The sequence below is a fragment of the Juglans microcarpa x Juglans regia genome, chromosome 4D, assembly GCF_004785595.1.
Source record: "Juglans microcarpa x Juglans regia isolate MS1-56 chromosome 4D, Jm3101_v1.0, whole genome shotgun sequence".
NCBI lineage: Eukaryota > Viridiplantae > Streptophyta > Magnoliopsida > Fagales > Juglandaceae > Juglans > Juglans microcarpa x Juglans regia.
In genome coordinates, this window is record NC_054600.1 from 33,969,314 (window position 1) to 34,039,661 (window position 70,348).

At 35.1% G+C, this 70,348-nt stretch overlaps 8 protein-coding genes and 2 pseudogenes across 11 annotated transcripts in view; 4 read left to right on the forward strand and 6 right to left on the reverse strand.

The window, feature by feature from the left end:
* Positions 1–1,293: 1,293 nt before the first annotated feature.
* On the reverse strand, positions 1,294–4,697 carry LOC121261298 (probable indole-3-pyruvate monooxygenase YUCCA4). The gene is made up of 4 exons (XM_041163603.1): positions 3,516–4,697; positions 3,050–3,298; positions 2,837–2,959; positions 1,294–1,755 (listed from the first exon to the last, which is right to left on the reverse strand). The coding sequence occupies exons 1-4, from the start codon at positions 4,146–4,148 to the stop codon at positions 1,525–1,527; spliced, it is 1,236 nt and encodes a 411-aa protein (XP_041019537.1). The 5' UTR covers positions 4,149–4,697; the 3' UTR covers positions 1,294–1,524.
* Positions 4,698–13,258: 8,561 nt separating this feature from the next.
* LOC121261299 lies at positions 13,259–14,039 on the reverse strand. Its single transcript, XM_041163605.1, has 2 exons — positions 13,868–14,039; positions 13,259–13,749 (listed from the first exon to the last, which is right to left on the reverse strand). The coding sequence occupies exons 1-2, from the start codon at positions 13,930–13,932 to the stop codon at positions 13,353–13,355; spliced, it is 462 nt and encodes a 153-aa protein (XP_041019539.1). The 5' UTR covers positions 13,933–14,039; the 3' UTR covers positions 13,259–13,352.
* A 4,790-nt stretch (positions 14,040–18,829) lies between these two features.
* LOC121260314 lies at positions 18,830–20,446 on the forward strand (annotated as a pseudogene).
* A 220-nt stretch (positions 20,447–20,666) lies between these two features.
* LOC121261300 (pleiotropic drug resistance protein 1-like) lies at positions 20,667–28,054 on the reverse strand. Its single transcript, XM_041163606.1, is given in 26 exon segments — positions 20,667–20,952; positions 21,040–21,294; positions 21,407–21,578; positions 21,673–21,900; positions 22,093–22,226; positions 22,314–22,397; positions 22,497–22,787; positions 22,990–23,322; positions 23,656–23,702; positions 23,705–23,818; positions 23,904–24,011; positions 24,088–24,244; positions 24,388–24,464; positions 24,467–24,490; positions 24,595–24,755; positions 24,838–25,154; positions 25,330–25,611; positions 25,746–26,047; positions 26,141–26,231; positions 26,308–26,361; positions 26,457–26,533; positions 26,634–26,793; positions 26,872–26,956; positions 27,043–27,131; positions 27,230–27,350; positions 27,546–28,054. Coding segments are annotated over 26 exon segments (4,347 nt in total). The 5' UTR covers positions 27,872–28,054; the 3' UTR covers positions 20,667–20,694.
* Positions 28,055–31,108: 3,054 nt separating this feature from the next.
* LOC121261301 (pleiotropic drug resistance protein 1-like) lies at positions 31,109–38,440 on the reverse strand. The gene is given in 28 exon segments (XM_041163607.1): positions 31,109–31,560; positions 31,662–31,916; positions 32,033–32,204; positions 32,292–32,519; positions 32,712–32,814; positions 32,817–32,844; positions 32,919–33,002; positions 33,087–33,151; positions 33,154–33,376; positions 33,539–33,871; positions 33,944–34,107; positions 34,194–34,301; positions 34,386–34,542; positions 34,659–34,735; positions 34,738–34,761; positions 34,873–35,033; positions 35,115–35,431; positions 35,542–35,823; positions 35,928–36,229; positions 36,345–36,435; positions 36,547–36,600; positions 36,747–36,823; positions 36,927–36,941; positions 36,944–37,085; positions 37,181–37,265; positions 37,365–37,453; positions 37,569–37,689; positions 37,888–38,440. Coding segments are annotated over 28 exon segments (4,338 nt in total). The 5' UTR covers positions 38,211–38,440; the 3' UTR covers positions 31,109–31,302.
* Positions 38,441–46,671: 8,231 nt separating this feature from the next.
* On the reverse strand, positions 46,672–48,798 carry LOC121261303 (V-type proton ATPase subunit c''2-like). Its single transcript, XM_041163609.1, has 5 exons — positions 48,496–48,798; positions 48,324–48,401; positions 47,190–47,360; positions 46,885–47,084; positions 46,672–46,778 (listed from the first exon to the last, which is right to left on the reverse strand). The coding sequence occupies exons 1-4, from the start codon at positions 48,624–48,626 to the stop codon at positions 46,913–46,915; spliced, it is 552 nt and encodes a 183-aa protein (XP_041019543.1). The 5' UTR covers positions 48,627–48,798; the 3' UTR covers positions 46,672–46,778; positions 46,885–46,912.
* A 1,450-nt stretch (positions 48,799–50,248) lies between these two features.
* On the reverse strand, positions 50,249–52,467 carry LOC121261302 (6-hydroxynicotinate 3-monooxygenase). Of its 2 annotated transcripts, XR_005939869.1 has the most exons (5): positions 52,119–52,467; positions 51,699–52,003; positions 51,380–51,590; positions 50,336–50,956; positions 50,249–50,305 (listed from the first exon to the last, which is right to left on the reverse strand). XR_005939869.1 is itself a non-coding variant. In XM_041163608.1 (4 exons), exons 1-4 carry the CDS (start codon positions 52,365–52,367, stop codon positions 50,456–50,458), a joined length of 1,266 nt encoding a protein of 421 aa, XP_041019542.1. In that variant the 5' UTR covers positions 52,368–52,467; the 3' UTR covers positions 50,249–50,455. The 2 variants fall into 2 exon arrangements, 1 of the variants encoding a protein (XP_041019542.1); XM_041163608.1 differs by having other exon boundaries at positions 50,249–50,956.
* A 5,865-nt stretch (positions 52,468–58,332) lies between these two features.
* LOC121261304 (probable N-acetyltransferase san) lies at positions 58,333–62,024 on the forward strand. The gene is made up of 3 exons (XM_041163610.1): positions 58,333–58,686; positions 60,667–60,789; positions 61,692–62,024. Exons 1-3 carry the CDS (start codon positions 58,533–58,535, stop codon positions 61,901–61,903), a joined length of 489 nt encoding a protein of 162 aa, XP_041019544.1. The 5' UTR covers positions 58,333–58,532; the 3' UTR covers positions 61,904–62,024.
* On the forward strand, positions 61,248–61,466 carry LOC121261746 (annotated as a pseudogene).
* A 1,748-nt stretch (positions 62,025–63,772) lies between the features above and the next one.
* The window catches only part of LOC121261305 (carbon catabolite repressor protein 4 homolog 6), an 8,586-nt gene continuing 2,010 nt past the window's right edge, over positions 63,773–70,348 (forward strand). For 2 of the 3 annotated variants that reach the window (XM_041163611.1, XM_041163613.1), the window contains exons 1-12: positions 63,773–63,945; positions 64,026–64,446; positions 64,602–64,768; positions 65,412–65,477; positions 66,444–66,496; positions 67,415–67,496; positions 67,627–67,673; positions 68,535–68,616; positions 69,504–69,596; positions 69,711–69,743; positions 69,842–69,930; positions 70,021–70,348. The exon at positions 70,021–70,348 is cut by the window's right edge and continues 708 nt beyond it. In XM_041163611.1, coding sequence (XP_041019545.1) covers positions 63,880–63,945; positions 64,026–64,446; positions 64,602–64,768; positions 65,412–65,477; positions 66,444–66,496; positions 67,415–67,496; positions 67,627–67,673; positions 68,535–68,616; positions 69,504–69,596; positions 69,711–69,743; positions 69,842–69,930; positions 70,021–70,348 — 1,527 coding nt within the window. In that variant the 5' untranslated portion in view covers positions 63,773–63,879. The remainder of the gene's footprint in view (positions 63,946–64,025; positions 64,447–64,601; positions 64,769–65,411; positions 65,478–66,443; positions 66,497–67,414; positions 67,497–67,626; positions 67,674–68,534; positions 68,617–69,503; positions 69,597–69,710; positions 69,744–69,841; positions 69,931–70,020) is intronic. The other variant, XM_041163612.1, reaches the window with a different exon arrangement.

The following is a 70,348-nucleotide window of genomic DNA, read 5'->3' on the forward strand; positions in this document are numbered from 1 at the left end:
CGAATAAACGATCAAATGATGGAAGGTAAAATTACCTACCTGCGCGTCGCCATTAAATACAGAAAAATAAGAACTTCCAAGACGTGAGCATAGTATACTATTTTCGCATCTTTTTCCTTGTTTTCCCCGTGTACTTGAGTACGTAGTCGTAGTTTTTTAAAGTTAGCTCGCACGTAGTATTAGAAGACGGATAATAATACGCTTATTATTTTCCTACCAATTTTTTATTATTTTATAGTATATTTGAAATTTTTATTTTATTATTATTTTATTTTAAGTATTTTTTTAATATTTTTAATTATTAAAAAAATAAAAAAATTATGCAAATTTACTAATAGTCACTTTCTTAACTATCAAGTAAAATAGATTAATAAAAAAATAAAAAGAGTAATAAATAGATGGTAAGAAGTAGTAAGTCTATCATTATTTTCCGGAGACAACCATACAATTGGAAAAGCTACACGAGGTCAGGTATTTCATTTTATTTATTTATTTATTACCTATAGGGTTGGAGTGCTACCCGCATGATGCGAGAAAGGGAGATCCTTCCCCCCACCCCACCCCTCACCATGCAGGAGAGGGATTTTCAACCCCACCCTCGGGAGGCGGAGGTGGGGGCGAGGTAAAAAATGTCATCCACCCTGCACTTGCCTAGGCCAACCCATTGAGTCTAAAAAATTATTTTTGGATTTAAAAGTATTTTTTGAACCTAAATTATAATATAATTAAAATTATAAATTAAAATTTATAAATACAAAAAGAACTTAAACTCATTAGAGTTATATTTTAGATTGTCTTGATCTCCTAAACCAACTATTATATAGGAGATCAGTGTAATATAATAGTTATATTTAAGCAATACGAGACTTCCTAAAAACTAAATTCCTTAACAAGTATCCCAATTATGAGAATTATGAAGTGATTTATTATCCCATCAATTCTGCTCAGCTAATTTTTTTCCTTAAAAATTCATATAATTATCAGCATCATCTTGTGACATTAAATGATAGACTTACAAATAAAACATAATAAGTCATATATAATTATTTAATAACACATAATAGGATGGTGAGTAGATAATAGTAAAAGAAATTATGAGTATCATTATGAGTAATACTAAATACAGTCATGTGTTGTGCAAGCGCCGCACACTTATTTTGAAAAAAAATAAAGTCTATATAAAAAATTAATTTTTTCATATAAATATCATATTTATTAATTTTTTTCAAAATAAATATGCGGTGCTTACACACTCTATAACTGAAAATATCATTTTTTATTTACTATTCCCTATGCAACGAAAATGCATTAACTATTGATTTGATTCCATTTATACAAACAAACAAAACCTCGTGACAATTAGACGAGGGGATTTACAGTTTAACAACCCCCTAGCAAAATTGACAAATTTACAAGTCCTAAAAACGTGAAGAAAATTTATCCCATTTTAAAACCCTACCCCCCGAAAATAACCCAATTTATGTTTCTCTAATCTAGGTCATCTACTTCTTCTACAACTACAAGTTAATTTTTGTTACGATTTTTCAGTAGGATAATATGGGAATTACAATAAGTTCTACAGTCCTTGATTGTCCTCCACTGATCAGCAACGTCATTTGCAATTCTCACCGCGTCCGAGGCCGTCCCAAGAAGACCTCTTCTCGTGAAGCCAACCGTATACAATCCGTTCTCTCCCTTCCAACCGTTGGGAAACGGCGTTTTGGGCATGCCGTCTTTTGTGAAGAAGTCACAGCCCTGAGTTCCAAAACAGAAATCGGCAAAACATTAATTATTTAAAGAAATTAAGGTGCGTTTTGGATGGTAAGTTGAGATAAGATTAGTTGAGATAAAAATTAAATAAAATATTATTTTTAATATTATTATAATTTTATGATTTGAAAAAGTTAAATTGTCTACTATATTTTATGTATAATTTTAAAAAAGTTATAGTAATTAGTTGAGATGAAACATTTTTACTATCCAAACGAGACCTAATGGAGATCAGAATCCATGTGTATATAAGACTAGGACTCTAATAAATACTATTGCTTTTTATGTAATACTAGGGAACGGTTTCGAGTGCGTTAACCTCAAGATGTACTTGACATGATGATTTAAATAAAAATAAAATAAAAAAGTCAATAGCTTATTTGTCTGAGAAAAGAAAATACAAGATTAAAAAAAGACAAAAAATAAGATTAAAAAAAATCTAAATTTTAACAAAGTATCTAATTGCGGGGCTATAAAGAGCCTTTTGGTAAACTATAATTCTTTATTAAATTCTACAAGAAATCTACACGTTAAATAATCAAGAGTTTAAAAAACCTTTTGGTAAAATAAAATTTAACAAAAAAATAAGAAAAATTAATAGAAAAATAAAAAAAATTATTATTTACAATTAGGTAGACACTTATTATAATAGATTAGATATGCTAATGTCACTAAGGCATGCACAAATATTTTATGAAAAATTTAAAAACAGAATAAAGAATCTTTGTTCTCCAAATTACTAGAAGTAAAGAGTTAAAAAGGGACACTTTCTACGGCTATCTTTGTTGTAAATTGCAACTTTGCAGAGCTCAACATCTCACGATGGTAGTCACACATCACAAAATCCCACAAAGCAATACTTTAATTTTTTTTTCTAGAAAAATGGAATAAAAAGAAGGGTATATAGGATGACCCAGGCAAACCAAAATGATTTTATTCCTTTTTGCATGGAGAAAAGAAGAGGTTTGGAGGTTTTTGCCCTCTGTGCATGAGCCCAACGAAAGGGATAGGTGATTCATAATACGATAGAAGTAAAACTAAAAAGAGTGCAACAGGCCATGCTTACCTTGAGCCAAGTAGGCACATTGCTCTTGTACCCAGTTGCTAAGATTATAGAATCGAACTCCTTTTCTTGTCCATCCATAAACTTGGCTCCATTTCTTGTTATCTCCCTCACACCTTCCATCACCTGATGCCCCAAGAGAATCAGCTGATCAAGGTATAGAGAAATAACATGCACAGAGAGAAGCAAAGAAACCGTGTTTGTGGGTATTTTTACCTTTATTTTGCCGGATTTAATTTGAGATAATGCTCCCACGTCGAGGACTGGGGTCTTCCCGGTAACGTTTTTTAGCTCAATTGGACCGGTTTTCGGCCGGTGGAGGCCTAACTGGTCTGTGTTTCCGATGGTTAAATTCGCTGCTAGTAGGAGGAGTCTGTCTACTATCTTTAGAGGAAAGCATCTGAGAAGTGCCATTATTATTCCAAATGTTGAGAAGCCAAACATTTCTCGCGGTAAAACATGCACCTGTATCATCGAGATTACAGACGAAAGTAAGCAAAAATCGAATGCTTTTCCTCATTTTCCATTTATTTTATATGGTAAGTAGGAAGCATACTCACCCAGATGGAATGAATAGCTCTTAAAACAACGAAAAAAAAAATGAACCTATGTTTTGATGTAAGTGCAAAAAATTGCAGAACAAGATCAAAGAAGAGATTTGGAGAGGAATAAACCAACTTACAGTATTTCTCACAACCATATGAGGTACAGCGCTGTGTCTGCAGAGGTCCAAGCTAACTTCCATGCCAGAATTGCCACAGCCAACAACCAAAACCCTCTGGTTTGCGAAATCAGAGCCAGACTTGTACGCTTTCGTATGAACAATAGGACCACGAAACCGCTCCATACCAACAATTTCGGGTATCACCGGTTCGGCATTCTCGCCAGTAGCGACAATAAGCCACCGGGAAATGTACTCCAAGTCATGAGTCCGAACCCTCCAAAACCCGCAGCTGGAATCGAACTCAGCGCTCTGGACGGACTGGTTGAACCTTGGCTGGATTGAGAAGTTTGCAGCATAAGACTCCATGTATGAGATGAACTGATCCCTTGTTGGATACATGGGGAAATGTTCAGGGAAACCTAGTAATGGGAGGGCGCAAAACTGCTTGGGAAGGTGCAGTTTGAGACGGTCATAGGTCTTGTGCTGCCAAAGAGAAGCTATGCAGTTGCTTCGCTCAAGAATCACAGAAGGAACTCCATGTTCAGAGAGACAAGCAGAGGCTGCTAGACCAGATGGTCCAGCCCCTACGATGATGGGCCCATGAACCCACACACACTTTTCTGGTTCTTCTTTTTCTGTGCAAGAACCCATGTAGGAGAACCGCAAGAAAAGTGAGAGAGAGAGAGAGAGAGAGAGAGAGAGAAGAACGGGAAAGAAAATAAAAGAACCCTCTGTTTTTTTTGTTCTTTTTACTTGCCCTGTTTTTTTTTCCCACTCCCTAAAGCCTGAGGATAAACTGCGGGATGAAGTGGTTAAAGAGAGGAGGAGAGCGGTGAAGTAAACAAATTGCGAACGATTCTGGGGGAAGGGTCAATGAGATGAGAATCAGGGGGTGTGGACTGAGGCTTTTAAATGCGCGCGCACACATATATATATATATATATATATATATATAACAAAGAGATAAGCAGAGTTTTTATGAGAAGTGAGAGGTGGAGAGAGAGAAATCTGAGGGAGATTTAAATTTTACAACAGAGAGAGAGAGAGAGAGATGTGTGTTTTAATGGAGGCGTGTAGGGTAAGGAAAGGATTTGGTTCTCTTTCAATGCCCTTCACGGCGAGTCTGCACAGGTGTGGTTGTAGGAGAGAGGCCATGGGCAAAGAGAAGATACAATAAATACATCGATCGGTATGAATATTTATAAAAAAAAATATGCTGTAATTTTAGTTGATTAAAGTTAGGAGCTGGCATTTCTATCCCACTCGCATTTCTCAAACTGATATTTTTACGCTCTAGACAGACACTCGTACGCCCATCTGTTTGGATTGGTCAATCTCTCTCTCTCTCTCTCTCTCTCTCTCTCTCTCTCTCTTATATATATATATATATATTGGTTAAAAATAAATGATAACTATGGCAAATGACTCTTGCTATCCAACGTTTGCCTCATAATCTAACAGAGATCATACCAAACTGATAAAATACTTTTGACACATTATCTAACATAGTTCATACCATCTTTCAAAAAAACATAGTTCATACCAAGATTATATAATACTTATATGATATATTTATCACATTATCTATGTGCCTTCTTATATCTCATCACCAACTTATATAATTACATGGATGGTAAATCCAAGATGTTATCCCTGGAATTTTAATACTAAAAGTCTGAAATATAGTGATAATAAGATCCTTTTCTCACACTTCAGGAGGTTCAATCATAGTGATCGAAGTGTGTATATATATGTGTGTGCGTGTGTGATGATCACCCAAAGATTTTATACTAACAAGTAATCTCTATCCCTAAAAATGTGGATTAAGTCATATATATGATATGAGATAAGATCTAAAAATAATTTTTTAAAAGTTTATTACTGTACAGAAGCATCTCGTATATATATCTTTTGTATACTATTACTTGTATCAAGAAATTATCATATAATCCAAAGCATATGTAAAAATGATTACCTATTATATGTTAAAAAAATCATTATACTTCAAGTATATAGAAGAAATATTCATTTTTTTTATATGAAAAAATATAATATAGATCGAATAGGCCCCTTGACATGCCCTCGTGGATTCGTCACTGCCTAATCAATCTAGAAAAAAAAAAAAGCATTATTTCTCTAAAATATTTAAATATATATATGGTAATACTGCATAGAGTCATAAAGTATAAACACTGCGTAATCTTTTTAAAAAATAGTAGAATCTACTATTAAAAAATTAATTATTTTTCATGTAGATTTCGTATTTACTCAATTTTTTCAAAACGATCGTATGACGCTTGCATAGTACTACGTATACTGTAAATGTTATTTCTTATTTATATATACATGTTTATTAAAACTCAAATTTCAAAATCATGTCAAACGATTTAATTATTCTTTTAAATTAGCAAAGATCGACGGATTACATTTCTCCATTCTAGCTACCTTGGCCAGTTAGCCTTCAGCTCTCAACGTACGTAGGTATAAGATTCATATATAGCAGTACTGTACACGTAGTTATGGAGAGAGTGACACGATCGAAGACATGTATGAAAACGGAAATTAGAAGCGAATTCAGTGTACGTACGCACCACCACATGCATCGTTCCGATATGATGCGGTTTTAAGAAATAATTAAGTCGATGTTGATTTGTTAGGGCCCTTGGCCAAGGTGATCTATCTAAAAAAGCACACATGCACAGGCCAGCCGCGACCTTTGATCGATGTTGGTAGCAAGACATGTACACGAAAATATATTAATGTTTACGTACGGTTCTGAAGCCCTACCCGTCTTTGGAAAATATATAGACCAGGGAAGTGCTTAATGTCCCGTCCAAAGCTCACGCGCAGGGACATCAAAATTCAGACAAGCAGAACAAAGTTACGGGTCAAACTTAAATATAAGATCCATGCATGCATGCATGCATACAACGACTTCAATAAGTTAAAGTGATAATCTTAATTTGGATATGCGCACAGGGGGATCCATCTAGGGTTCTTACCTAGCTAGGCCTAACATAAGCTGGGATAGGTAGAAAGAAAAATGTGCCGATGGGAAACAAGATGATGATCTTGATCTTAATGGATTATATATATTCGAAATTGGAGCTAGCTAATTCCGGCCGTGGTAATACGTAATCATTTTTTTTTTTTTGGTCGTTTCCTTTTATATGTTTCGATTTAATTACTTTATTCTACTTTTTTTTTCGGTTTATTATTTTTTTGGACTGTCCAGATGAACTCTGGGTTTTGTGTAGTTGGCAGTTCAGCTATTTATATATATATACATTCTGATCAAGTAATTAACCGCAGTTTTTATGAAAGACGACATGAGATGCACATCATGTCGATCTTCTGGAATATGTCGTGATCTGATCATGATCTGCACATCCCACGCACCAACTCTGCGATATACACTAACCAGGATCACTCTGCGCGATCGTTATTGGTATCCAAATTCCCGTACAGAACATGGATGTGGATAGCCACAAAATATTGTATAAAAAAGTAAATTTATAAATTAATATTTCTTAATGTGGTACATTAGATTGTAAAATTATTTTTATGAAAAACTCTATTTGCAATCTCTATTTGGGGATTGTATGTGTAGACCTTTTATTAAATGAGAAAAAATATCATTTTAGGAGGAATATTTTTGTAATTTTAAAAAAATTTAAAAATAAAATTACTTAGGCTTGCATTACAGTCTCCAAATAGAGACTGTATATAGCATTGCTCTATTTTTATTATAAAATAGATTTAATGAATCACATAAAATCACGTCAATTTATATATTTATTTTTGTGTCCTCCATTAAAAAAATACTTCAACCAACAAGGGTACGTTACAAATGTTTTTGTGCAATTGAATGTCAAACTTTTGGAACCTAATAATTTTGCCAATAAAACAGCCACCTAGCTACTAGCTATACATGCATATACACACAATATTAGTACTCATCATCATTTATTCACAAGTCTTGAAGGCTTTGATGACTCAAGCTGGTTTATATTAGGGAAAAGAGAGTGAGGGGAAGAGGGGGGGCAGCCCTTTGCGCCCCCTGCCATCCAATTCACTCAATCTTCGTCACTTTTGTATACCCATTACTGGACAACAGCTCTTTTTGGAGTTCCTTATTTAGCACCACATAATGGAGGTTGAATGAATGATTTTCATCTGTCAGCTTTCTCTAATTAAAGCCTGGATGCTTGCACGTTGCATATTCATCCACCGTATCTTGGTGTGTTTTGCATGCAATATATAATGTTATCTTCTTTTATAACTACATAATATATTATATATGTTCTTATGATCCTACTTAATTTCATTCTTTTATGAGTTATAGATGATGCAACATCAATATGAGAAGGATAAAAATGTTGTACGTACGTACGTTAGTGAAGTACTAAAGGATATTTAACATAATATACTCACTTACTCACTCCTCTCATAATTCAGTTTATAAAAAGGAAAATCCTGCCAATTCACACATCACATTTTATTTTTATATATTTTTTTATTGAATGAGTGGTTTATGGATGATTAAAAACTAAAAAAAAATTATTATTTATTGTGTATGTAGATAATTAATAACAAAGTTATTGACTTCGTTTAGATTCAAAAAACGTTTAATTTCATATCATTTAATTATTATAACTTTCTCAAAGTCATACATAAAATATAATAAATAATTTAATTTTTTTAAATATCAATTCAAATTTTTAAAATCTTAAAATAATAATAAAATTTTAAAAATAATATATTAATAATATTTTTTTGAACTCTCACCTAATATTTCATTTTTAAATCCAGGCCTAATTTATTTGCGTGTACAAAACTATTTTCTATTAATTTTTCGTCCTTGAATCGATCGATAATCGATACTGGACAGATTACGTGAGATAGATCACTTGGGCCTTGGGAGAATTTAGACCACAGTCACTGGGCGTCAACGTGTCGTCTGCACCCAGGCCCGAAGGGCGAGGCTGATGTCACGCGATCTTTCTCCACTGTCACTCCTGCCTGTCACGTGGTACTTCACTCTTTTATTTTTTTATTATTTGCACACGTGGCGTGATATATTCCTCTCAACCAAGAGAATCTTTATGTGTATTGTATCACCATTGGCCCCACCTCTTGAATGACCGAAACAACCCTGACACCTCCACACGGTCACATTGATAGCAATACTGCAAACAGAACACGTTTTAGACTGAGAAGACCCGAAAATATCCGTAAAAGGATTAGAGCATATTGATTTGACGGTGAGGGCATTTTCGTCACATTGACAACACGACACGTGGCACGACACTCTAATCGATTGTTCGGTGATATAAATCGAATTATTACAATTTTTTTAAAATTTTTATATAAAATATAATAAATAATTTAATTTTTTTAAATTTCAATTCAAGTTTTTTTAAATCTTAAAAAAATAATAATATTTAAAAATAATATTTTAAATTTTTATTTAAAATAAAAAATTATCATTTCACTCTCCAGACCATCATTCCAGTTGATAAAAAAAGAAAAAGAATCGCAGAGGCGTGCCAAACTTGACTCTGGGCCGTCCGATTTTCCTAAAAAGGAGTATACACGGAACCCAAGGCCAATCTCCCGGCTGGGGTTGCATCAGGGCTTTTCCATGAGGCTTTTTTCTTCTATCCTGATTCCTGACATACTTTTTGATTGGCTTTGTTAATTAAATGGGATGCTGTACTTAGGATGTTCATCATGCACACAAGGTGATGACATCACACCAATTTTGACTTTGCTGACATCTTGCTGTTCGGGACAAAAACAATATTTATTCAGAATTTGATCCGTATGTATCTATTTATTAAAAATAATAGTTACATTCGTAAATATATAAATATTATATAAATATTTTAAAATAAATAAATAAATATAAAATTTATATTAAAAAAATTTAATTTTTTAATAATAAATTTTATTATTTTTTAAAATAACTGTATGATATTTATATACGATTATATATATTTCTATAAATATTAATTTTTTTTCTTGAATATATCAAAGCTCGTAGAAATTACAAAAAACCAGTAAATAACAAAAAAACCCTTAAAAAGGCCTATTATGTTCACGGCCCAATATGAGTTGTATTTACAATACTTGATAGTTTATCGTGAGTTCCTCAAACCCGCAAAGACATAGCCGACAAGTATCTTTTAAATGTTAACTTTTGAATCCTTGGATTTTTCATTTAATTTTATCATTATAATTTTTTAAAATTTTTATATAAAATATAATAAATAATTTAATTATTTTAAATCTTAATTTAATTTTTTTAAATCTCAAAATAATAATAATATAAAAAAATAATATTTTAATAATAATTTTTTTAATTTTAATTTTTTATTTAAAATCGTCGTATCTCATCTCTAAATCCAAACTCGTCACCTCAAAAAAAAAAAGCCAACCGACAATGAGCATCAAGAAAATCTGCTATAATTCTATAACATATTATTTATATATATACAGGTTTATAATGTACAGAAGTCGTATTAATTTTGCAAGTGAGCAATATGGTGAGGTCGTTATCGGGCAAGAAGCGTGACACGTGATCTCAGACGTTATTCTATGATCTTAGAACATTCATGACAAAAATCATACTGAGAAGAGAGAGAGAAGAAGGTTGGCCAGCAGCATCGATAAAAGTAGTATTTCTTCGTGGTGATCATGGCCGCGTGATTCATGTCTATTGCGACTGTCGAACAGTTAGACCCCACCGTTGGATACACAAGAATATTATTTTTTGGACGTAATGGGTTATATAATTATTGTCGGATTAGCATATTGGGAAGGAATATACTCTCTAGCCTAATGCATGGATATTGATCACTGAAAGTTTCTGTAATTTTTTTTTTTTTTATTTAAGTAAAAAATGCCTCACTATAACAGAAAAATACCGTAAACATAACAAATGACAAAAAAAAAAAAAAAAAAAAAAAATCAAAATAAACAAGTCAAGATATTCACAACTTAAAAATCTTATAAAAAGAAGACCAATCTTATCCGGTCAAATCATGCCCCTCACACCGCGAGATAATAACTCAGAACCTCCATACGTCCTCGTGATCCCAGATTCTGCAAACCTAGCTCTGAGTATTTTATTAGGCCATATCTTAGCCAACCTGCAACCCTTCCAAGCTAGTGGGATACGTGCCTACATCGATCTGCCAATATTTCACAAAAAAACTGTGGGCAAATGACTCCATGCATGTTCACAATATATATATAATTATCTAATTTCCACAACTTGCGTAAATGTCAATGGCTTTTTCAGTTTTTGTGGGGCCACAGACCGCGGAAAGAGAAATCTAGAGGATCTATAATTAATATTATTTTTCATCATCCTGTTCATCCTCAATTTATTATTGTTTCGGTGATCATCATTAGCACGGAATCCATCGATTTGAAAGAAAACGTACGTGAACGGAATGAAGACTGAAGAAGAGAAAACTTGATGACGTGATTGCATGGCATGCTTATCGATCGATCAATATTATTACCTAATTAATTACAAATTCTTCTGAATGAACAAGGGAAGCTGGTTTTGTCGGAAAAGTTGGTCGACGTTAATGGAGGATTAATAATATATTGCCAGAGTACTTAATACCCGGCCAGAAAGAAATCATTAACGGCGTGCATGCATGCAGCATGCTTTCAAAGATGAATGCAGTACTTGATCTCACGCACGCATGCCTATATGGTTTCAAAGAAAAAGCTAGCCTTGACGCACATGCAGCTAGTCTGGGAGTTAAGACTTTAGATACCTATTTAAAACGAGGGTAAGAGATCATGTACGTATAAATGTATCAGCTTTTTTTTTTTTTCTCAAGGAAAATCTGAAATCCCATGCAAGTCGAGCTAGCAATTGTCAAAGAACCACACTACTAGCTGTAAAGCTGGTAGAAGAAGGAAGGATCGAACAGCTAGCATTATACAAACTTCGACATATATAGGGTTTTAAGTTTGGCACATGATAAGGAAAAGTCATTACAGGCAAATTAATTAAAGGACAATCACATGGTATCTAGCTTATAGCTAGCTAGCTAGATATAGAAACAGCTTAGACGACGGGGTTCGTCCAAAGTGGCTGGTGATTCAACTCTTCTACACCGAATTGGGCAGACAGATTCAAAGAAAAAGGTTAAGTACTAGTGGGGAACAGAAGACCTAAAAATTCATAGTTTGGGTGATGATCTATGGTAGAATATTAGCTTCCATCGTGCTTGATCTTTCAAAGAAACAATCACCGCGAGCGAGTTGTTCCAATTGCAAATTAAAGTGCTTGCTTGCTGTAGACAAATAATGCGTGCTTTCTCTCTTTTTTTGCTTTTGCAATGAAAATATCCTACTTTCAGATTCCTCCCATCATTCCCTACCTAAGCTACCTACAAGAATCTCAAAGTCTCGCATGCAGGAAAAGTAGTACTCTCGATCGCATATATAAATTAAAATAAAATAGAATCAAAAATTAATGTTTAACGTGACAGATTAATCGATTAGCTGTACGTAATACTGCCGATTGATTATAAATAGTATATATAGTGGCGTTGTCTAGAAAAGGAAAGTTGTCACGATTTATATAATTATTTCCAAGAACTCCAATTATAATGTTGTGGAACTCATTTCATATGTCTGATCTCTTCCATTTAATGCTCTTAAGATTTAGTAAAAGCTTGAAAATGATTAATGTTAATTCGCTAGTGTTATTATGTTAAATTATCAAACAAGTCTCATGAGCCAATAGTGTTTAATTAATTTATGATGTGCCGTCCATAAGTTGAAATGCATATTAATTTTTCTACGTACAAACCAAACAAATAACTTCAATTACATTCGGTACTAAAGGCGATCACCTGATCAAGTTGACAAATTCAAGGCCGCAAAACCCAATGAATAGGAAGGAACATGATCTTAGTATAATCTCTATATATGCAGGAGAAGTACCTTTTGCAAAACAGGAGTTACTATTTGGTCATCTGGTTAAATATTGCAATATTAAGTAAAAAACTATTTATTTGTGGTTCGTTATCCTGCTAAAGTAACTATTTCTTGTTAAAATGAGTCTGTTTTTCTCGAAAATAATCATTTTTGTCTCTAATAATCGGTCACAAATGTTCGTTTTTCTTGTACTGTATAGTTGTGGTACAGTTTATGAATACGAATATATATATATTTGAGAAAATAATTCAAATGATAAATCATGCGTTGATTAAAAAATAATAAAAACGAATTACTAATCCGTACAGTTTGATTAATTTGAGAATGGGCTGGGCTGTCGATTCGTGAACTAGCTAGCTTCGTTTTGGGCAAAGCCCAACATTTCGACACATATAAGAAACGTTAATGTTTCGGCTGACTAGTCTGGTATTATCTGTCGGCCACGGGATGAATCGCGGGCCAGACTGCTGAAATTCAATGTTTTTGCTATCGTTATGCCCAATTTGACAAAATAAGTGTGGCTAGGAATTAAGCCCATCCCATTTAGAAGCCCTCTTGCATCATCAATTGTTATGGCAGGCCGATTCATGTGCATGTCCAATTTCAATAGCAATCGCCTATTAATTTTGTACTGCACGTACTTGTTGAGTACTGCTTTGTGCCACCTTCTGTACTACATCTAGCTACTTTCAAATTATGTCTATTGCAACAAAAATAAAAAGCAAAAAAAAAAAAAAAAAAAATCTAAAGATCCTTACAAACGAGAATTAATTAATAATGTAATTAGAATCTTAGAAAATTAATATAGTTTCCATTATATATATACAATATTATTACATTTATAATGTGGTGTGACACATTAATTCACATTGTAAATTTAATTGGTTACAGAGAAAAGCAGTTGGGGCTGCTGCTAGTTTTGCCGACAGCCACTTTAACTGGAGGGGCAGTCTTCGAATCAAACCCAATTGCCTCCCATCTCCGGCGAGCTGACGGGCGGGGGAGGTTCTCTGGCACAATGGTCTCCAGCGAATTCACTCGCCAAGCTGGGCAACTTCGTTTATCGCTCCATTTCGTGGCGGCCTTCCCGCGGCCGTTCGATTCTGCTACGACCAACGTCGACGACGACGAAGACGTGTATTCATTGGCGGCAATATGGGTTTGGTCGAAGATCACTGACACGTTGCTAATTTCTAATCCGATTATCATGGAAGCTGAAGCCATGCCTATTAGAACACACGGGCCGTTCGATGATCTCCATGATTCTAATTCATTCTTCTTCCTGCACCGTAAATGCACACATGATGCACACAGATCATTTGGTTATTAAAGTTGTTGGTTAAAGAGGGTGCGTACTTATAATAATTAATGACCAAAGTTTTCAAAGCGGTCTCACTTACCATGCAACTTGAGGCGCTTTTGAAGTAGGTGAGACATTTAGGCAGCAACTGGTTGTAAACACCATCTCTCTCTCTCTCTCTCTCTCTCTCTCTCTCTCTGCGAGTTAAAATTATAATAATAATTATTATAGAGGAGAACGAGGGAATTATTATGAGATGCGTGGTTTGCGTATGTTGAGAGAGAGAGAGAGAGAGAGAGAGAGGAGGAGGGTTTCGTGGTTGGTCAGATTAGGGTAGATTAAAAGAACGGCGACGGTGGCCCTTTGCTTTAGGACACGTGGGTTTGGACCCTGTGGCTGTGGCCTCAGTCAGTCAAAGACGCTACCTTGCTTGCCGTCGGTCTCGGTACACCACCTTTTTCCTTTGGGAAGGTTCTCTTCTCTTGTCGCAAATCTTGGGTAAATTGGGTCGGTCCACCAAAGCCCAGTTTCAACTCATTTTGAAGATCTTATTGGATCGGGGAACCAACAGATCACACGCGACCACAGGGTTCTCTCCGATTTTTTTTTTTTTTTTTTTCTTTCTAAAATGTTATTATATGTAATACCAGATGGAATAAAAGATAATGTCGGATATGAATGATGGGCACTGTCGTTGATTTATTACATAACAACTTAATCTTACAAATATTTATCGCCAAAGAAATATTGTATTCATCTTAATGTTATTATATTTTTTTTTTATTTTTTTCTTATATGATATTAAATGATTAAAAATATTACTTTTATTAATCATTTGATATCATCTGCTGGTATAATATTAAATATCCAAAAAATTATTTATTAATTATTTCATAAAAGGATAAAAGTATAAATTATAAGATAAAATTAATAAATGATAAATAATGTTTTCTTTTATAAATATTTTTTATAAATCAACCACCGGATTACTTTAGAGGAAGTCAAAAAACTCACCAGAAACCAATCCCCTTGTGCGAATAGCCTCATATCTGTCCCTCGCAAACTGATGGAGATTTCGTTCTCTTCGATGACCCCTTAAACCCTATTTTCTATGTGTTCTCCTCTTCCCATTTTTCTGTACGTATTGTTTGATCAAGGTCTTTTGAATCCTCATGAAAACCCTTGGTACATTTTTTTTCTTTTATATCAGTGAAAATTTGAGTAATTTCCTTCAAATCCCACTAAGTCGTCTCTTTTTTTTGTTTTGTTTTGTTTTGTTAGTAAGTCGTCTCATTGATGACTCGCTCAGTGGATTTCAAATCCCCAAGAGTTCTTCTTCTTCTGCTTCTTTTTTTGTTGGGATTGGAGCTTTCTCAACAGTCTCTTAATTCTGAAACTCTCCAAAAACCGCATTGCCCGTCGTGCTAACTAATTAAGCCGCATTGCCCGCTTGGGTCTTGACTTGGAGGATGTGATGGTTGAAAAAAATGGAAGGGGAAAGTAAAGGGCATTTCAGCATAGAGAATGGGAGTTCGAGTGAGGGTCAGGGTCGACCTATGTAATGAACCCAATAAATCTATACTGTGTTGTAATAAGGAATGGTAGAGTAATGAATTAATGGCTGTTGTTTGATAAAATGAATAAGATAATCACAAAGAAGATGAAGGTGGAAATGGTTACGCCTTGGGGTACTCGAAGTCCCCAATTCCTCCCGAATGAAAATACAAACTGTTTCAACAATAATCTTCCAGAATGCCTCTCCCACCACTCAGGCGTGGGTTATATAATAGATGCCTAGGAAATTACTGCAGTATCCTTAAATTATAACAGACTGAATATAAGTAAACTACATCGTTTTACTGCTTTTAAAACACTATACTACATTTATTAAAACTGTGCCGTATAATAGATATCAGCCCAAGTTGTAACTCTGCCTTTAAGCTTGCGACGTCGTTTCTCCAAGTAGCAACTTCAGACAGCAAGTTCCACTTCAGGTTCAGGTTCATAACAACCTCCGAACCCTCCAGCCACAAGGTATCGGCCCTGTTTTAGCATCGATCATGTTGCGGTACCGTGTAACAAGTCACTCGTTTGCCACCATTCTCTAGTGAGTTTCCTTCGAAACTACCCTCCTTTAATTTTCAAAAATTGCTTTATTCTTAATTTTCGTAAATTTTCAATTATTTTTTTTTCTCACTCAGTGTGCAATCTTGTGTGAGTTTTTATTGTTTATGTGTGGCCAATTCAATGCTACTAGTAAAATCATATTATTATCGCGGTATTATGTTAGTATTCACAACTTGTCCAAGCCAAGGACTAGTTTTGTAGAGTAGTATCTGCTTAAAAGGGTTGTGTACTAATCTTAGGTAATTTTGACTTATATTATTCCTATGAGATAACCAGTTCCATATAGAACTACTAGATTTCCTATATCTATTTTACTCGTAAGATTCCATAATTACTTTTTGTTGTTGTTCAAGTCTAGCACTATTACCTCTTGTATATGTCTGGTGTTGTAACCTCTCAATGGAACGCCTAAATCACATGACCTATATTTCAAAATGACTTGTCAATGATATAATTGTATTGGAACCTTATAAAGAGCAAAAACTTCTCATTTTCAAGTAATATGGCATCACACACAGCACCTACCATTATCCTTATCGTATGAGGATCACAATCTTCCCCTCTTAAATTCTCGACGTCTTCCTCAGGCCCGTCTGTTATAGGTGGCACGGTTCAAGTCTTGTATTTTTTGTTAGGATAGGTTTTGGTACCATTTGTAACGTCCCAATGGAAGACCTAAATCACATAACCTATACTCCAAAAAGACTAGTCAATGATACAATTGGAGCCCCATTGGAACCTTATTAAGAGCAAGAAATTCTCATTCTCAAGTAATGTGAGATCTCACACACCACCTACCATTATCCTTATCGTATGGGTATCACAGGTATACTCGGACCTTTGTATATTTTATGATCAATAAAATTTTGTTTACCGATAAAAAGAAAAAGAGTCTAGCACTATTATCCTTGCACATTCGTGGTTAGTTATGATACACATAACAATATTATGCAGAAGACAAGTCTCCTGCGGATAACCTAAAAGCCTTGTAATGAATTTTCTCCTGTTATTATAAACCGTATAAACAAAGACATGCGTTTTGATTTGTAACACCCCGTTCTCATAGGATAGAGATGTTACTAACATTCATAACATAATGTCCGGTAAATAGATTCATATCCTGAAATACCTCATTTATTGAAAAACGATAAAATGTTAAAACTGATTTGGACATAATCGTCTCGAAAACTGAATGTAAAGTAAAAGAACATAAACTAGTCCTATGAATGACGTAAAAGAGATCCATTTTTTGTGTGAATATAACTTATTCCTTCTTAATTCTTTGTACTAAATCTACTCCTGGCCATCCAGCTCTCCATCGTCATAAACATCATCTGTAAAAATTAGACATGGAAGAAAACAGGAAGACAAACAAAAAAAATGAGTCGAATACTCAGTAAATAGTACATCATACTGTAAAACATAATCTGGCCTAGCATGGATTTAGTTTATGAAGACTCTTAACAAAATACATATAGCATCACAAATTCCTCAATCATACACATGATATAACTTTCTGAAAAACTTCACATATATACATATATCATCATATATCCACATAGCACATATATATTCATCATCATGAGCGAAAGCATACATAATCAGGGTAAATATGTAACGTGAATGCTTAATAACTTGTTTATCTTGTCTTAACATGTAGTTAACCACGCTTGAGTTCGTGGCACCATAACATTTCTTATATTTCTTAATGCATGAGAATTTATTAGGCTTCATGAACATTTCTAACATGACATATTCTTATACATGGCATAGCATAACATGACATATTCTTGTACATGGCATAGCATAACATGGCATATTCTTGTACATGACATAGCATAGTATGGCATATTCTTGTACATGGTGTTGCGTAACACGACATGACATAACATGCTCTGAACGTTTTATGGCATTGCATGGCATACATGATCTAAGTACTACATGAACATGGCATACATGATCTATGTATTATATGGACATGGCTTGTATAATCTGACTATTCCATTACATGGCATACTTGACTTGAATTACTACATGAACATCTCATGGCTTTCATATGATTTTAGTAACATTCAATCCATTGAACAACAAATTCATTCATTCAAGCATAATCTCATATTTCATCAAAGATCGTAAGAGGAATCTAGCCTAGACTTGCCTTTTAGCGCAGCGTAGGTAACTATCATAAGCACATCATATTTTCATACATAATAATAATATTCACAATATGCATGCAATTATATGATTTCTAACCTGTAGTGCGTTACTTATACAAGGTACTCGATGTTACTAATTTTCTAGATGGACGTGTCGCGTTTCTTTACATGATTAGATACAAAATTGGAATTTAACATATTAGTTATCTTGTTTCCATGCAAAATTAATGAATACTTGTAATATATAATTAATCAGGAATAGATAGCTTAGAAGTATACTCGAGTTTAATATAAAGCTGCTAGATAATTAGCGTAAAACTAAATCTGAAATTTAGGGTTTTATCATCTAAAAATATATAACTTAAAATAATAATCTAATTAACTCCTAAATATTGTCTACGTAATATAAAGAATTTGACCTACTAACACAAGGTGCTGAGAGGAATAAGGATCGGGCCTAGTACAGAACAAAGCCCATCTGATAGTTCAGCCCTTACAAGAATAAAATCACCAGGCCGAATGGACCTCAGAGCCCAAGGCCCATTTTGATATCAGCGACAGGAAACATAAGTCTGAGAGGGGTTGTGAGAAAGAAGCTGTCGTGCGATAACATGGAACTCACCGAGGGAAGAAGGCTGAGGCGACGGCGGCTCTCGGGTGGCTGGAATCGACCGGCGACGCGACTGGGCCCTCTGGGCAGTTGTGCGACGCGAGAGAGAGAGTGAGCTGAGAGAGTTTAGAGAGAGAACTATTAAACCGAAAAACACTAGGGAGAGAAAATGGTGGCTGACGGCGATGGGCTTACCGGAAGGGAGTGGTTGCGACGGAACTAGGTTGGCCGGCGTTTTCTGTGGTGGTGTGGGAGGTGGTCCGTCGAGGTGACTGTTGGTTGCCGAGAGGGGCTACGGTGGTGCTTGCGTGAACGAGTTTTCTTTCTCTGCCTTCTACGGGGTAATTATCTTCTCTTATTACTCACAATGACTTTGCATTTGCCGTATGCTGTAGCTTATGCATTTTTAGTTTAATGATCCTTGTGGAGATGCTTGTCTATTTTCTTATTTACTGGCTAGGTTCTGTGGCTTACTTCTTTTGCTTATTTCACAAGTTATTTCAAGACTGGAACATTCATCAATTTGTCTTGATTATTGTTGCTAAATAGTAATGATATTCAAAAGTAGTATATTATTGGCTGTCTAGGTGTTTGATGAACATGGGGGAAAACATGCTGCTGATTTTGCTTGCTATCATTTTCCAAAGTTCATTGTTGAGGATGAAGACTTTCCAAGAGATATTGAGAAGGTTGTTGCTTCAACATTTTTGCAAACTGACACTGCCTTTGCAGATGCTTGCTCTTTGGATGCGGCCCTTGCATCTGGCACTACTGCTTTAGCAGCTCTTGTCGTTGGAAGGTTAGGGGTGTTGTACCACCACATATATATTCACATTTACCCCTTCATGTAGATATGTATCATATTTTAATTTCACGTTTTTAGTCCTTTTCATATGAATTTATGTTATCTTTCAATTCAGTCAGTCATGGGTTAGTGATACTCTAACTGATCAAAAGCTGTTGTAGTTCCCTACTCTGACACTCCTTAAAGTCCCTAGATTTCTATGAGAAGTGGTCTGAGTTCCGTGGCAAAGCAATTGAAATGTCAAGGGACCACAAACCAATTTGTAGCAAAGAGAGGAAGCGGATCGAGGCATCTGGAGGTTATTTATATGATGGTTACCTTAACGAACAACTTAATGTTGCATGCGCTTTGGGAGACTGGCACATGGAAGGAATGAAAAGTAGGGATGGTGGTCCACTCAGTGCGGAGTCCAAGCTGATGTCTACAAAACTGACAAAGGAGGATGAATTCCTTATCATGGGCTGTGATGGGATCTGGGATGTGTTTATGAGCCAAAATGCTATAGATTTTGCTCGGTGAAGGCTTCAAGAGCACAATGACCCAGCCTTGTGTAGTAAGGATATGGTTGATGAGGACATGAAGAGGAAAAGTGGGGATAATTTAGCTGTTGTCGTGGTCTACTTTCAACACCAGCCTCCCCCGAACTTGATTGCCCCACGCTCCAAAGTGCATAAGAGCTTTTCTTAGGAAGGTTTGAGGGAGTTGCAAAGCTTTTTAGATAGCCTGAAAAATTAAAAGATGTTGACATGCCTTTTTTTTTTTTTAAATATATATATTTTATTTTAAGAAAAAAAAAATCAATTTAGAAATTTATCTGTAGTTTTTAGATCGATAGAGAATTTTGACTTCCAACTATAACATATGCGGCAACAAGTCAATTAAAATGATTTGTTGTTTTCTTTGACTTGATTTATTTTACATCTACTCTTGTTCGGGCATTTTTTAATTTACAGTTACGTTCATTCCATCCAAAGAATTAGAAGAGCTGTTCAACATTATCGTTTCTGCTGCCCAAATTTGGCAGTCTGATCAACGTACGAGCTAAAAGTAGTGACACTAGGCAGATTCTGATCTTACTTTGTCTGCTTGGATCTGTTATTGTGCAATTCCTGGTTTGATGTTGTAGCATTACTCTGGCTGCCCGTTGTGCTTGTCTTAATTTTTTGCTTTAAAATTCAGATGCTTTGGGAACTTCAAGTAATTCTAGCTGCCTTGCATAGTCTTCACTCTCATTTGGTTTGGAAGTTTAATGCCTTTATGGAGAAGGCAAAGATGAATGCAAAGAGCATGGAGATCCCAACAAGCACCACTGCAATGACACCCACAAACTCAATTCTATACCCAAAATAACTCCTGACAAAGTCCTCCACCGTTTCACCAGACTCGAGTACGTCCTTTACATCTCCATATTGTGAAACAATCAACCCGTACAAGGTCCAAGCAACGGGGCAAGCCCAGTAGTACCATCTCCACCATATTGGAATCCTCTGCCACAGAAAAAGTTCGAAACTCTTTGATATATGGATTTATTTCATGTGTCTATGTATGTTGGCATGCAAAAGACTGATATTTACCGTTTGGGGGACAACGAATCCTGAGAAAATGTTCCATATTGCATAGAAGCCAGATGAAAGTATGGTGGCAATGTTGTGGTTGGGAGTTATAGCCACGGTCATCATCCCATAGAATGTGAAATATAATAAGGTGAAGTACATGAAGAAAAGATACCATAAGAACTTGCCCACTTTCCATTCGAATCCCATCATGGCATATACTATAATCCCATAAATTACAGTCTGAAGGAAATTGTATGGAAGCTCAATAACAACCTGCAAAACCACAACTTATTGCTCCATGATAACCGCAAAAATGACTAGATCAATTTCCTAATGGAAAGTATACCACTTTGATGAATTCCATATGCTAAAATAAGAACTTCACCTGTCCAATGGCATACGGAAGAGCAGAATACATTCCAGCTGCTCTTTCTTTATAAAATACCGTTCTCTCAGTAGCCACAACTGGCTGCACCGACATACCATTTTGTACCCCGAGAAACAGAACAGCGGTGTACATGGAACCCATTGCATTGAATAGATCTTGTTGTCTTCTCCTGTACTTCCCCGAAAGCTAGCACATATTAGTTATAGAGACGGTAGAAATTTAGATGCAATTTTCATGACTTGGGTTTGTTTTTGCCGCCATACCTTTTGGAACCAATATCCCAGAATATCATCCCAAACAATAGAGCTATCATACTTGTGAATAAGATTCTCACAGCATTATATGATGGGTTTCGCCAATATGACCAATGCTGTTTCCATAGGCAAGCGGTGCATTGGGTGAAGAAAGATTGTGAGTACCGAGTATGGAAGAATAGATCTTTGGAATCCAGTGGCGGTGCACTTAATTCCTTGATCAATGCTTTGTTTCTCCTGATCACCAGAGAAATATATACTATATGCATCAAGATCATATTCTGAAAAATGACGAACAACCTAAAATTATCATGGACCATAGAAACAACTTTCCGCATTCTGAAGTTTTTTGCTTTCTAATGTTTCTTATGATTTCTCTGGGATCATGACCAAAACGAAAATTAAGAAGAGCTAAAACAAAAGATTTACCTATATAGTTCCGAGTTCTTGTACACATCAGTGAAATTAAAACCAAGAGCTGCTTCTTGCCCTGCTGAAGTAACCTCCAACATCCAAGTTGCAGGGTTATAACCATCTCTAATGTTAGGAACTCCATTTAATTCCTTATGAGCCAAAACTCAAATATGTTAGGACTTATGTGACAAATGTGGGGGTTGATATGTTCAATCTCATTTGTTAAGTAGCCTGACCTCAAAGTACTTGATCAGATGTGAAGAATGGCTGCCTAATGGACCAGCATATATTTGCTCGCCTCCCACTTTCAAAAGAAGTAACTGAAAGGCAACATTTAAGTACTCAATGCTGGAATACTTTCGGTGAGCAAAACAAAGTATCAGTTCATTATTCTTGAAAACATATGTAACAATTCTAACCTCATCAAAGGCATCAAATATATCAATGCTTGGCTGATGAATTGTGCAAACCACTGTTCTTCCTGTGTCCACAGTGTTCCTCACTGCTCTCATTACTATTGCTGCTGCCCTGGCATCGAGGCCAGAGGTTGGCTCATCCATGAATATTATAGATGGATTGGCAACAAGCTCAACTGCAATTGTCAGCCTCTTGCGCTGCTCGGTCGAGAGGCCACTCACACCTGGCAATCCAACTAGTGCTTCCCTTAATGGGGTCAGCTCCACGAGCTCTATGACTTCCTCAATGAACATCTGCAGTCCATAACCAGAGTTTAGTCAATATCCCTTATAACACTGAACATATATATGATGTCTTTTGTGGCTAAATCTTGACTTTATCCAACTTTTCTCTTGGTGTGAGATTGGAATATGCAATCCTCATTTGATTGTGGTTTTAGCTGCCTGCACATTGCTCCTGATTAAAAGACAAAAGAATAAAGAACGGAAGCTCTACCATTCTTGTTGAAGAGTCAACTTCAGGGGCTAACCGAAGCCATGCAGAATATTGCAAAGACTCGTAGACTGTTACATGAGGAGAGTGGATATCAGTTTGTTCACAGTATCCTGATATGCGGGCAAATGTTTCTTGCTTCTTTGGATACCCAGAAATTTTGATGCTTCCCTGGATATATCCACTGGTTTTCCTTCCAGCCAAGACATCCATTAGTGTGGTCTTACCAGCACCACTAACACCCATTAGAGCTGTTAGGACTCCTGGCCTGAAAGCACCACTCACACCCTTCAAAAGTTCAAGTCGATCCTCATGAGTACCTTGATTTTTCATTTCCTGAAAAGCATGGGAAAAAATTCATAATAGGGCAGATGTTATTTGGCTTTGGAATAATTTGAAAAATATATTCAAGTCTGTTGGTGATGATAGTTAAGAGTATAAGGAGAAGCAAGAAAACAACAGGTTGAAATGCCGGTACGGCCTATAATATGGCAGTATCACGAATAGTCCACAACAATTGTGCAATATAAACAGGTTAAGAAAGTCTAATAAAATTGAGATTCTATACCACTAAAACCACCAATTATGCAAATTGCAACAATTCAAGCACTTCAGCACAAATATCACCTAAGTACTTTCGTAGCGCTTTTTAACTGAACTTGATGGTACCTGTGGCATGTCCACAGAATATCTGATTTCATCAAAAGTGAGGGACAGGGTTCAAAAGGAAGAACCATTCCCCGCTTCCTGTTTTGATAAGCTTGATCAATTTTGCCCACCCTTGCAGATACAGAACAGGATGATATACTTCCTAGAGCTTCAGTCCCTTGTTCTGTATTGTTTTCACAGTAAATATGTTATAGTCTATATCAGAAGGTGGGAAAAGTAAACAAGGATCTAGGAGCATAATGACCCACCGGGAGAGGTTTTTCCTCTAGATGATAGCTCAATGAACTGTTCAGATCTGTTAACGTTTCTATCAGCCAAGGTCCCTTTCGATATTACTGCCCGAGACTTGCCAAAAGCTGCAACAAGTTATTACGTTTGTCAGAAAAATAAGTCCAATTTCAAAACAAGAAAGAAATGAAAGAAAATACTTACGATTGAGATACTGTAGAGCCACAGTGAAAAGGAAATTGAACACAAAAATGTACGCAATCAAAGCTCCTACTCCAATCCAATACCAATCTGCCTGTGGGAAAATCCCGCGAGACTTTAAGATCAAAACTCCTAACGGTTCTGATGAATTAGGAGGTACCTATAATGTAAATATTCCGCATTAACCAGCGAGACAAAATAAATTGAAACCTTCCGTATACTCAAATTATTGATCAAAATTTTTTATCCCAATTTTTTTCTTTGATTTCCTTTTCTTTTAAAAATTCATAAAAGGATGTGTACATGTCTCCAACTCTTCCCAAGAAATTCGTTTACAGCTATGGCATTCTGTCCATACATCAGCGGGGAGACCCAATAACCCAATACCAACATTTCTGCACATCGTCTGAGATAAAAAGAAAACAAAATCAGAAATTAGATCAGATTGGCCTGAAGATTAGAAACTTTGATATTATCAAGATTCGAGATCAGATTATGTTATTAAATCACCTCGAGATATGATGAATCCTCCCAGAACCTGCACTGCAAGTAAAGCGAATGCACCAACTGTGCTGGCCACAATCGCGTTCCTTCCTAATGCAGCCATAAATCGGAACAATCCAGATGCCATCTGGTTAATGCACATGATCAAAAAGTATTGTTTGAAAAACCTGCAATTAGGAGCTTTGATCATATTCCCGAAACCCAAAATGCGAACTTAAAATTTAAATTATGCCGGTTTCTTTTTCTCACCTTCCAATGTCTGGATCAAAGCCTACAACATAATAAGTCATGACCACCCAAACGGCAGCCTCTACAAAGGTAATTGGAATCTTTAGGATCCATGCGGGTAGAGCGTATGCCCACGAAGGATAGAAGAAAAGGTCTCTTTGCTTGTAGAAAATGGGAAGTTTCATAACAGCCATATTGAGCTCTGATATTCCGTTAAACATGGCTACAAGTACCGTAAAGAAAAGAGCACCCAAATAGATACCACCGTCTGTTACTGTATCTCTATGCATCTCAGTTCGCAGAAACAATGTCATCGTTATGAAAGCCAAGAGAGTGAGCTGAACATGCGAGAAATAAAGGAAAAATAATCAATAATAACATATAGGGTGGCAGTCGAACCTTTTGACAAACAACAGTGGAACAAACCTAAAAAAATGAATTCAAAGTTTGATCAAAACTGAAACTTAATTTCACTTCAATTTGATCGAAAGCGACAATTTAAATGATACTCACATTGCTTATTTTGAAGATGTAGACAAATGAGTTTCTCTTCATCAGCAGGAACTCTCTCCAAACACAAGCTCTCAATAGCTCTTTCTTGCTAACACCGTACTTGTTAGCAGTTAAAACAGCAGGGTGGCCTTTGGACTTGTTAAATGGAGTGGCAAGCTCGTCGTCAAGTTTGCAACCTTTGTGAAATGAGCAAAATGCTTTGGCAAAGTCTTTCACAGTAACAAAGCTGTAAGGCTCATCTTTACGTGCCCAGTACTGCTCCTGATCTTTTCTTGATGTTACCTATTGCAACCCCACAAGGAATTACGAAAAAACACCCTAGAAGGAAATCTCTAATATGAATGGAGAAAGAAGACAGGTTAAAAAGAGAAAAAAAAAAAACAGAGGGAGAGAGAGAGAGAGAGAGAGAGAGTAACTTCTTGTAAGAAGTCCGCAACTCCTTTCCTCGCAGGACATTTGAAACCCATATATCGAAAAAACTCAAGCACATTTTCGCGGGGACCTTGATACACAATTTGCCCATCCGAGAGAAGAAGTATATCATCAAATAATTCGTAAGTTTCTGGAGGTGGCTGGAGAAGAGAGATAACTGCAGTTCCACTGAGAATGTGGATGGTCTGCCTTAGTGAATTTACAATCTGAAAAGTTGTTGAGCTGTCCAAACCAGTGGATATCTCATCCATGAACAATGCTATTGCTGGTCCAACCAGCATCTCCCCTATATCATATAATATATTGACCCGAAAATTTAAGTACGCAACGAGAATGTGGGGTTGTTATTAAACATACGATGCTTTGTTTTATGTTTTACCTGTTGTGACTCGTTTTTTCTGTCCACCAGAAATGCCTCTTAACAATTCATCCCCCACCATAATATCAGCGCAGACTTCAAGCCCCAAAATCTGCAATGTTTAAGCAGAAACTTTACAATGATACAGATGTTCACATCGTTAAGCGCATTGGATTTCAAAGTGGTACCTTGAGAACATAGTCAGTAACTATACTGGTCTCCAGTCCGTCTAGTGCTGCTGCCTGAAGAGATAGTTTGCATGTCAATATTTATTTATTTTTTATTAATGATCAGTCAACAAATAATGTACACAGAAAAGACAATCTGTTTTTGCCACCTTCATATAGATATCAAGATCAGGATCTGGCTTAATATTTGCAGCCTTCTCTCTTCTTAATAATTCTGCCAATGTCTCTGCAAAGTTGTAAAAGTTTAAAACTCAAAATTCAAACCCACGAAAGAAACTTCTTGCACCATAAATCTTAAAAATTGACGGTGTATTAATTTGACTGACCATAACGTGGACCAACCCCCTGACATCTCGCTGCAAAAGCCAGTGTTTCTCTCACTGTCATTTCTCCAATGTGGAGATCATGTTGACTTATATAAGCAGATGTCCTCTGCGGCGCAAAATCTTCCATTCCATGTCCGTTGTAGGTAACACTTCCCGAAAACTGAAGTTCATGAGTTTCTGTATCAGATCATAAGGCAACAACAATAACGTAAATACATTTGACATTTGGTTTTCTCACTTTTAAATCTTTATCGAGTTTTCCAGCCAAAGCCAGCAATAGTGTGGTCTTTCCAGAGCTCGGGGGGCCTAAAAGCAATGTCATTCTGCGAAGATTTGACGAACAAAATGGGAGATTAATGGTTTGGAAACTGTAATGGATAGGTAGGATGAATTTTACATGAACTCTCACCTCTGAGGCTTGATGATGCCGCTAACGTCTTGAAGGATTGGTAAGGGTATCTTTCTACTTTGATGAATGGGAAGATTGTTTAAGAATCCCTTCAGAGACATGAGAATGCGAGAGTCGAGAGATCAAACGGCGAGAATGCGTAGAGATAATAATTGTAGTTACGTGATAGAACTAAAAGGTCATTTACCTCTAACATATTGACAAAGAAGTTACATATTGTAGGCAATGCTCTGCTTCCAACATAAATCTCAGCCTCCACATTTAGGTGCTCAAACCGAACTTCAACAGTTGGAATATCAAGTCCAACTCTGGATATGGATTTTTTAACAAATAACAAATAAACACGGATTCCAAACCATTACAGAGAAAAAAGAGGGGAAAGAAACAAAGAACCTGGAGTGTCTAGAAACCAAAATCCCTCTTACAAGCTAAAGATCAAACATGAAACAAACACAGACACAAGAATATACCATGATTTTAGAAGCCAAGATGATCAATCTCACCTATCTATGCGATCCTTGAGCTTTAACAAGAACTTCTCATTATCTTTTTCTGCAATTTCCACCAGCCTATCTAGCAAAGCCTTTCTCTCCAGTAATCCAAGAGTCTTTATGTCAATCTCTCTGGCTTGACCCTCTCCATCAGTGAGTATACCTCTCCTTATACGGACATAAGTAGGCAGCCTCTCTAAAGCAGCCCATTTGAGAGCTTCTTCATCGTCTTCTTGTCGCGAAGACCTTGAGAAAATTTCCATGGAACGGTTCCTCCAGATGTTAGAGCTGCATGTCTGTGGACTACTACTACCTCTGTATACTTCACCACTCTCCATTGACCCTTTTCCATATATACAACACAGAACCTATAAAGGTTTTTTTTTTTTTTTTTTTTTTAATTTAAACTTGCATGCGATGAAACTCAACTTTTGTAGCCGAAAGCCTGAGGAGAGAGAGAAATTGGCATCTCTGTTTCTAATCTCAATGAATGGAGAGAGAGGGAGAGGGAGAGGGAGAGAGAGAGAGAGCGCAATGCCTGTACATCTATCCGTTGCGTAAGATAATACGAGGTGATGATATCATGGTAGAGGAACGTAGATAGTCAGGAGGGTAAATGATTCTCAACAATCATAATCTTTTATTATGGATTTTATCATCTAATCATATATATTATTGTGTTCGATTTAATAAACCAATAAAAAAAAATTCAAAATTAAGAATAACATTTTTTTAAAAACAAATAATAAAGCATAGCAGTTGAAAAAGAAAATTCTGTTAAAATAAATGACAGAATTAATGCAAAATATAACATGATCAATAAAAAATAAAAATATTGTGTTCTTCATAGCAAATTATTTCTATCTTCTAGTAGAAATAACATGGTTTCCATAATAATAATATTAGGAGAAGATCATTCGTAAACATTTGATCTCGTCTCTTCTTTAAAAAAAAAAAAAAAAAAAAAAGGTTTTCATAGTAATATTTTTTAATTATATATATATATATATATATATATATATATGACAATTTGATGTTGGGAAATCCATGTGGTGTCATTATTATAGAAAATCATTGCATGAAGAGGACGCCTACGAGCTGGATACGCATATAGCTTGAGGAGTGGAACACAGCACCAAAAGTAACATGATTGAAGCAAGGTTTCATGACTGATGCTGAGTGTTCATAATCTCACCAACAAAAAAAAAAAAAAAAAGAGCAAAAGGTTGCTGAAGAAAAGGACAGATAACTAGAAGGAGTTGATGCTGCGTCAAATCCCACCAGTTTTATTAGAATATGATTTTGTTAAAAGCGACGATTAAATTCTACATATTTTTTGAAAAAGCAATCGAATAGGAATAGAACGATGATTACAGAGATATGAGTTTTGATTGACCAATACGACATCAAATTCTACAAAGAGTGTTAAGAAACAAAAGTTTCGGATGTAACACCTCGTTCCCCACACGAAAGAAAGACTTTTTTTTTATTATTATTACGAGAGTTAGGAGTGCTACTACTTGACTTTTATATATATATATATATTCTTATAATTATGCCATTTTTTTTAAAAAAAATATTCTTTATTAAAATATTAAGATCATATGAGAGAATGCACGAAATTATTTATTAAAATTTTTCAAAGTCTGTCATAAAAATTATAACTTAAAATATTTGTATATGATCTAGGTCACTGCTATGCCTATTTAGATTAAGTCTCGTCCTGCAATTTTACCTTTATAAATATTCTAATCTAGAGTGGTTTTTTAAAAACATAAAACAACTAAATTAGTCAATAACTCAATAAGAAATACATCATAACGTAAACATACTTAATATAAAGTTTTTCAAAATATTTCATGTCGAGAACTTAAAATCATGATCATTCATATGTATGCTTATGTCATGCATGACTTGTCTTAAATTATCTGACTTATCATACTTATCTTATTGGCCCACATACTTAACCATGTGTACAAGGTTGTGCACCGGCCCTACATCCTGCGCCTGCAAGGGGAACTGCTAATAGTATTCTAGCATACCATAGTGGATCATACTTAGATTTGTGGTTTGCACGTCTACCCATAAATTCGAATTGTTACCAAGCATCCAAATGACGATTTGGTTAACTATTCTAAGTTTATCTTAATCTCATGAAAACTTACGTATCTTATGAAACGTGAGATGCATAATACCATGCATAATTATAATATGCAGAATGAAACATGATGAATGACATGCTTGCAAATATTATGACATGCGTGGTACATAAATACTGGCTTCCCAAAAATTGATTTTAATAATAATATATACATAATTAGCTAACGTATGTTAATCTTAATTTATGATCAAATTACTTACATTGTAGTGCTAATCTAATATTTTTGGGGCGCACTTGATTTCCTTTCAAGGGCTCGATGTTGGCTAGAGAGAAAAATAGACTAACCGAGGATTTGAGAGAAAACAAACGTGAGAAAGAAGGAAAGAGAAAACGTGAGGGATGCTGTGAGAGAAATTATGCAGTCGGCTATTGGCGTGTCAAAACGTGGGATACGCACGATGTTGGACTGGATATTTTGGATTTGGCTGCTGCACTTACGGAAATTTATAGTTTTTCCAAATAACACATGAAATGAAAGATATTTATAGGAAGATTTGGGAGAGGGTGCCAACAAGTTCGAGTTGGACTTAGTCGCGATCATTCAAGAAGAGAGTTTGAATTTAAAATATATGATCTAATAGTTCATTCAATGTAAGATTGGCAGTGACTAAGACTGTGTAAGAGACTTCAATTAGTAATAATTTTAAATTGAAATAAATTTCTAATAGTCAATCTATAAATTCTAAAATGAGTCTAACTCATTCAATAAATAATAAATAGGAGTTAACCTAATTATTGAGCTTAATTGAAATTTCTAATCAACTTCAATTAGGGGTGTAAATTTTAACTGAAAAATTGGTTTGAAACCGGTTTCTAAAATGCCAAAACCGGCTGGAACCGATCCAGTTTCGGTTCTATAGTTTTTAGGACTGGACCAGTTCACTATAATATATATTTAAATTAATTTTTTTAATATTATATATAACATTTTTTAGATTATATATAATTTTTACATATAATATACAATAATAGAAATTATAATTATATATAAGATATTATATTATTATCACCATGACGATATAATTTTGTTTTATAGCAGTTTTTTTTATAGCAGAATTTTTTTATAAAGCAGATTTTTGTAAATAATAACAGATTTTTAATAAAATAGATTTTTTTAAAGCAGTTTTTTTTTTTTTTTAATAAACAGATTTTTTTATGACAGATTTGCATTCTATTAAAACTGGAAAATTGGACTGAACTGAACTGGAAATCGGTAAAACCGGACGTATCGGTTTAAGAGGGTAACCGGTGCGTAATCAGTTTTGAAAAATGTAAAATCGGTATATGTCAGTTCGGTCCTAAATTTTGTTCAAAGCCAGATCGAACCGGTTACAACCCGTCCTCAATAAGTTATCGCACATGGACTTATTCAATATGACCAATTAAATATAATTTAATACTAACAAAAATTATCAATATTACGAGGATAAAATTCTTCGTCGGTTCGTTACATTAGACCTTTTACATGGAAATCAATGCACATTCTCTTGAAGCAGCTTTAAATTCTAGCATGCTAATAATTGAAACTTGCAACAACATGATTTCCTCCGTATTGAGTTTTACAAAACCCAAGAAAAAGAAAGAAGAACAAGAAGAAGAAGATGTCGTCTATCTCTTTTGGAAGTTAAATGCCTTAATCGAATAGGCAAAGGTGAACCCAAAGAGCACTGAGATTCCAACAATCGCAACAGCCACAACCACCAGAAACTCATTTCTATACCCAAAATAACTTCTCAAAAAGTCTTCTACCGTTTCACCCGTATCAAGTTTGTCTTTAATGTCTCCAAACTGTGAAGCAATCAATCCGTACAAGGTCCAAGAGACGGGACAAACCCAAAAGTACCATCTCCACCAGATTGGCATCCTCTGTTCAGAAGGCAAAATTCATTTGTACATTGTAAGTTATGGGGTTTGATCTGTGTATATATATGTATAGAAAAGCATGGATAGGGATTCTTCAAACTTACTGTCCTGGGAACTATAAATCCTGAGAAAAGATTCCATATTGCATAGAAGGCTGAAGAAACTATAGCAGCTATGTTGTGGTTTGGAGTAACGGCCACAGTCATCATGCCGTAGAAAGTGAAGTATAAGAAAGTGAAGTACATGAAGAAGATGTACCATAAGAATTTGCTTAATGTCCAGTCAAACCCAATCATGGCGTACACTATAATCCCATATATGATAGTCTGGACGAAAATATATGGGAGCTCAATGACAACCTGCAAAACAGTGGATCAGGTAACTGGTTTTGTACATTTCAATCATATGCCTCATCTTTTGTACATTTCAAACAAAGAAACCCCTTTTGAACTTCATAGATCAGGTAATAATATACCTGTCCAAAGGCGTATGGCAAAGCAGAATACATTCCAGCAGCTCTTTCTCTGTAGAAGACTGTTCTCTCAATGGCCACAATTGGCTGCACTGATGAGGCGTTTTGTACACCTATGAAGAGAACAGCAGCATACATGGAACCCATTGCATTGAAAAGATCTTGTCGGTTTCGCCTGCATTTCCAACAGTAATTGCACCCAGTTTAGGGACAGAGGGATGATGAGAAGATTGTAAAATTTATTAGTTTTCATCTTTTATACCTTTTTGAGCCAAGATCCCAGAAGATTGTCCCAAACATTAAAGCTATGAAAGTTGTGAATAGGAGTCTGACGGCACTGTATGGTGGGTTTCGCCAATATGATAATTGCTGTTTCCAGAGGCAAGCCATGCATTGGGTAACGAAAGACTGTGAGTATTGCGTAGGGAAGTACAATTCTTTTGAACCCGGTGTGGCTGTACTGAGTTCCTTGATCAAGGCCTTGTTTCTCCTGAATCAATCGCAGACATAATTAATCGCTACAGAAAGGAAGTTTACATAATTGCATTAAACTTCTTTGGAGAGCTTTGGCATTTCTAATTCAAGGACATTTCAAAGGCTTTGACAATAAGTGTATCCGTAACATTAGTCTCATAAAAAAAAAAAAAAAAAAAAAAAGTTTCATTCACGATTGTGTTCCTACCTATAAAGTTCTGAGTTCTTGTAAATTTCTGTGAAATTAACCCCTAGGGCTGCTTCTTGTCCTGCTGAAGTAACCTCCAACATCCAGGTTGCAGGATTGTATTTTCCTTAATCTTAGGAACTCCATCAATTCCCTTGATAAAAGAAAAACACATTTATATCAGAGTAATAGAGTGCCAAACAGGGTGTAAGTGTTTGTACTAATTACCTCAAAGTGGTTGATTAAATGGGAAGAATGGCGGCCTAATGGGCCCACGTATATCTCTTCACCTCCCCGTTTCAAGAGAAATAGCTGCAAAGCAATAATGAAACACTTCAGTTCTCTCTGACATATAAAGTTAAGTATACTTAACACGTTTCGAATCCGAAATCTCACCTCATCAAAAGCATCAAATATATCAATGCTGGGCTGGTGGATGGTGCAGACCACAGTTCTCCCGTGTCTACGGTGTTCCTCACTGTTCTCATTACAATTGCAGCTGCCCTGGCATCAAGACCGGAGGTGGGTTCATCCATGAATATTATAGAAGGGTTCGCAACAAGCTCAACTGCAATTGTCAGCCTTTTGCGCTGCTCTGTTGATAGTCCATTTATGCCGGGCAATCCCACAAGGGCTTCTCTCAAAGTGGTTAGCTCCACCAGCTCCATCACTTCCTCAAGGAACATCTGTTACCCATCAATCAGATTTTTAATCAACAACTGCATTTAGATTTTAGTGTTTTGGGAAGATAAATCATAGCATAGCATTAATGCTTCAATATAACTTAAATAATTAAATGAGAGTATCAGACCTACTTATCAAGGGAGAGTCTCTCCCAAAAACTGTACCTTTCTGGTTGCAGAGTCAACCTCATGTGGTAAACGTAGCCATGCAGAGTACAGCAAAGACTCGTAGACTGTAACATGAGGAGAGTGGATATCTGTTTGTTCGCAGTATCCTGAAATGCGGGCAAATGTTTCTTGCTTTTTGGGATAACCGGATATAGTGATGGTTCCCTCAATATATCCACCGGTTTTCCTTCCCGCCAACACATCCAGCAGAGTAGTCTTTCCAGCACCACTCACACCCATTAGAGCTGTTAGGACTCCTGGCCTAAAAGCACCGCTCACCCCCTTCAAGAGTTCCAGCCGATCCTCAGGAACTCCCTGAGCTTTCATTTCCTGCAATTATGAAATTTAGTATCCTCCTAAATTCTTACTATGATTTGGGCTCTTAATAAAGGATAAAGATACCTGCGGCATGTCTATAGCATATCTGATTTCATCAAATGTGATGGAAAGGGGTTCAAAGGGTAGGACCATCCCCCGTTTGTTGTGTTGTTTAGCTTCATTAATGCTGCTCACTCTTGCAGACAACGTCCTGGATGATACGCTTCTTTTGCTTTCATTCCCTTTCTCTGCATTGTTATCATAACGTTTATATTATAGTTAGAATGCAACAGTTAAGAAACACAAACGGAAATCCGATAGCTTGATGACCCACCAAAAGAACTCCTCCTTCTTGATGATAGCTCAATGACCTCTCCAGTTCTGTTTGCAATTTTCTCAGCCAAGGCATCTCTGGATTGTACTGCCTGAGGCTTCCCAAATGCTGCAGCAAAGTAAGTAGTCCAATCATCAGAAACCTTATGTTCAATTATGAAAACTGAAAATTATACACAAGTAGGGTACATACGATCGAGATATTTTAGGGCCAATGTGAAGAGGAAATTGAATAGAAAAATATATCCAATCGTTGCTCCAACTCCAATCCAATACCAGTATGCTTCTGTGAATACTCCACGAGATTTCAAGATTAAAATTCCTAGCGGTTCTGTTGCGTTGGGAGGAATCTGTGACACATAACTTCCACATACTTATTAGCTGGAATTGATAGATAATTTTTCCCCTGTTCTCTTCTCTTCTAATTTATTTATATTTTGTAACAACTCAAGAAATTGATGCTTACATGTCTCCAACTATTCCCGAGAAACTCATTGACAGCTATAGCGTTCTGCCCATACATCACTGGGGAGACCCAGTAACCCATAACCACCATTTCTGTACATCCTCTGATGCAAAAGAACAAAGTATTTTTTTTTTTAACTATCAGTATCTCTAACAAATAATAGACAAGTACTGGGGATTTGTTCTTTTAAGTGTAAATGGTATCAATCACTCACCTCGAGATATAACAAATCCACCCATAACCAGAACTGCAAGTAAAGCAAAAGACCCAAATGTGTTGGCAACAATTATATTCCTTCCTAATGCACCCATCAATCGGAACAATCCAGATGCCATCTGGTTAATACATAGGAGTAACAGGAATTGTTTGAAAAACCTGCCATAAAGAATTTCCATCAAATCCTTGAACATAGAAAATCTGCAACTTAATTGAATTGTATTCCCTTTTTCCCCTCACCGTTCGATGTTTGGATCGAAGCCTATGACGTAATAAGTCATTAGTACCCAAATGGAAACTTCCACCAATGTTATAGGAATCTTAAGGATCCATGTTGGGAGAGAATATGCCCATGAAGGATAGAAGAGGAGGTCCCTTTGCTTGTAGAAGACAGGAAGTTTCATAATGGTCATGGCAAGCTCCGAGAATCCATTAAACATTATCATGATGATTGTAAAGAACATAGCACCCATATAAATCCCACCATCTGTAGTTGTATCTCGGCGCATCTCAGTCCGAATAAATAACGTCATTGTTATAAAAGCAGATAGAATTAACTGATAACCCCCAAAAAAAAAAAAAAACAGTTAAAGTTGCAATCTTGAAGATTCACAATGCTCTTCCCATTACTTGTCAAGAGGAAGTTAAATTCTTGAATACCACTTACTTGGAACATCTTGAAAATGTAGACAAATGAATTTCTCTTCATAAGCAAAAACTCTCTAGATGCACAAGCTTTGAACAGTTCCTTCTTGCTAACTCCATACTTCTTAGTTGTTAAAGCAGCGGGATGGCCTTTGGACTTGTCAAAAGGAGTAGCAAGCTCGTCACCTAGTTTTCGACCAATGTGAAATGACTGAAATGATTCAGCAAATTCCTTTACTGAAACAAAGTTATAAGGCTCATCTTTGTTTGCCCAATACTGCTCTTGATCTTTCCTTGATGTCACCTATCACAAAATTTTGTATTTAAAAAAATTAAGTTAGGAAAAAGTACTTCAATTTCTTCTGAAGAACGAATTGAGGCACAAGAGGGATACAAGATGTGAATTACTTCTTGTAAGAAGTCAGCAACTCCTTTCCTCTCTGGACACTTGAATCCCATGCATTCAAAGAACTCGAGCACATTTTCACGAGGACCCTGATACACGATTTGACCGTCTGAGAGCAGAATTATATCATCAAATAGGTCGTAGGTTTCTGGTGCAGGCTGGAGGAGAGAGATAACTGCTGTTCCATTGAGGATGTGGATGGACTGTCTGAGTGAGTTTACTATCTGAAATGTTGTTGAACTATCCAGACCAGTCGAGATCTCATCCATGAAAAGAGCTCTTGCTGGTCCAACCAGCATTTCCCCTGGAATTAATTGGCCACGCATTTCCAAGAATCAACTCAAAGTTGTGACGACTTCCTCAGTCAGTATGCAAAGAGGTGCGTGCGTGCGTGTGCCAGAGCTGTTCTATGCTCTTACCTGTAGTGACTCGCTTCTTTTGTCCGCCAGATATACCTCGTAACATCTCATCCCCCACCATGGTATCAGCACAGACTTCTAGTCCAAGAATCTTCAAAAAACAAAAAACAAAATTAAATTCAATAACGGAAATTATATAATCATTGTGTGTTTGTCTTTGATGTTTTAACCCTTTAGAATCAGTTGGGTATTAAATTTGTACCTTGAGTATGTAATGGGTTTCGACACTAGCCTCAGGTCCTTCAAGTGCTGAAGCCTGCAAGATTTGAGGTGTTAAGCAATCGTACACAATGAAATGCATTTTCCGAAACAAATTTCAACTGTTGCAGATATAATATACCAACAAACAAAAAAACTTAACACTTAATCCCAACGTTTTATCTTCTCCAGCTTTTCTCTCACCTTCATATAGATATCAAGATCAGGATCTGGCTTAATGTTTGCGGCCTTCTCTCTCCTCGATAATTCTGCCAACATCTCTGCAAATTTTCCGGTGCAAAAGATTCAATTAGACCTTCTGTATCATATAAGTTCTTCATGAATGGGATTGAAATGTCAATATTAATGGTGTTTTCAGCTGACCATAACGTGGCCCGACCCTTGACATCTTGCAGAAAAAGCTAGCGTTTCTCTCACTGTCATTTCTCCAATATGGACATCATGTTGACTTATATAAGCAGATGTTCTCTGCGGTACAAACTCTTCCATTCCATGTCCATTGTACGTGACTCTCCCTGACGCCTGGAATTCAAAATCTCTTGCATGAAATCCTAGAAAAGTGAAAAACAATTTCCCCAACCAAGCAGGTGAAACGGATTAAAATCTAATTTCCTTACGTTCAATTCTTTCCCAAGTTTTCCTGCCAAAGCCAACAGTAACGTGGTCTTCCCGGAGCTTGGGGGGCCTAATAGCAGAGTCATTCTGCAGAATCCGGATCAACCGATTAGCATATTGACATTTTTAAGGGTCTATGATGGGTTTTTTTTTTTTTTTTTTAATATCTTGTCTCTAACTACTAACCTTCTAGGCTTGATGATTCCGCTTAAATCATGAAGAATCGGTAGTGGTTTCTTTCTACTTGGAAGAATGTGAAGACAACTCAGGAACCCCTATATATATATACATATAAGATGGAGAGAGAGAGAGAGAGAGACATGGAGTGAGTGTATAGTACTGGATTAATTAAATTCACGAATAAGGAAGTTAATAAGATGAATTATATACCTCTAGCATATTAACACAAAAGTTGAAAATGGTGGGTAATGCCCTGCTTCCAACATAAGCTTCTGCTTCCACATATAAATGCTCGAACCGGACTTCAATGGTGGGAAACTCAAGTCCAACCCTGCGTTTAAATCAGAACAAACAAATTATGATTTTTCTTGAACCACTCCATTAACATCAGATCATAATCATTCGTTGAATTTTAGAAGCTTGGGTTTCAAGTTATTTCAAATGGACTTTAAAAACATCGAACAAGCAAACATTGACACAAAAAACTTTAAACCCTGCTAAGCTTTCGAGAAAATTTGGCCGAATTTACCGTTCAATGCGGTCCTTGAGTTTCAACAGGAAGTTCTCGTTATCCTCGTCTGCAATTTTTAATAGCCTCTCTATTAAATTCTTTCTATCTAGCAGTCCAAGATTCTTGATGTCAATCTCTCTGGCTTGACCCTCTTCTTCAGTGAGTATACCTCTCCTTATACGCAAATAAGTCGGCAGTTTCTCGATAGCTGCCCATTTCAGAGCTTCTTCGTCGTTTTCATCCAGCGATGACCTGGAAAAAACCTCCATGCCACTATTCCTCCAGATGCTAGAGCTGCTTAGACGTGCACTACTCACTTTCAGTATATCACTACCTTCCATTTGATCAACTGCTAATAGTTTTTTCTTTTTTTCAATATGGACCTGCAAGCGTAACCCAGAAAGTTTGTCTCTAACTTTCAAGCAAGAAAACTTGAGTGCATGGATATTCGAGCAGAAACAGCTCAATTTCTGACATGGGTGTCTGTCATCTTTCTCAGAGATGATCGGTGTTTGTTAATAGACAGAAAGATAGAACAATGTCTGTGTCTTTCGCTGTCCCTTCAGTAGGCTGTAGGAGGGATCTTCTGGGAAATTGGTTTTTTCACTTCAGGAACTTGATACGAGAGAAACGTATATATACAAACGCAAGTATAGCTGGAAAACGTTGTATATCTTCGGGAGTACACGAACCACTAAAGGTCAACTTCTTTCTACTTTTTATAATGGATATGATTTAATTGCATCTCACATATAGGCAGGACCTACCTTCGCCGGAATCATCATCATACTGATTTTATTTATATTTCTCCGATCTAATATTTCATTATCATTGTTGTACCTTTCTCTTACAAGAATTATTGAGATTTTAAAGTTTGTTCTCAAATTATCAAATTTATTTTTGGCTTGACTTTTCTCCAAGTCTTCATAATTTTGAAACTTTTTCTAGAATATTTTCGAATATGAGTGAAAAAATATTAGATATTATAATTTTTTAATCATTCTCATTTGATCTGTAGATATATTTACTTTATAATAAAATGAAAAAAATACATTAAATTTATTTTATAATAAAAATAATTTTATAATATAACATATCAAATGCATCAATTTATCGATTTATTTTTACGAAATCTCTTTGTGATTAAAGAAATTTTCATTATCCAATTGTTGTTTGATAAATAGAAATTAATAAAAAATTCGTATTTTTTTGTTTATTTGATATGGCATCGTCATGTCATGATTAAAAGCTGATATTTAATAATATAATTAATAATATTATTATTTGTGAAAAACAATCTAAAACATTTTTGAGCTTTCTACTTTCCTTTGGATTCAAATTTCCATAAAACAATACACGTAGCATGCTATACAGAGTAATTGATTATAACTAATGCTATTTTGAGCTGTCCAAGAACAATAAAGTAATAAAAAACCCAAGTGAAGACTTAAGTGTATATTTTATTTTGAATGATCGACGGATAAGCAAAAGGAAAGATACTGTCGGGAAACAGAATGAAAAATAAAGATAATAATCTCTTCTTATATATATCACTTGCCAGTACGTACCTTCATTACCTTGATCTCCGGTGATTATTTTTTCCGAAATTAACTTGTAAATCATTGTTCAATGTTCATTAAGTTACAAACAAAACATGCATGGCAAAATAAAATTAGATTAAATTAATTATGATTTAAGGTTACCTGCAAAAGCTGGTTACCGGTATATTTAACAATAAAGTACCGGGCCATAATATTGTCTATTGATTGTCGCGCATGTTGTAAATCCCAATTTAGCTCTAGATCGATCGAGAGTTTTCTGATTTTTTTTTTTTTTTAATTTAACTAATGTAGAATGTTGATCAAATTATTTCCTCTTTTACTTTAAATATGTGAAATCATGAATTGTTCCAAAAATTTAAACTGATGGAAATATGTAAATTTTATTATTTATTTTATATATTAACAATTGTCCTCACGTGTGAGTCAGACTCTCTATCAATAGATAAACCAACACGTGAAATATTTAATTAAATGGGATAGAGTTTAGAGTCAAGATTCGAATTCAGAACTTCTATTCTGATAATATGTGAAAATCATTATTTATCCCAACAACTTAAACTACTGGAAAGAGGTAGATTTTATTATTTATTGGATACCTTAACAAAATAGATATTATCAATTTTATTTAAATAAAACTGATTTTATCCAGGAAATGATACGTCTTTTCTTTGAAATTAATAAAGTTATTAATTCAACCTTATAAAATTCACAAAAATCATGTCCTTTTTACATATAATATATTATATATACCAAAATAATTTTTAGTAAAAAACATTATTTAAATATTTAACAGTTAATAATCTAGGGCCAAAAAAAAAAAAAATGTATTGCTAAATTAAGGAGCCACTGCATGGAATATTAGGTATGTAGAATCAGACGGTCGAGATCAACCCTTGAAGTCAAAACTTCATATGCAACGGTCCGTATCTATTCTGATTTCGTCTGATTTATCTGAAGTGGTTTGATATGCTAATTACTTACCAGTTAATGTCAGATATAATATTAAGATGTGCAAATCTCGTACACTCATTTTGAAAAAAATAAATTTATTAAAAAAATAATTTTTTCATATAAATGTCATATTTAATCAAATTTTTTTTTAAAAATAAGGCGCTGTATTTGCAAATTCTAAGACTATAAATATCATTTTTTTACTTAATAGACAGTGATCAGTAAAAATGTATCACATCAACCTATGTAATTAGCTCTTAATAATAGACCGGCATTACAACTTTAGTTATACCCAAGAATGATTAAGGTATAAGTTTTTTTTTTTTTTTTATTCGGATTAAGGTACAAGTTAGTAGCCCAAAGCCATCCATCCATGTCTTTAGATAGACATGAGAATAATGCTGATGGAAGGAGACCTAAAGGATTAAAAAGTATTGAACATATAATAAAAATAATAAACACGATGGCATATCCATTCCACCCAAACCCGGCATGAAAACCAGTTGTATGGATCTATGATCATACTTCCCATGTGTATACAATCCCCATGTATCCGGAGAAGATCCGACGTCGGCACACAGTCAACAAATTTGATTTTTTTTTTTTCTTTTTATCAGAATATTTAATATTTTTTCACAGCTTATATTTAGGATACATGCATCCAAGTGGGAGGTTTGCGTAAACAACTCCAAAAAAGATAATATTCTCTTCATTGTAAGACATCATGGGACGAGAATTGCTAGGTTATATAAAATTAAATTTTTAAGTTGATGTGATTTTATGAGATCTGTTAGATTTATTTTACAATAAAAATAATTTTATAATTTGACGTAGTATATTAAATCATATCAGTTTGTAAATTTATTTTTATATAATTTTTTTTATACCTAAAGTATTTTCCTTACGTGACACCTTTATTTCATCCTCTGGCCCTGGGGCCTGTGCTAGCTGTTATTGTTTTAAGTTCTAGATTTGTGATTTTTCATAATGCAGGGAAGTCGAAATGTTTCTTCTTCGTCATAATCCGTGCTACTTTTTGTCTTTTTTCTTTAACCACTCTGCTTATTAAACTTGTACGTTTGTATTTGTGTAAGTTTTATGTAGTTTATTTAAAAAAAAAAATGATGAATCTGAAATTCACTTGAATTTTTTTTATTAGAGAATTTCATTTTCTTTTCAAAAATAATACGTAAAACTTGTACACCTAAGACTGTATCTAGTATTACTTTTTATATTATTATGAGAAGAATTTTAAAATTAGTCTGATCTTTTATTTTTTGTCTATGGTTTATTTTTTAATTTTTGTGGGTTTTCATTACCATTTAAATACAAATAGCTCGGTTCCAAAGGGTTTTGGAGGGAATCTTCAGGGAATGCAAATGTGGTATATTTCCATCTTAGAACATGCATGTATAATAATATATTTATCTAGTTGTTACTTGTTAGATGTTAACATGTCACGTCAGTGGGTGTAGCAATTTTAATCCCATGGGTAGCTAGCTAGAGCTGTTTTTTTCCATTGAGCATGTCCATGTCCAATAACCAAGATGCTAAATGCTATTCCAGATGTAATTTTCTATATATATTAAGCCTTGTTGGGTTAATTTTTATGGGTTTGATATTGTTTTTCAGGTGCTAGCTGGGATTTAATGGCCCTTTGGTGATAAATGATCTTGACTCAGCAACAATATCAGATTCTTACATATTGATTGATGTTGATATAAAATTAATGTTTCAAATCCCGGCAAATTACTTACACTTGTTCATTCAACTTAGTATTTAGAACAGAGTTATCTAACTAATTGGGATAGAAGAAGATAGCCGGCTTTATCTTTATAAAAATCGATCCATTGTATGTGGTCTATGAAAAGGAATTTATTTACTCAATTTAAAGATTGGATTAATTGGATGTACTGGGAAGAGACATTAATCAACTGTGGGAATATTGAACTACGTATGAAATTAAAGGGCAGACAATTCAAAACGTTGTAGGAAAACCTTGGGACAGTTTCAAGTGCGGTGTGTGTATTGGTGGTTGTAAGATGGATGTCGATACCATACCATTAAGAAGTCTCACGGGATTTAGAAACAAGCTCATCATGAGTTTTATAAGAAGTTACTTCACTCTTCCTATTATATTTTTTATAAGGAGAAATTGATGTTTCTATATGATATCAAAGCTAGGTTAACTTATAATTGATGATGGACTCCTGTGACCTACCCACGATGATGGTACCGGAAATACCGGCACACACATGAGGGGGTGTATTACGAAGTTTTACATGACTTAAAAACAAACTCATCCTAGATTTTATAAGAATTTACCTCACTCCTCCTATTAAGTCTTTTATGGTGAGAAATTGATGTTTCTATATACCAGAAGCACAAAATTAAAATTAAGAAAAAATCTATTCATCATTCCAACTCCTATCATCTTCCTATCATCCTATGATGCGTTATTAAATGATAAGTTTACTAGTGAAATATAATAAATAATTTCCAATCACTTAATATTACATCATAAGATGATGAAAACTAGAATCATGAGTAGCATTACTCTATTTGATGGTTGGAACTAGTCCGGTCCCTGTAAGGCTGTACCTATTCCCGGCTTATGTGATGTCATATTCGCATGTCACTTTCTTGTGGGCATTAAACCAAACAAATGCATCAAACAAATGCATAAAGCCAAATGCAGGCAAAATCTCTCTCTCTCTCTCTCCCTCTCTGTGTGCTGAAGTCATATATATATATATATATATAATTGACAAAAGGGATTTTAATTTTGTTTGTAGGGGTCAAAGTAAAGGCTTTTTTAATGTTTGTTAAGCTTGTTGTTCTGAAGGTTTTACATGCTTCTGCTTTTTGTTTTAATTTGCTGGTGTCAATGTACCATTGCCAACTTGCTATAAAACAACAACACTAATCGCATGTCAATGATGCTGCTTTCGACTTTCATAGCCAGCTTTCGTAGTTGCAAATGCGTGTCCACGACATGATGCTTATATCACAACAACAACAGATGATGCAACATTAGGGACAGTACTTTCCTTGGTTGATTGCATTAAAATATGGTTGAAACTGACCAAAATTGTCTTCACCTCGTTCTGCATGTGGTCACTATAGAATGACGACTTGTGTTCAGTTTTTTATTTGCAATTTATTGAAAGCTCTATTATATGGATCGGTGTTTCCTACCATTTATCTATATGGCTAATACTTCTTGATACAAGTTTTAAATAGACAAGATTTATATAAACTCTTCATAAAAAGTGGATCCTACTAATAAATAATAGTTTTTTTTTTTTTTTTTAAGGTGGAGTCTACATTTTACAAGGATTTATATGTCGCTTGTCTACTTGAAGCTTGTACAAATCATTTCTCAATCTATATTTTTCAAATAATACTAAACATGAGAAGTGTTGCAACTAAAAAAAAAAAAAATCATAAAAATAAACTCACAAACTCACCTGATTTCGTATTATATGTTAGATCTATTTTACAATAAAAGTAATTTTATAATCTGATGTATAATATCAAGTCATGTCAGTTTATGAGTTTACTTTTGTAAAATTACTAAAACATTTCTCTTAAAACATATAAAATCTACATATTGTGTCTATATCTCCACTAATTGCAGAAAAATATTCCAACTGGATAATTGTAGGAATTTTTAATTATTGTTTGATCAAGCAACACATATTTTGTATAGAATTGTGGGGTATTTCATCAAGAGATTCCCATAAAATAAAAATTTGGCACCAAATTCAAATTAAATTGGAACGTCTCGTAACAAGCAAAATAATTTCTATTCACTCCCCATCAAAATAGTAAGAGGGAATTGCAAAATCAGTTATAACTACTTTGGATGTTAAGATGAGGTGAGAAATTTGTGTATAGTAGTGAAATTGTTTGTAAATAATAGTGAAATAGTTTGAATTAAGATATTTTCTTGAATTTTGAGAAATGAGAGAGAAAAAATTGAATACAAATATTATAGAGTTAAAATATTGTTAAAATATAATTTTTGTTTTTGGTTTTGAAAAAGTTTAATTATTTTTTGTGTTTTATTTGAAATATTAGAAATTTTATAATGATTAAATGAAAAAATTGAAGATTTAAAATCGAAAATATTTTTTATTTGAGTAATGCTTGAAAAGAAAATAAGATAAAATGATATAGGTTGAGATAGCTATCCAAAAAAGGTCTTGGATTCAGAACTCAATTTATCTCAACTCATCTAATCATTACAACTTTTTAAAATTTCTAAACAAAATACAATAAACAATTCAAAATTTTCAAATTCTAAAATAAAATATATATATATTAAAAAATAATATTCTAATAATATTTTATTTAACTTTCATCTCATATCATCTCAACTCACTATTCAAACTTCTCATTCTTCACGCAACTTAACCAACTCATCCTCTGGAAGCAAGACAATTACCACTTTGCCCAACGAATCTTAGATGGGCAGAGCCAGATAGATCAAAACCTGCCCCGTCCCTCATTTACCCCACCATGCACTTATATATTTTATTATATAAATTATTTATATTTATTTAATCTATACATATTTATAAATATTTATAATTTGTACTATATGCAAATATAATAATATGTATTAAGTAGAACTTTTACTTAATATTTTGTGTAAGTTATAGTGTAGTAGAGTGACCATTTTATAGATTATCAAGACAATACAAGAATCTCACATTGCTTAAGTGTAAGAATTGTATTGTGAAAACAATCTATAAAAGTGTCACCCTACTATACTACAACTTATACAGAATATGCACTAACAAATTTAAAAATTATATAATTTTTAAATTATAGTCATATTTACAAGTTTAAATTTACAATTTAAGTCCAAAAATATGTTTTTGATCACTTTTAGATCTAGAAATAATTTTTGAATCTAATGGACTACAATCCATTATTGAAGTGGACGGCTACCCGGCATGCGGAGCAGGTGTAAACCCCACTCTTGGCCCATGCAGAGCAGGGGGTGGGAGGGGCTACCCCGCACCATACGGTAGCATCCCTACTGGCTCATAATACTATCGAAGCTCGATTTGATCGGTGCCCTTCAACGAATTGCGCCGAATAGATATGTCCACAACTTCCTTCCAAGTTAGCACAAGTTAAATCAGAATTACTTGTCAACAACGGAGGTGATTGGCTATCATTGTGTTCAAGCCACTCGATTGACAGCCATTTTTGCCACCACTTCTCTCCTACAGCCCCTACAGCTTGTGACAACTCATATTCTTGTCATAAACCATCCGAATCCACCTTGTTATAAACCATGCAATTCCCAAAAAAGAATAAAAAAAAATTATATATCTAAGCCCATAGCTTTTCCTAGAATCCAAATAAATAGACATGTTTACTAGCTCATTTCTCAAACCTTGCTAACACAAACCCCAAGGCTTGTTTGGTGCTGCAGTAGATTACGCCATGTCCATGCAGGCTTGGACCATGTGGTCGGAAAACGCCAGGGTTAAAGTTGTGTGTTTAACTCCAGCATCGTTACACTTTATCATCCAATGTCCTTTCTCATTCCTTACTAACCTTCCAGTCATGATCGGAAATGCATAAGCACTTCCGAGATAGAGTCCCTGAGCCTTTCGGTTCTCACTCCACCTCTTTATCCCCCGTGACCCATTTGTAGAGGTACACCATCATAAGGTGGTCTTTCTCCATCTGGCGGTCCAGGACCGATAAGGGGGTAGCATGTTCCGGGTTGGATTGGTTTGGTGCTGACCACAGTGCATTATTTGCAAACGTGTGTGATCTCAGCCATCTTTTAGTGGACTCTGGTGGGGTTTTGGTTTGTTTTTCAGTGAAGTTTTGTAGTGAGAGATGTGGGGGTGAAGAGTCCTTTTGTGGGGGTACCAGAAAACATGACCCTTTTGCGTTGTTTTTGCGGAAAATGAGATTGACATGATCCGTGAAGTTGCCGGGTTTTCAGTTCGCGTTTACTAGCACTCAGAGGGTTGTTTATGAGCAGGGTTACTGGGGTGGTTCCCTCAACCCAAGCCCAAACTATGACGAAAGACGTGAACCAAAGAGGCAGAGATGTACAATTTGTTAAATTAAGGAACGATGGACGCGTTTTTGGTCCTCTAGCAGTTAGCACAGAACCTAATCCAATACAAGGTGGAACAAAATTCACACAATCTCGTTCCACGCCTTAAAAAATTGAAGCCTTCACAATCTGGGAATTATCTTTGGTGGAATGGAAAGGCTTCTATTCCAAGATTTAACCTCGCACGAAAGCAAATGCAGCCGAAGATCTTTTATTTATTTATTTGGCTGGAATACAGCCTAAGGAACAAGGGCACATGTAGCTCAAGACCAATTTTAACATGCCGTCAATTTCATATCCATCTACAGAAAATACAGACCAAGATTGAAATAAGGGATAATCTATCTCCACGCCAATTTTAATATCCCAATCAGTAACGACTGAAAGCAAGAAACAGAGTCGGTTTACCATGCACAAGACATTGAGAACGGCAAAATTACACTGTTTTTGCTGGCCATGATGCTTGAGCTGACATAATAATTCCCACAATCACTCCAAATAACCCAAGTGCACTACCAAAGATTTCGATCACAAGAATCTTCACAAAAAGAGAGGAGTTTTGAGCATCAGACAACGCGCAACTGCTACCAATGATTCCCACACATACCCTGTTTCGAAAGAAGGATCAAAATGAATGTAAGACGAAGCCCCAAATGTGTTAATTATGAGGATTCCATTGGAAAATGCAAGAGTAAAAGACAGGAGATATTAACCCGCAGACAAGGTTTGCAAAGCCCACGATAATCCCAGAAGCGAAGATTGCATATCCTGCTCTAAGAGACTCGGGTGCATAAATCTGTGATGCTGGAACACTTTCTAATTTTGTTTGTAGAATAATTGCCACGATAACACCATATATAGCAACAGCTTCACAAAAGATGACACTGAAACAACCAAAGAATTGTAGCCATCAATACTTAGTAACTAACTGATCAAGTGACCATATCGGAGACATCATCAGAGGGTCATACAATAAGTATATGTGCTTTAGAAGTCTTAACTAGAACCATTAAACATTACAAGGATTGCTAAGAGAGCTTTACTAAAACTTAAGGTACAACAATAACTTCGACGATATGGGGCACTCAACCTCTTAGGCTTAAAGATTATCATGCATGCTAAATCTTCTTAATTTTTTAGCATCATTCTCATCGTATCTATCCCAAATCTTCTTAATTTTTTTTTTTTTTTTTTATGTCATATTTGATCATTCATCCTGTTTGCCCAGAGGATTTCCCAATTTCTCAGTTGGTTTTATTATGAAGTTTGCCAGATTGGAAAACTGAATCCACCACAAAATAAGGATTTTTTGGAAACATACAAAAATAACTGCTTAAAAGAAAATATATACGATGCGTCTAAGTTCAATAAAAAAGCATTAATCTGGATTCGGGACAACTACGGTTTTGGACAGTTTATTAACTCTGAGCACCGGAGAGAAAGCCCAAGGAAATAGAACGCTTCAAATAAGGAAGGGTGTCCTAATTATACAGAAAGAAAAGCGGTATTGAATTCATCAGAGGAGAGTAAAGGAACTTCACTAATGGATAACAAAATTACCCAACTAATAATAATCAAGTTTAGATCTGATTTACCGAAAATTAAAAGCTGAAATGGACATCTACTAGATAGGTAGCCAGTAATACAATACCACTTTGTAAACAACCGTGAACTTGAATTTAACAAAAATAAATTCCGAAATTTCTACGACAAATATTTTGCATTCAAATCTAGAGACAGTCATCCAAGTATTCTGAATCAATCGCAAGGTAAATTTATCAATTCTGAGAACAGCATAACCATTCCGAAAAACTAAAATGAAAAGAGAAAGGCATCGGCTATGCTACCTAATTAGATTCTTGGAAGTAATTCGGGGAGCTTTGATTGCCGCACCGATCAAACTGCTTCCGGTGATATAAATACCCCTAACAAATCCAAGTATTTACAGATAGTTTTCCAGAAATCAGAAATTGAATGGAAAAATCATAGATTACAAGCATTCAGAAAGATTAGTAGTACCAGGCGGCGCCGAGGACGGAAACGCCTATGGCGATGGCGATACCGATGGCGGAGAAGGTGTATGGCGAGATCTTTACGAGGGCATGGGCCCAAGTGGTCGGACTTCTCGCCATTGCTGGTGAGACTGACATGGTTCTTTCTCTTCTCTGTCCGATCTGGTGTTGGTTGCGCTTCGAGGGTTCTTTGTACTGGATTAAGAGATCCTAATGTAATTAATCCTTCGTCGCCACGATAGAAAGATGTTATGGCGGAGGACGAACCTGGATATCGCACGTATTTATGTTTTTGCACGAGTGAGTTATTTTTCGCTCTTTATTCATTTTTCCATTTGGAAAATGCTTTTTGAACGAGAGTTTGTGACCGATCTTGGATTGAGAAAGTAATTTTTAGTGAATTAATAAAGTAATTTTTAGTGAATTAATTTTTTTTAAAAATAATTAATAAAAAATGGTTGAAAATAAAATAAAATAAATAAAAAATTGATTTATACTTATCGGGCTTTCCGGTATTCTTGCAAACGACATCGTTTAAAAAAAAATTAATAAAAAATGGTTGAAAATAAAATAAAATAAATAAAAAATTGATTTATACTTATCGGGCTTTCCGGTATTCTTGCAAACGACATCGTTTAAGATTACTTCTGTCATAAAAATTTTTGTAATTATTATTTAGATAAGTAAAATTATTTGCTATTAAAATTGGGAAAAAAATGATGATGGATATTAGTTTATGTCTTAAGGAATAATTAGTATTGAGGGAACAAAGAATAATACTCACAATTTGAGTGCAAAGTCCAAGCAGAGTGAGCAAGTATGTTGTCCTCTTCAACTTGAACAAATAAATAGCAAAAGATGGTGTAGAGTAACTAGAGTTTATGGCTGTTCTACTTGGAATAAATAAATAAATAAATAAATAAAACTAATGGGCTTGATATACATACAAAATTATTTATTATTTTCGGCCAGAAAGATGCATCTTGAGGAAGGAGGGAGAAAGAGCATTCTATTGGCTGGCTCTTCAATAAATTGTACAATGGCGCCCACATTCGATAAGACAAGTGTATACAGTATACACGCCAAGACAAAGGAGAAGAAATCTCATCAATACAGGCGGAACCCGACATTTTTATTATTATTATTTTTTTATTTTCTGGGGACGGAGCCAAAATTGTTTAAAAAGAGAATATTTGGGGGAGCGGGCAAATTTGATTTGTTCATAATTTATCTTACAAAAATATCTTGAAATTTTATTTTTTGACGATTTTTTGAAATTTAAAGGAAAAAGGAATGATATGTAGTTTAGAGTTCGATAAATAATTTTATATACAATCGTAATGTATAAACGTTGCGTAATTTTTTTAAAAAAGAATAAGATCTATTATTAAAAAATTAATTTTTTTCATGTAGATTCCATATTTTATTTATTTTTTTCAAAGTAATTACGCGACAGTTACACAATTTACAATTGCAAAAATCTTTTCTCGTTTCCAAATTCTCATCTCCTGAAGGAAGAAAAGAACTTAAAACCAAAGCAAAAAAACTTAATACATCTATGCACTGAAACCTGTGTATCACAGCAAGTTTTCAAGATGGAGTAACCTATTAACTCCACCAGTTCATGAAATACCAAGTCATAGCAACTTAGAGCATTGAAGAATTTAACAAAAGATGGTGCCCTCGTGATTAACAGATGACAGTGGAGATAGGTATTCCATCCGAACATAGGAGCATATCAGAATAAACCGATATGGTAGTTAATCCAAAATAGGGTTTTCTGTTTGATCAATAAATAGTACTGTTATTGTAAGGATCTTTTATTTATTTTTTTTGAACTGAAGGATCTTATTATGACTAAAGCTAACATGACAAAGGATGAGTGAAAACTTGCAAGGAAAATAACCCTCAGCTCTTTTTAGTGGCAGAGAATACGCCACTTTTGGGCAAGTAAACAGAGAAAAATATCACATTAGTATCATGGGAACATCATTAAAGAAGGGCATATTCTGCTGTTGTAGATCTTGACAATCCTCTGATGTAGCAGTCTTTGGATCAAAAGGCTCGCGATCAGGAAGAAACAAACCTTGTTTTATGCGGCCCATTCGCCTAGCATGCAGAACTTGCTTGGAAACAACTGGAAGCCGAATCGACTGATATTCTCTTAGAGCTGACTGTAAATTTTCTGCTCCCCACTTAGTGAGGCATTTTCCCAAAACTGCTGCATCCAATATTGACATGTTTGTGCTTCTCAGGCCATGAGGAGTGGTTGGGTGAGCCGCGTCTCCAACTAAAACCACATTGTCCCAAAAGATTTGTTCCAAGGGATCACTATCATATATGAAATTTAAGAAGGGGTCCTTTGTTTCTTTCATGACTTCGACCAACTCAGGAACCCAAACCTTCTCTGCTTCTTGATGCATCTTGTGGACCATCTCACTGCTTACTTTCATGGTTACTGAGTTTCTCTATATTTTATTTACAATGAATAACTATCAGCTCTATTTGACAGCACCAGAAAGTTCCAAATCAATAGATACTTTCCATTTTTGATATGATGGATCAAACTTATTTATTTATCGGGTTATTAGCTATCAAGCTGCTATGTAATGGGATGAACACCCATGTTAACAACTTTTTAAACCATGTGTCCTATCTGCACCCAACTGTCTACATGGCCTTACCAATGAATGTTAACCTTCCTTACTTTTTCAGCTCGTATCCCTCTAATTCTTACGAGGCCACTAACATACAGGCAACGTTCTAAAGTCTAGACAGTGCTTTACTTCAACATAATCCATACCAGTCAATTTCTTATCAGTAAGTTCCAAAGCAAATTTGCAACATGTTTAGAATAGGATGTAATATATGGGGCGAGAGTAAGCAATCACCTGCAGTTCGGGCTCGGCTTGGTTGACATACCAAATCCAATTCAGCCTTCTGTTCTGAAGCTCATAAAGCACACCGTGAGTGCAAGAACCTAAGTCGAAGTACAAGCATTTCCCCAGTTCAGGGTATGCCCTGCGGATCCCCGTTACGGTTTCCGAATTCTCTTTTCCTGAGAAATCAAGTACTCCTCTCCACGCACAATAACCCGAATACCTATCGAGGAAAATTTCAGGAATAACTTCAAATCCCAATGGCTAAAAAAAAAAAAGAAAAAAGAAAAAAAGTAAATATGTAAATTCTGGTTTATTCTTAGTTACAAACCTCAATTTAAAATCAGGAAGAAAATTCTGGCGAATAGAAGAGAGACACCCATCTGCTGCAATCAGCAAATTCCCCACTATTTCGATTATTTCATCGGTCTGTAGAACCTTGGCCTTAATCTTAACAGATTTCTTGTCATGAGAAGTACAAAAGGAAAGGAAAAGGTGACCCCAGAAAAATATGTTTGAGGGCAATAAATGGTAAAGAAGGGCATGGAGATCAGCCCACAGTGCTGCTCTGAACTTCAAATTCTCATCTCTTGCCAGCGTCCAGCTGACCTTCTTCTCGCTATCAGTTGCTTGGTTCTGTTTGAACGAACAAAAATCCATAAGGTGCGGGAAAAATAACATTCGAAACCAAATTGGAAACGAAAAAACCAGAGAGAGAGAGAGAGAGAGAGAGAGTTTGGTATGGTTGAACCAGATCGACTGTGAGGGGCAGGGTGGAGTTGTGGAGAAGGTCTGGTCGTCCAAGCCAGGACTGAACGAGTCGCTGAGCCAGAGGGTCGAGTCCGAGTCCAGCACCAGTCGGGCTCCCAGTCGTGGGTGTGATGCTCGATTTCTCAAGCACGACAACTTCCCAACCAGCCGTAATCAGCGAGTGGGCGCATGCCACACCCGCTATGCTCCCTCCCACCACCACTGCCTTTGGTTTTTCGTTCTCGCTCATCTGAATTTGGATATTTCACGCGCTTGTTGATTAGGCATTTTTGTGATTTAATTTCCGTCCTCGGTCTCGATCCTACTCAGCCACGACTCGAAAAATCTAAGTTGTAGAGTAACAATAGCCCCGATTATTTGTTTATTTTAAAGAAAAGTGATGTTTAGAAGTTACGCTAGGCGCGAGCAACGTGTAAAGCAAGTTTGTCTAATTTTATAAAGAGTAAAGATATTCACATAATAAATTATATAATATATTATACAATAATATTATAAAATATGAATATTTTTATAAAATTATGTTACTTTTATTAGATATTTTACAAAAATATCATTTATTTAACATATTATTATACAATGTGTTATATAATTTGTTGTGTGTATATCATTACTCATAAAAATGGTTACCTTATCTCCCTTCTTCCAACTCTTATTTTATCTATTTTGAAGTTTCAAATATATTGTAATAGAAGACATGATACAAATTTTCATGCAATGATGACTTTTATGCTGACTAACAAATTCTCGAAATAAAGATGAATCAAAAGTTATTTGTAGGTACTTTATTTAGTGGCAGTCACTTAAAACAAACATAATCAATAGACACAGATGAATACCTTCTCTAAGATACCCACAAGATTATTTAATTTTGCAAAATTTGAATACTATCTGTTATTCCAGGTCTCAACAACTTACTACAAAAAATAAATAGATCCAAACATTCAAGTTGGTGAAGCTGAGACTACCACAGTCCATAACAAACAAGCACGGTTTCACAAGTGTATAACAAGAAAACTAGCATCCAGAAAATAAAAAGCAAGATTAAGGCTATTAATGGTGTATTAAAGAAGTCCCATGTAAGCATCTTCATTGTATCTTGCCCAATTCAGAAGAACAATTGTTCCCCAATTTTGACAGAAGTGAGACACTATTAGGGCCCATATAGGTGGTTTTGACAAAATTAGTCCCCAATGTATTGTTTTAACAGGTTCCTTGGAAATGTTGTTGGAAATGATCAACTTCTTCTCTTCAGGCAACAGCTCAGGATCCTCAAGAGGAGAACTATATGCCTAGAGGAACAATTTCAAAGAAAGAGAAGTGGTGACATATGAGCATATATAGTTATATTAAGAGCGAGCAAATGAATCCAAAACTTAAATGCTCATAGACATATTTCCATAAATGCAGCAAACATATTACCTTACTTAGCCACACAGAAACCCAAACTGTTCCTAGAGAACCAAAGGAGTAGAAGACTGATGGCCAACCAAACTGGTAGATTAAAAACGGTGAAAAGGCCAACCCAGTGACTGATCCAAGGTACATCCCATTGTACACCAATGCTAATTATCTACTTTTCTCTGCTACTGGAACCCATTTAGACAGAATGTTATTCATGGCAGGCATAGCAACACCCTGAAACATAACCAAATTAACAAAGCCATAACATGGGAACCTTAAATTACTCATGGGCATATTCAAGACAAGAAAAGTGTCATGATATATACACTATGGATGGCTTCATGGAAACACATTTTAAGACATTTTAAGATAGTAAACATTAAAAACCAGTAAAAGAAAAAAATGGAAGATAATAGAAGGGATGAGAGCACCCTTTTTTTTTTTTACATTCTTTTTTCAAAATTTAAAGATATAAAAGGCACAATTGCCAATACGCATGCATCCAACCTGCAGAAGAGAAAAGGCATACAGAGAGCAGCGTATAGAGGAAAATCATAAAAATGGTGTACTGACACAAAAGTATACCAGATACTGTCAGTGCATCAGAAACCCCAATAGCATCACAATCTGACAACCTGCAGAAGAGAAAAATCATACAAGACAACATATAGAGAAAAAGAATAAAAATGTTATACCAGCTGCGGTCAACGACTAGAAATCCCAATAACATTACAATCTGATAAGCTAGAGAAGAGAAAAAACATTAAGAGACAGCAAAATGGTATACTGACATAACTGGCAAAACATAAAAGATAAAAATAATAAACTCAAAACATCCTAACACTCAACGGATAAAGATGTGAAAAATAAAGATGTTTTCAGTAAAAACTGACTGAAGGACAAAAAAATCATTGTTCTCAAAGTTGCTGCAGCAAGTTAAAGCACAAACCTCACCGATACCCATGAAAGCACGAACAATGAGGAAAGGCAATCCAAATTTAGCAGCAATGGGAGTGAGAGCTGTAGCAATCGACCACCAAACTACACCAAACTATAGGAATTCATGAAGCTGAGGAGAGGCAAGTAGATATGATCATCCCCTAACTTCCTTCAAATTTCAACAAAATATTTATCTAAAAATTGTTTCAATAATTATGATGTAAAATAGCCTGCCTTCGGTAGCCCTCTTTATGCATCCAATACTATGTCAGAAAGAGTTCAAATGTAAATGATAATATTTGATGTTTATGTTATGTAATATGAAATGAAAATGTTATAAATGTTTATGTTACTTATCAGTAACATCAAGCCTATCTAGCTAATATACTTGCCACCATATTGAGATTATGTTGATGAAGACAATCACTTGTAATACAAAAGTGTTAAGAAATGCCCAAATAATAGTCAGGCCTGTGTACATGCATAAGAATAACCACTTTGGAGTAAGATATGCTCCATCCTTATTTGTTCCAGTGCATAATAAAATGATGCTCTGCAGTGTTTGTGATTCTGCATAAGCCTTCCAACAAGTTAAAAAGAAAATTAAAATTAAAATCTTAATGCAGTTTACCATAACAATTCAATGGTAATAATCATTCTTTTTCTTTTTGGTCGAATCTTGACCGATCTAATTTAAATAAAAAGAAAAGATCAAAAAGCAGGACATAAAGAAGATCCAGTACGTTTCTCTTTTATCTTTTTCCATAAAAGAAAATTCAAATGGTCCATAAGTCAAAAATGTATACATGATTAAGTTAATTAATCTATTAACCATGAAGCAAAAATGTAAAACATACGTGGATGAAGCAAAAATAAAATCACATCCAAGCGAAAGAGAAATAGATCTCAGCCATCGCAAATCTAACAAACTAGGTGAAGAACGAGACTTACCACCCAACAACACACAAGACTTGCATGACCTGCATATTGAAAGTTTGAACCATACATTGGAGTAATCCTTGCGGAAGGATTGTCATGAAAACGATATTGCAAGTGTTTTGAACAAAGTCCACATCAAATTAAAAGATAAAGAAAATTAAAAAAAAAAAAATCGCCATCAACAAGAAAAAGTAGAGGATTTCATATAATCAAACAACGAGGAAGAAGAAAATATATACAATGAAACAAGAACATTGTGGAGGGAAATCAAAAACAGAGTAGCAAGAAATATCGAACAAAGAATAACCATTTATCTTTGGAGTTCTTGCTTGTAACCCAGCTCATTTAGCCGTTTCTCCTCGGAATCCATGGTTGGGATGAAGCAAAAAAGTAGAGCATACCCGATCCTTGAATGAAGTAAAAACAAAATCACATCCAAGCAACTGTTCGAGCCAAAAAAATTTGGTCCATAATGATGAACGGAAATCCAACAAGCAGATTTACACCTAACAAACAAAAAATGGAAAAGAAAAATCCAACAAGCAAAAAAAAAAGAAAAAAAGAAAGAAAAAAAACACAGGTTTTGAGTCGAAGAACAACAAGACTAGAAAGAATTTTCAAACGCTCTTTAGATCCACATCCCAGAAAGAGAAGAGAGAGGATCCACACTAAAAAATAAAACATACCTAGAAGAATGAACAAGAAACTCATATCCTTTAGATTCCAAAAAATGGTCCATACTGACGAACAAAAATCCCACAAGCAAAAAAATGAAATAAAAAAATTCACATGAAACAGGAAAAAAAAAATATCAAACCATCCTTCAAATTCACATCCCACAGAGTGAAAAGAAATAGAATCAACAAAAACCATACCCACACAGGATCGATAGGAAAAAACACCTTCGCTCTCAAAATCAAATCTTGAAAATCTCGGTTGGTTGAGAACCCTACGCGTTTCCTTTAAACCGCGTGTCGACGCAACGCACCTCTCCGATTGGCTCCCAATCCGATCGACCGCAAGATCAGTGGGTGAGGCTTCTCCCAGTGTTGTGCGTGTCGGATGATGGTTAGCGAATAAGCTCGAAACGGCTACCCCCTTTATTCAGCCGAAAACCTGAAAAAAAACCAAACAAAACTACCGGAAACGAAGGACCGGCGAGGAGAGGGAGGAGAGGAAGAGGAAGAAGGAGCCGAAGCTCCCCTCCCCCCAACTGAGCGAGCGAGTTTCTAGAGAGAGAGAGGGTCTGGTTTTCGACTTTTAAAATTGAGAAAAAGGCTATCAAATGGAAGTTAATGGAATCAATTAAAATTACTGTAGTTCCGTTAAAACAAGAATTTCCGTTAACAAACCACTTATATAATAGTAGAGATATGTATAAATTCTGAGCAGTTTATATATATATATATATATATATATATATATATATATAAAGGTAAATCTTATCATAAAAAAATGTTAAAAATTCAATTTTTTATAAAATGTTTGTGTAATATTTGTGTATTTAAAACTTGTCTCTAACATTACTCTTTTAAAAATTGCTACAAACATTACAATAGAGCATATGTTCGAGACACTCCACCTAGTCAATTTAACACAATTTACTGGTAAAAAAAAAATCCAAATTGGATTTGAGATTGAAATGGGTTTGCTCATTTGAATAGTGAGATGAGATGAGATTGTTTTATATGAGTTGAATAAAATATTTTTATAATATTATTATTGTTTTGTGATTTGAAAAAATTGAATTGTTTATTATATTTTGTATGAAAATTTGAGAAAGTTGTAATGATGAGATGAGATAGGTTAATAATGTTTATGCATCTAGACGGGAGACTTCGTTTGGATGTTAAGAGTATCTAAAATCATCTTTAAATAATAGTAAAATAGTTTGCGAATAGTAAATTAATAGTTTGTGTTAATAGTTAATAGTAGTAAAGTAGTATGAGAATAGTTGTGAATAATAGGAAAAATAATAATTTTGATACACAATCCATAAAAAAGAAATGGAAAATTATATACACCACATCCTATCTCACTTTCATTCCACTATGTAAGATTATGTGGCACATTTATCACTATTAGATGAACCTTTATTGAATGGTTATTTATAATCCAATTATGATAAATGTCTCACATTTTTTATAACGAGATAAAAATAAAATGAGAGTGTGGTGTATAGTACTACTAAAAAGAATCTACCTAAATCACCGATTGTAATCAATTTGAATCGGTTAATTGAATTGATTATTTGAGTGATTACAAAAATGTAATAAAATGGGTATAATTTTCGATAATCAAATTGAATTGACTAAATCGAGTTGAATCGAACAAATTTTCAAGCCATGTTTTAAGTAAATTCAAACATTCAAATACAACATTATTTAAACTACAATATACTCATTTGATTAGAGATAAAACAGCATTTCCCCGATTAATTGATAAAATATTTTATTTATTATCATTTTAAATATCATTATTTCATTTTCTTTAAATGTGATATCAAATTATTGGTATAAAAATAAAAATAGAAAATAAATTTTTTAATAATATGATATTGCATGGTGATGTAAAAGAATGATAAGTCTCATTTATTTTTACAAAACTTTTTATCTCATCTCATTTTAATCATTATAATTTTTTTAAATTTGTAAATAAAATATAATAAATAATTTAAAATTTTTAAATCTTAAAATAAAAATGATATTAAAAATAAATTTTAATAATTTTTTATCTTTTATCTCATCTTATTTCATATTATTTATGAAAACAAACGATCCCATAGGATTGATTGAAATAAGAGGGTTGAGCAGTGCGATAAACTATTTGGGCTCATTTTTGCAACTGGAAATTAGAAAACTTAACCCAACTCGGGGGCCCAACGTCCCTCAGAATTTCCGCGCAACGAAACACTACAAGTCACAAGGCCGAGGGAATCAAGCAATCACCCCCAGGAAAAGTCTCTGTTACAAAAACCCCAATCCTCCACTTCCCGTCCGTCCCCCTCTGGACCCTACCTCTCAGTTTCTCTGCTAAAGCCTTCGTATTTCAACTATAATTCCTCTGAGCCGCAAAAAAGCAAAGAAATAGAGTGCAGATTTCTGTAGAAAACGACATGGGAGCTGGGCGTGCCGTGCCAATATCGCTGGACGGAGTGAGGGACAAGAACTTGATGCAGCTGAAGAAGCTCAACACGGTTCTCTTCCCTGTCCGCTACAATGACAAGTACTACGCAGATGCCCTTGCTTCGGGCGAGTTCACCAAGCTAGGTTCGTCTTTTTTGGCATCTGGCTCTAGCTTATTACCCTATCTGTGTTCTTCAGATTTTCTTCATTTTGATTATTTTATGTCCTAGAAGACGATTTTTTTGTTCCATTCTCTTGGCTTGTTCGTTTGTTTATCTTTTTTCGGTCCATATACGATGGGTTTTATTGGTTTAGGCTCGTAGTGGTTTCTATTGTTCTCAGTGGCGGTTGTTATGGATTCTTTGGTAATTCTTATTATTTCAATATAATTACTGAGCCTTGCTTCCTGTTTGACATCTATGATGGGTTTTATTTGGTTAGGCTCATAATAGTTACTATTGTTCTCTTTTTCTGCTATGGATCATTGGATTCTTTGAATGTTGTAATTTATTTTGGGACCCTGTTGTACTTCTTCAGTACATTATGAAAGGATTCTCTGACTGCTTTGGATTTCGTGATCGGACTGTTGGAAAAGGGTCAATGGTCTCTATTTTCTATAACTGAAAAAACGGACAATGCTGCCGAAAAGCTGTGGGGTAGCCGGGAGGCCCTACTTTTTTATTAGTAGGTTGATAATAAGATAGGCTCTAGTTTTTTTATGGTGAAATTAAGTACCTTGACAGAGTAATGAAAATCTGTTTAATTTGTTATTTTATCGCCAAGGCCATTGATGGCTTGTATTAACAACATAAGGCTGTATTATCAGTGGGGACTATTTATTTATTTTTTTGTCACAGCATCATTTTTTTTTTTTTTGGTAGTTTTAGACATGGATTCTGAGGTCTGTATGTGATGCATTTGGAACGTCTGGACCTTAGGCTTAAATTAATCCCTTGTATATCCTCTTTGAGATGCTCAAATCCCAGATAGAGTTACAGTAATGAAGATAAAAGAATCAAAACCAATTTGTTCATGCCCCATTTTGTCTGTGTTCATGTCCAATCTGTTCCTCTCTCTCTCTCTCTCTCTCTCTCTCTGATACCACCCAAGATCCATATAAGTTTCTGTTTTGAAAAGATTGTGTTAACATTGTATGTGCTTTTTATTGGAGGCACTATGCCGATTATTTATTCTGTGACACAGATCTTCAGTGATTATTGAGACAGCCAATTTATTTCTCAACTTTTACCATTCATACTTCCTGATCACCTATGAATTCCCAGCCCTAAATTTCAGCGCACATTTGATTTGCAAAATATCATGTTACATTATATGTATCTTCCTCGATACACTATGGTAAATGGTTATTATAGAACAGAACTGAAGTGATTATGAAGACCGTTCTAATTTTATGAGACAATGGATTATTGGTGGAACTTATCCGATGCTGCAAATAATATTTCAGTAGCAAGATATTCAGAAGTAGCATCGCTTTATGGTAACCCTGGGTCCAACTTTCCTGTAACCCCTTTTCCTGGCTCCTGCATTCACAACTTTTAGCGTCAAGTAATTCCCGAGACATAGTTTTGTTGCTATGCATGAATGAAGGTTGCTTACACAACATTTGTGTTCTCATGTCTCCATTTCCAATACAGACTATTATTGTTCTTTGTTTAATGGTTCATGAGACCTTTTTTTTTAATTAAAGAGTTTATGGGGCCACTCGTGTTTTGAGCACGTATTTATTTACATTGCATACGATGTATGTGGAATATAATTTTATATGGATCCTTTGTGGGTGCAATATGTGCAAGGAAAAACACAATTGAACTCAACTCAATGAAGCCTTAGTCCCAACTAATTAGGGTTGGTGACGTGGATTTTTAACATTAGGATCCGTGTATAAGGAATACTATATAGATAAATGTGCATGGCACAAGTAAAACACAACTTTTCTAAAAAAGGAAAAGCATGGAGAAATTATGTACAGTGAAGCACGCTGCAAAAAATCTTATGCATAGCTATGTTTCGCACACCAACAATTGAACTTTAAACTGTATTTTTGTGGCCCATACTGATAAATGTATTGGTCATCCTAAGGTGTCACTCCTTTTTTCTCCGCAGCATACTACAGCGATATCTGTGTTGGTTCTATTGCTTGCCGGCTTGAGAAGAAGGACGGTGGGGCTGTCCGTGTTTATATCATGACATTGGGTGTCTTAGCACCGTATCGTGGATTAGGCATTGGTGAGCATGCAACCTATCTTTCTTTTTATGTAACTTTTGTATGGAGATTGTTTGAGAAGCCACAGAATTGCTTATTGATTTTTCTCTTTTTGGTTAGTGTGCTTGTTTTTTTTTTTTCAAAAAAAAAAAAAAAAAAACTTGGTCTGAATTGGTATACCATCTTTGGATTACAAGAGCTTTAGGTATCCCACCTGTTCAACAGTAGAGTCGTTGGTTGATCATCTGAAGACTGAAACAAAAAACTAGCCGTGGATTTTAAGAAACGAATATGAAGAACAAACCCATATACTTTGTATGGCATCTAAAACTTTAAATTCTCTCTGGCCACGAACCGTACCCACTTTCATTTGGATGTGAAAAGTTTTTGCTGAAATCATTCAATCCTGATGTTATATTAATGCTAAGTTTTGCAGCCATTTTTTTTTTTTTTAACAGAAGTTTTGCAACCGGTTAAAACAATAGTGTTACTTGTTGATTAGTCAAAGTTCTGTGAAATGAAATACTAATTATGTAGTATCTGTTCTTATCAGTTTAATATCTGATGCGAGGTCCAAATAGGCCACAAGATATTAAATTAATTTTTTAAAGGGGGAAGGCCGCCACAGTAGCTTGCTGCTGGGGCCTTTGAGCGTCGCCCATGCATTGTTACACTACTGCATGGGCCTGGCGCACCCCCACCCAAAACAGTCTTAAAACGGTTCATTTTGAATGAGAAAGAAAAAACAATACTAATTGTGGAAATTGAGAAATTGAGAAATCAAGAAGAAAAAATCCACATACTTGTAGCTAGGACGTTATATACTTCTGGTATCACTTTTTGTGTAAAAAACTCCTGTCCACATGTTTTGGACAATTTTTTTTGCTATTTACAAATGTAGTAACTTAATCCTGGGATTTGGCAGGTACAAAGCTGTTGAACCATGTTCTTGATCTCAGCTCCAAGCAAAACATGTCTGAGGTTTACTTGCATGTGCAGACAAACAACGAGGATGCCATAAATTTTTACAAGAAATTTGGGTTTGAAATCACGGACACTATCCAGAACTACTATACAAACATTACCCCACCAGACTGCTATGTTCTTACCAAGTATATCAGTCAAACGAAGAAATAGCATTTCAAAGCTATTTATCATGGGGGGAGTCCTTGCTTGTTGTGGTATTATTAATTGAACCCAATTTGCATCTATACTGGAGTTTCGGCATTTAAAAGCTGAGGTTCTTTATACCCTAAAATGCATTGGTCACGTAGCTGGTTTGATACTTTGGCTGCTTTCTGGTTAGTAAACGATTTTTTTTTTTTTTTAATTTATTTTATCTGATTAGTATTCAGCTTGCCATTTGAAAAATCTGAATTTTGTCAGTGCCAGAGAAAGTTTCCACAAGGTAAACACTTTGGAATATGGCATTCGATTTTAATTGCTTAGACTATTGATTGCAAAATGAAAATGGTCCTGACAATTTGTCAATTAGGTTTGTTTCCAAATTGGCTTCAAATGTTGTGCTGAATTCAGTTTGTTCCAGATGAGATATAGATCAGTAACAAATGTGGCATCTTAAGTCAAAGAACAAAGAGTGCCGGAATCTGCAAATTACCATGTACATAGATAACTTGGATGCCATAGTCTTGACGGGGATGACCATTGTATTTGAGTGCATCAAGAGTTAGGATAGACTGAGAAGCAACGGAGACGGAATGATGCCGCCCTGTGCTTATTGTTGCGCATGGCAGGAGTAATTACATCTAATCTTTGGACCAAAAGGTCTCTTATTGCGAGATCCAAGCCTGCGAAGCAAAATACAGCGCGTACTTTAGTACGTACCTAGGATATAGTAACTTAACACACAGTGGATGTATATTGGCCGGGCAATCTAAAAGCAATCTAAGATTCTAAAGCCTTCTAACATAACCCAACGCTTTTAACGACGATGTTTGGTTGTTCTAATCTTATTGGGGGAAACATTTCTACTCATTCCTCCAAGGCGTGTGAAGGTCAAGAATTGGTTTTACGGATGAAGTCACCGAACTTCACGTTCAAATTGGTTTTTGATTATATATATATTTCAGTTTTGTCATGTACAAGTAAGTTTGCGTATTAATCTGCGTACTAATATTATTATCTTCATATTTTAAATTCAAATTAATACTGTTTTTAATAAAATATATTTTCTGATCAATCATATTGAATAAGTGTGCGTATTAGTGCACATAATTGTTTACAATTAAATTTTTCTTATATTACATATCCACGTCTGTGTGTAGTACCCATTGCATGTATTGGTGGGCAAATGGCAACTACAATGGCTCTTCTGGTTTGGTTTTGCAGAAGAAACACCGGGGTAAAGAGAAAGATGAACACCATGACCTCTCTCTCTCTCTCTCCGTGTAAAGTTTGTAATGGATGGAGAAAGAATGCTACGAAATGGAAACGATTGGACGATGATTATTTTTGTTGTGATTGTGCCGTCCCTTGCTCGCTGTCTCTACCATCTCTATCTTGATGCGCCGAATCGAACAGAATATATCCTACGGTGGATTTTTGTGAAGAGTATTTTTGAAAATGTTTCGTTTCATTTTATTACATCGTTACAATTTTTTAAGTTTTTATATAAAATATAATAAATAATTTAATTTTTTTAAATTTTTAAATAATAATAATATTAAAAAATAATATTTTAATAATATATATTTTTAATTTTTATCTTTTACTTAAAATTATTTCATGTCATTTTAAATCGAAATTAATTTACTTTACACGTGAAAAATTCAGCAATCACATTGTCAATTATAAAAAATAAAATAAAATAAGGTCTTATTTAAATTTAAAAATGAATTGAGATGAATTATAAATAATAATAAAATAAATTATAAATAGTAATAAAATATGTGAATTAAAATTAATAAATAATAATAAGACAAATTGAAATGGAACGTGAATGCAAATCAGGCCGGCTCCCCCGGCCATAATATATAATAATAATAGAAAACAAAAAGTAAGGAAAAAAAAAAAAAGACAAGGTCGGTGTGCTGTATGGAGTGTGCGCACCCTAGCCTCGCTCGGTCACTGCAACGGTAACTGTCTTTCTTTCGATGAGACGTTTCCGCCCTGCTGCTGCCACCGACATCTCCTCAACGACCATGTCTTCTCGCCCTACTGTACTCTCTTTCTCTCTCTCTCTCTCGATTCATAAATAGCATGCCTTCAATTTTCTTTAATTTCTCCATTTTTGTTGCAGTCCCGAGGTGGTCGCTGGAGAGGCTTCTCCGACCGTTCTCACACCGGAGGGAGAGGCCAAGGGGACCATTTCGTGACTGGAGACTCTCACTTTCGCTCAGTACGCGACGCCAACCTAGGGTTCCGCCGAGGTGATTCGGCAAGTTTCGCCGACCAAACTGGGTTTCGCCCTCCACCTCTCAGCCCTAGACCACATCCGTATACTCAAAACGCACAGTTCCGTCAGCCGCCTCCTCCCGCTTACAACAATCAAAGCCAAAGGTACCGGCAGCCTCCACCTTATAATAATCAAAGCCAGCAGTTTCGGCAGCATTTGCGGTTCGATCCGAACCAGGCGTTTCGTCCACCACAGCAATTCCGGCCGAAGCCCTTGGATTATCGGAATTGGGAGTATGCAACGCAGGCACCGCCTTCTAATTGTGGTAGATGAACATTGCGTGCTTTCGTTTATTTCTATATCGGAATGTTTATTTACTTTAGTTGTAAAAAGCATTGTCCTAGTTTTAGCCTTCTGTTTCCTAGAGTGATGCGGGTCCTTTTGGTTTAACCTTGTTATAATATATTTTGCGCTTTACAGAGCGGTTTGTGGTTCTTTCGTATAACATATTGGCTGACTACCTTGCTATTAACCACCGGAGCAAGCTTTACTTTCACATACCCCGTCATATGTTGGACTGGGAGTGGAGAAAGAAAAATATACTTTTTGAGCTTGGATTATGGTCAGCTGACGTAATGTGCTTCCAGGTTAACACTCTGCTACGTCTCATACACCATCATGTTTAGTCCTAGAAGAAGTTTGTGCCTCTTCTTACTTTTATCTCTTAAGTTCATTTTAAACTTCAACATTTTTAATGTGTATCATGAGAGAATTCAACATTTGGTTCGAATTTGTTTTATTTTATATCAAATTTGTTATATAAACAGTTAGACAGATGATGCATTACTAGAAAATCCCCTTCACTTTTAACGCATGACTACCTGCATGAAAATGTTACATATTGGACATAAACTTTCTACCTGTAATTTCTAAGAAGTAATCTCCATGTATTAACATCATGTTTGGATTATTTTTGGCTGGATATGAGTCTTCTGCCTCGAATTTTTAGTAGAAGTTAGGAGCCTATTAATGCTTGTTACTGTATGATTTTAAATAGTAAACAATTGGATCTATGTATCGTTGAATTGTACATAAATAATTTTATTCAGAGTAGTTTAAGGTCATGGGTTTGGGTCAATATGGGTTCTGCTCCTCTGTTCCCTCTGCAGTTTGTAAGCCATCATGTCAGATTGCATGACACTGACTTGTTTTTGAGCAACATTTGATATATAAGTCATTTTGCTGCTTGTGGTCCTGACACTATTTGTTCTCTTACAATATTATTTTCAGGAGGTTGATAGATTTCAGGAATTAGAAGAGGAGTTGAAGCTTAGGGGGTACAGTGGCATTTGGAAGGTGCGTTTTTCCTTCATTTATCTAACAAGGACAGTCATATTTTCAGCTCTCTCTATGCTAGTTTGTCACAAAGGCATGTCTGGATGTAGATGCTATTTCAAACACCAATATGCATTTTTAGTAACTTTGTCATCTGAGTATTAGAGGATAACATCTAAGTGGAAAGATATATCATAGATCAAGTTTGCCCCTACTGTTTAACCGCCACCTTGAATTGTGGAAAGGTCATACTTGACAATCGGCCAATTAAAGACAGAATTAAGTATGGGGCCTATGTCAATTAAATCAGGGAACGGTTGTTTTAAATTCTCCACACTATCCATCATGCCAAAATTGCACTATTCTACCGTTCCAATAAACTAATGCTTCTCCTATGGCTACACCCTTGAGTGCTTTTTAACAACTGTAGACCCCTGGCCCCAGGTTTTCCCATGCTTGCCTGTTACTTGAATCCTAAGATGATCCCTCACCTCTTCTAAACACTCAACCATTCCCCTTACAAAGTTCGGTTGGAAGTGCTCAATTTTCTTAGTCCCAACCCCAAGTCTTGAAAGAAGAGCACACACTATATTCCATTTTACTCTATGAAAGTGAAACTTATGACTAGTCCCACACCTTAAGAAATTGGCTGCAACTGCTCCATCTATTTTTCCATATGTGGTAGATTGAGTACTCTTGATAAACCTTGAGCCATCCTTAGAAAATGCTTTAAGATTATAATGATCGTTCGGACTAATATCTGTAGGTGTTTATCAATCTATATGCAAATTATTTGAGATTATGATTGTGAATTTGCAGTATTTACCAACTTATTACTGAGATGTGACAGTTATTATCTTGCTAATTAAAAATCTGAAATATATATATATATATATATATACATGTGTGTGTGTGTGTGTGTGTGTGTATTTACATGTAAGTTCTTATGGATAAGAGAATTCTGACCATGCTCGGGTCAATATATAGATGCGTACTGGCACTCCAGTTGATGGCTGTGCAATCTTTTGGCGAATGTCGAGGTAATGTGTGCAGCTTATATCATATCTTATCAGTATGTATTAAATCATGTCCTTTGATGCTTTAATTTACTTGTATACATCTTGTGTACTTGGGCTATGCCTATTTACTTGGCATAAAATCTCTTATTAACTATAAAAAAAAATTAATTTTTGTGCAAAGGACATATACTCAGTAGAGAGGTCTGATTTTCTGTGTAATTTTGAATCAATATATGCATATTTTCCTGACTCATCTAGAAAAATAAGAGCTCGTTTGGATTCAGAGATGAGATGAGATGGTTTCAGATGAAAGTTGAATAAAATATTGTTAGAATATTTTTTTTAATATTACTTATCAAAAAGAATATTATTTTTTAATATTATTATTGTTTTAGAATTTGAAAAAGTTGAATTGTTTATTATATTTTGTGTGAGAATTTGGTGAAGTTGTAATGTGAGATGAGATGAGATGAGACAAAACACTCTCTGAATCCAAACAAGCTCTAAATGTTCCTGTAAGATGATAGTTTAGTCTAGTAGTTGGATTTTTCAGTTTGTCCTTGCAGGGCTAAAATTGATTTTGTAAATTCTATTTAGTTCTCCTATCCTGGATTTTTTGGGTATTATAATTTTTTGTAGGTTGTATTGTGTTCACTTTGACTTAAAATTTGTTGCATCCTTGCCATTTTCTATGCAAGTTTCTAGATTAATTTTTTCAGTTTTGGTTTTTCCTTTCTATTTCGGTGTACAATCAAAGGTTGAAGTGCGTAATTAGCACTGTGATGTGCTTTCATCTCTTTGTTGCTAGCGTTGTCTAGAGTAGGATTTCTGTTTTTTCTTTTTGTTCTAGTAATTCATTTTGATGTTATCATGTCTAGCTTCAAGCAAATTGGTCTTGATGGTATTTTCTGAAAGTTAATATTATGTTCTGTGCATTAGATTCAAGTTTCTTCATGAGGAATGCATTGAGTTCAATAAGCTTGGACTTAGGGATAATGTTGCTCAGATATGTGTGCTGGAGGTATGTCAGATCTTTATAACCACTAACCTGAAACCATGATGGTTTTGGATGATTTTAACTTTGTTTCCCTCCTCCCCCCCTCCCCCACCATGCATTTGCCAATAAAGCGATGTTACTTTTTTGTCAACAGTCAGTGAATAAAAATTCAAGTGAAGAGACTTTAGCTCTACCAATAAGGTAATTTATGCTTAAGTAGTCTATAAAATGTATGTTTACATAACTTAACCTTTGCATGTGTTCCAAATGAAACATCATTAATCTGCTTCTGAATTTTGAAAACAAAAAATTTTCAATCTCCTTATGATGTGTTTTTCTTCATAATCAAGTACTCATGAGACAAGGATCTATATGGATAGGAAGATTTTTAATGTCATTGAAGTTTATATTTTCTCCCCATTTCATTGTGAATTTATGATGATGATTATAATTCTATGGCTATAATGAGATCCCAACACCAGTGATTGTTCCTGCTCCACAGTTGAATTTTAGAAACCCTAAACTTGAGTTTAAAATATGCTCTTGTTAAAAAAAAGTTAGTTAACTCGATGAGCTTGTGTATTTCTGGATAATGGGTTTCTTAACAATATTAGGGGTGGGGGAGAGATGAGACTAGGTTAATATGACCCATTTATTTATCAAATATAAACAAGCACCCATCCATTTCTAATTAATTAATATTCTTTTCTCTGAAAAAATTATAGTTGCTCCTTGCCTTTTCTTCTCCCTGCTTCTATAAGTTTACATAATAGACATATATATATATATATATATATATGCACATAGATATTTATATTTTAGTGATAACTTTTCCGAAAACCTTGGCTCTCATGCTGATTAATGATTTAATATGCAGGTTGCCACTTCTTTTGTAATTAGATGCTTGTAGCATTTCTTTTTCATTGATGCTTTATGCCGCTTAATTAGTCGGTTTTCTGTGCTATTGTTGTATGTTTATTGTGATTTTTAATGTTTTTATGCGATGAACCTGACTATATTTGTATGCATGCTTGAGTATAAGTTTAATATCTGTATCTGCAGCTCAAAAGGTTCCAGTAAGGTTGTCGTATGTAATATCCATGTGCTTTACAATCCAAAAAGAGGAGAAATTAAGCTTGGCCAGGTATTCAGTCTGTGGTGCTGGTTACTCAGATTTTTCTCTGGCAATTTTTCTTGTATATGACCCGTTTACTTGGGCTTTTGCCTATTCCTACGATAATGAAATCTTATTTACCAATATAAATTTTTTTTCTTTATCTGTAATGGATTGATGTGATCATGGGGAAATGATGAATCACTTGACATATCTATGTACTAAGATGTTTGATGTTGTCCATGCAGCTGATACTGCTGTGGTTCTGCTGCAACACTATATAACATTGTTATAGGAATGTTGTTTCCACATGTTGATGTTTGACGACATGCTGTTAGACTGTGTCACGGAACAGATCTTTGCTTCATTTATTTTTCCATCCTTGCCCCCTTTTAATTCCATTATTTTAGAATGCATGACTGCCAACACTGTACTGATCCCTGTTCTTCTCTTTCTTTATTTGTTCAAAATTTGAAACTGTGTTTCACATTATTTGTCCCATATGTGCGGTTATTACTACCACACTGTCAAGAAAATTGTGTTACTGGTTTATGTGCTTTCTAGATGTGAAGTATTATCTAGTAACAAGAAGAAAAAATGTGCTGTCACGCCAATGTATTATCAATTTGGTGGCTCCAGGAGACTAGTTGGACTATTGCATATAATCATTGATTTGTTGTGGATAGTAGGTCCATTGCACTAGGTCACTCATCTTGGTTTTTGACATGCTGTGGCTGGCACATAAGCTGAAGCTGTGCTCCTGTATCTCACATTGCACATAAACCTGTTTTGTAACTATTGTGTTATCAGATAAAGAGATTTGGTGTAACATCCATCCTAATTCTTGTCCCATGACAATGCTAATCGTTATCTTCAGTTCTATCTGTAATTGATTTCCTGCCTTCTCTTTCTATCAGGTCAGGGCGCTCCTGAATAGGGCCCATTCTGTTTCAAAACTCTGGGATGATGCTCCAGTTGTTATATGTGGGGATTTTAATTGTACCCCCAAGGTTATAACTTCTTTCATGCTTCAAGTTTTACTTTTTACTCGGGTGTGATGTGATCTTTGAGTTCAACTTCTGTTATTATGTATCATGACATCTACATTCTGATTTTTATATCAGAGTCCATTGTACAACTTTATTTCAGGAAGGAAGGTAAGCTTTTTATATTCTATGTTTAATGATGGATAGGCTAATAATTAAATATATATATATATATATAGATACATATATAATTTTTCAGTATGTTGCAGCTAGATTTGTCTGGAGTGGGTAGAGATAAGGTGTCTGGACAAGCTACTGCTGAAATATCTGCACAAAGGTCATATAATTCTAATTATGGGTAGGGTCTGTACTCGTTAGATGTTCTTTTTGGTGAGCTAAGCTAGGTTATTGCGTTACCCTGAGCATTGAAGCTTGCAAATTATTGCAGGACCGGATCCGCTAATAATTCGAGTAATGATCCATCATTGACAGATAGAACGGAAGTTGACAACAAGGTCAGTGTTTCGGTTTCAGATAAGAAGCTGGATGATCTAGAGTGCACTGAGGATAGTGTTCCAGGAATGAGCAACTCTCAGCTTGAGCGTGTTAACACTGTCTTGGATGCATCTGATGAATCTTGCTTCGATATGCAAAGGGGAAAGGATGGTGGGGCATCACATGATGAAGCGAGAAAAGAAACTCAGCAGAGTGCTGTGGATGGCTTTAAGGAGTTATATGAATCAAGTTCTTGTGATGCAGTTGATGGATCCAGGGGA

Coding starts and splice junctions, on each gene's coding strand:
- LOC121261304 (XM_041163610.1), top strand. CDS start 58,533: ATGGGAGCTGGGCGTGCCGTGCCAATATCGCTGGACGGAGTGAGGGAC. Junction 58,687..60,666: donor GGGCGAGTTCACCAAGCTAG/GTTCGTCTTTTT, acceptor TTTTCTCCGCAG/CATACTACAGCGATATCTGT. Junction 60,790..61,691: donor GTATCGTGGATTAGGCATTG/GTGAGCATGCAA, acceptor GGGATTTGGCAG/GTACAAAGCTGTTGAACCAT.
- LOC121261298 (XM_041163603.1), bottom strand. CDS start 4,148: ATGGGTTCTTGCACAGAAAAAGAAGAACCAGAAAAGTGTGTGTGGGTT. Junction 3,299..3,515: donor ATATGGTTGTGAGAAATACT/GTAAGTTGGTTT, acceptor TCGATGATACAG/GTGCATGTTTTACCGCGAGA. Junction 2,960..3,049: donor TTAAATCCGGCAAAATAAAG/GTAAAAATACCC, acceptor TTGGGGCATCAG/GTGATGGAAGGTGTGAGGGA.
- LOC121261299 (XM_041163605.1), bottom strand. CDS start 13,932: ATGGTGTTTACAACCAGTTGCTGCCTAAATGTCTCACCTACTTCAAAA. Junction 13,750..13,867: donor AAAGCGCCTCAAGTTGCATG/GTAAGTGAGACC, acceptor TTTACGGTGCAG/GAAGAAGAATGAATTAGAAT.
- LOC121261303 (XM_041163609.1), bottom strand. CDS start 48,626: ATGTCAGTCTCACCAGCAATGGCGAGAAGTCCGACCACTTGGGCCCAT. Junction 47,361..48,323: donor ACTTCCAAGAATCTAATTAG/GTAGCATAGCCG, acceptor TGGTTGTTTCAG/TGTCATCTTTTGTGAAGCTG. Junction 47,085..47,189: donor TTTGCAAACCTTGTCTGCGG/GTTAATATCTCC, acceptor CTTTCGAAACAG/GGTATGTGTGGGAATCATTG.
- LOC121261302 (XM_041163608.1), bottom strand. CDS start 52,367: ATGAGCGAGAACGAAAAACCAAAGGCAGTGGTGGTGGGAGGGAGCATA. Junction 52,004..52,118: donor TGCCCCTCACAGTCGATCTG/GTTCAACCATAC, acceptor TCGTTCAAACAG/AACCAAGCAACTGATAGCGA. Junction 51,591..51,698: donor CTTCCTGATTTTAAATTGAG/GTTTGTAACTAA, acceptor TTTCCTCGATAG/GTATTCGGGTTATTGTGCGT.